General features: G+C 33.0%; 3 protein-coding genes and 1 long non-coding RNA gene across 17 annotated transcripts in view; 2 read left to right on the top strand and 2 right to left on the bottom strand.

Moving 5' to 3' along the window:
- The window catches only part of LOC126906880 (uncharacterized), a 19,651-nt gene extending 16,043 nt beyond the window's left edge, over positions 1–3,608 (bottom strand). For 4 of the 6 annotated variants that reach the window (XR_007704374.1, XR_007704378.1, XR_007704376.1 and 1 more), the window contains exons 1-2: positions 3,090–3,608; positions 2,485–2,709 (exon numbers count right to left, since the gene is read on the bottom strand). This is a non-coding gene — a long non-coding RNA (uncharacterized LOC126906880). The remainder of the gene's footprint in view (positions 1–2,484; positions 2,710–3,089) is intronic. The other 2 variants (XR_007704377.1, XR_007704379.1) reach the window with 2 other exon arrangements.
- A 13,033-nt stretch (positions 3,609–16,641) lies between these two features.
- On the top strand, positions 16,642–57,511 carry LOC126906867 (brain tumor protein). 4 transcript variants are annotated; one of them, XM_050687773.1, is made up of 3 exons: positions 16,642–16,926; positions 39,792–39,841; positions 49,158–57,511. In XM_050687773.1, exon 3 carries the CDS (start codon positions 49,178–49,180, stop codon positions 51,773–51,775), a length of 2,598 nt encoding a protein of 865 aa, XP_050543730.1. In that variant the 5' UTR covers positions 16,642–16,926; positions 39,792–39,841; positions 49,158–49,177; the 3' UTR covers positions 51,776–57,511. The 4 variants fall into 4 exon arrangements, with proteins under 4 accessions (XP_050543730.1, XP_050543731.1, XP_050543732.1 ...); XM_050687774.1 differs by lacking the exon at positions 16,642–16,926 and adding an exon at positions 28,176–28,590; XM_050687775.1 differs by lacking the exon at positions 16,642–16,926 and adding an exon at positions 33,880–34,159.
- A 3,115-nt stretch (positions 57,512–60,626) lies between these two features.
- LOC126906872 (septin-2) lies at positions 60,627–64,297 on the top strand. Its single transcript, XM_050687788.1, has 9 exons — positions 60,627–60,857; positions 60,941–61,070; positions 61,137–61,279; positions 61,721–61,914; positions 62,085–62,196; positions 62,256–62,448; positions 62,542–62,669; positions 63,015–63,188; positions 63,904–64,297. The coding sequence occupies exons 1-9, from the start codon at positions 60,828–60,830 to the stop codon at positions 64,072–64,074; spliced, it is 1,275 nt and encodes a 424-aa protein (XP_050543745.1). The 5' UTR covers positions 60,627–60,827; the 3' UTR covers positions 64,075–64,297.
- A 7,071-nt stretch (positions 64,298–71,368) lies between these two features.
- LOC126906870 (uncharacterized) overlaps positions 71,369–72,089 on the bottom strand; it is a 20,676-nt gene continuing 19,955 nt past the window's right edge. For all 6 annotated transcript variants that reach the window (XR_007704371.1, XR_007704370.1, XR_007704372.1 and 3 more), the window contains one exon: positions 71,369–71,951. The gene's annotated coding sequence lies outside the window, so the exon portion shown is untranslated. The remainder of the gene's footprint in view (positions 71,952–72,089) is intronic.

The following is a 72,089-nucleotide window of genomic DNA, read 5'->3' as shown; positions in this document are numbered from 1 at the left end:
GCCTAAAAGCTGCAGATGATAAAATTACCAATTTCCTTTTATTCACTTTTGCCTGCCGTTATTTTTTGTATTATAAAAAGTATGCCTGCACAAGTGTACACACACAATTCAAATAGGGAGACGATTGCAGGCTTTGTTTATATGAAAAATATATCACACTCATTTGTAACACGACAGTGTTGCGATCACATGTACACACGGTTGTTTACCACACACACCAGCCGACATAGTTTAACTAATAACAAGCGGCTACTTATTTTGGTTCGCCGTGAAACCGTTCGAAACAGATGGGTTGCTGTGGTCTGGATAAAAAGTTGTTTCTACGGTATAGTCGTCTGGTAAACATGACATTAAACGACCAAAATCACGCGTGAACACGCAACCCCGAGTTTAACACCATTAATTCACGCCGATGATGTATAATAACAGAATCAACAAAACGTTGTTAAAAAACGTGTTCCATATGAAATTTCATTAATTAGAATAATCAACAATGAAACCCCGTTGGTTACGGTTGTACTTCAATAAAAGTTCCCTGGCAATAGTTTTATGACAATTGAAATAACTGCAGTTTTGTGTTGACAACAGCCGTACAGGTAGGACCATTCCGTACGGTGAAATAAAAAAGTAAGAAACCGTCGATTCCGTTTGGGTTTCATTCGAAAATTGTGCTTACTACGTTTGGCACCCCCAATATTCCCTTAAAAAAAGAAAACGGTGGCTTTTGTATACGAACAAACGTGCCGGGCACAATGGTCGGTCACAATTTATACAATAAAATAATAATATGTTGTTGTGTAAAAATGGTTTTACCTGCTTCTTTTGGGCGTTTAATAATAATGCTGTACCGTCATGATACACACTGAAAGATATCCAGACGAGATTGCGTTATTTTTAACCGCGTAGAAGATCATTTATCACGATCGATATGGTCGTTGGACGGGCTGAACATGAAGTTTACTTTATTTACAGTGCCATGAAATATTAGAGGATGCGCAACAAATAGAGCGCAATGATGCAAAATAAAACTGAGTTATATAGCATACCTATCTGTGCTTTGGATCTAATTACAGTAATTTGTAAAACTGTTTGAAATCCTTTTGTGTTCATAGCAGAACTTCCAACCCCCAAAAACATACACAAGCACCTTGTGGCACATGAACGGGTCTTAACGAGTACGTTGAACTTTTGTTGCTAACAAAATATTGCCAGGGTACGATTACTCGAGCAACTGCACGTACGAGCCGGCTTAAAAATACACATCTAGTAGTTTTTCAACAAAGTTTTTATCGGTTAATAAATATTGCTCGAACACAAAGTTTAATAACATATTCTTATAATAATAAAATATTATTATAACAGAGCGCATTTTCTTTTGTAAATCCTCTTTACTACACACTTGAGCCCTTGTGGTCGTTTATCAGACATCCAACGCACACTCCTCTGGCGCAACGTTTCAGTGCGTCCCACTGCCGCCGCCAACCCCTCGGACCCTTTTCTACATGGCTCGCACCCTCCCGACTCACAAAAACAGGTAAATGCGCACCATATCAATTACAGTGGTTACTAAACCCGAAACATTGTAAAGTGCACTTTGTCTTGTCGCAATTATGGACTGGACAAATCGTGTTTCAAATTATACTCCAACGGATTTTTGCTTTAGCTTAAATGCGTTGTTGGGAAGCTATTGGTTTTTATTATATCCTGTTTTTTTTTTTTCATTTCTTTCTTCTCACGAATACCCCGTTTCTTCTGGACCGATTTTCCTCGACGATACGTCTAAAAGATCATAAATTGTGTCTAGTTGAATCTATCAGTGGCATAATTTCGTAAAATTCCAAAATTTGTCACTTTGCATTCAAATAACTATTTAGAAAGGAAAAGGATCATTACGAGATTTTTATTGTAGTCTGTTGCTAGTTAGTTAAGATACTTTTTAGACATTTAACTTGCTGGCGAAATAGTTTTTTTGGAAATTGTACTCCAGTGGAAAAAAAACAATGAGGGACTTAAAAATCAGGCCAACAATTTTTCTTGACCAATTTTTGAAAATATTCCTAAAAACATACGTGTTTTATTTGAAATTAAAGCTAATATAATGTACTATGAGACGAAAAAAGAAAAGCTGTTTAATAACTTTATGCGTAATTAACTAATTACTCCAAAAACCATAAAATTTACTGTAAAAATGAACGATTTTTATATGATTTGTACAACAATGAAATGTTTAGATTATTCAAAAATTAATTTAAATGAAAGCTTTCCTGTCAATGTTGATCACTATCGAGTTTCAACGTACACCGGAGTCTGCTAGCCGAATCCCCACTATGCTGAGTTTAACTGTACAACTGTATCGTTTTTTTATTTTTTTTTTTTGCGAATCGATGTATCATTAATACCTTTAACGATTATAGTCGTTAATAATTGTTTACCCGACAGGTAAGTGGGTAGTTAGTTTTTATTATTATTACACACATTACATACCGATATTTGGATAATTTATCATGTGAGAAAGTTATAACTTGTGTCATGCAAAACCACATAGAAACACCGGAATCCGTTGAATTCAGAATGTATTAATTTAATGGAATAAAGGCAGTCGATGTGGATGGTATGTCTCGATTAGCGACATGCACACCTCAGACCCAATGTAACAATATTATACAACCGAATAACAAGCACCTGCGTCCACCATGGAGAACGTCTGTGCTGTAAACAAAAAATTATATAGTAATTCTAGTCAATATATTGTTGAAATTACAACAAAACTGTTATTTTATTAAAAAAATAAAAACGTTTTTGATCTACAAGGGTATATTTTGAGTTACAATGTCTGCTCAGTCCTTCTACGTCATACCAGAACATTTTATATTAAATGTTAAATTTCGTTCATTATTCTTAGCTTATACGTTATACGAATTTTTAATAATAAAATGTACTTAGTGTTCCGGAAAATCCAATAAACGTTTTAAATTTAACTAATGCAAAACGCTACGAGATTAAGTTTTCGCATCGCTGAGAAACATATAAATTATTCACCTATAACAATAATTCTCCATTTCTGAGAAAAATAATTAAAATGATGTTACCTTTGTGTTTTAGTACGGAAAATTCACGACCATCGCTAATCGAATTCACTTGTCTCCAAAAAATTCTATGCCATCGATAAAAATCGTTTTCTTTTTAAATGTTTCTACGTGTCAGTGGCGTAAATGTAGAAATGCGGAGAACACGACTGCATTAACTCTAGAAGGTCTTTCTGACTTTCTAGAATACAATTTTTCTTTTTTTTTACTATACAACTCAGAGTCGGCGCTAGGTATATGCGGAGTGTGTCCCTGCGGATTAAGGGGCTCCGTAAATTCCGTCGACGATCAAAGAAAAATAAGTTTTTTTTCATCACTAAAAAACTTATTAAGGTAAAATTATTCGCACAAGACGCCGAGATTTATTACACTGCTACAATAACCGCATTGGAAAGGTGTATTTTGTGTTTATCGCATTGGAGTCAAACTCGTAGTACACTTACGCCATTACTAAATATAAACATGATATTGCCAACAACGTTACTTAAAAACCGTACACGATACGAGCGCATGAAATACATATTATTTAAGGTACTTCATGACTTTATTTAAAGATTTATTTGTATTTGAATAAAACAATAACTGCACACGGTTGCCCATAACTTGTTAGCACAAAACGTTGCCGTTTATTAGCTTTGTATCAATAATTCAATGTGAATTCAATGAAGCTATGAATTTCCCGATGGCCAACTCTAACTATGTGTAAGTTATGTTCAACGAGATACCGCTAATTTATGAGCACACCATCGACTAAGGCCTTGTCGACTCTGTCCATTATGCGATAGTGTGATCGTGTACCTCCCCTTTTATCATTACAATGTACTCAGTGTTTGCAAGTAATAAATAGCGAATGCTATCATCGATATCGGTCTAAATTGCCACTCAAAGTTCAATAAACCCAGTTTTTTTTTTTTCAAAATAATCTTTTTAAACATAACACGACTGAGAAACTTACTTTGGGTCGTCTAAAGCCGTAATGGATCGTTAACCGGTAAAAATTAAATAGGCTAACGTTCCGTTGAACAACACACATTAATGGCGCGTTATTAACAAAGTTTGTGTACTTTATTGCTTTATACGTACGCAAAGAAAACATTTTACGCCAGAAAATTACTTTAGATTGTTTCCTTATAAAAATTAATGAATACACTTCAAATAAATAGATTGAATTGTGTCGTTGTAGAAGTTGTCAATATATAACGAACGATGTTTATTCGGTAGGTAATAAATGCTCAGCATTTTTAATCAGTGGCTATTGTTAAACTTGAAATTAATTACCAATAAGATGAATTAACTGATTATTTATTTTGACGTTTTAGCGTTTTGCTTCGAAGTTAACAACTAACACTATCTAGTATTTTTTTTATGTTTTCGATCTGATGATAAATACTGCTATAATATAATTATGTTAATTGCCGTAGAGCTACTAAATAGTTGAATTCACAAAAAAATTATCACGATAAAGTGAGAACAGCTTCATAATGAACGAAAACATTTTTTGCGGTGAATTGAGTGAGAGAGGTTACACAGGAAATTGAAAACAAAGTTAATTCTTTGTTACAAAGAAAACTAATCAAAATGAAGACTTCTGTCAACATATTTTTGTTTGAACTTGATTCAAACCATTTATGACTTGAAACGAAATTTAAAAATATGCCCTTCGGAGATGATGTCATTATTTCTTTAGTTCTCACAAAAAAAAATGTTATTCTGGTCCAGGCTTGCTTCTCGATTTTTATTTTCATAAGCATTTTTGAAATATTAAAATTAAGAAAATTAAATTTATATTAAACTGATATCTATTATTATTAAATTGTAGACAGTCTTCTCATAGACTTTCATTTATTATTAACTTATATGAAAAATGTGTAAGTGATCAATGATATAGGCATTTATTTTATGTAAGTTATTCGCTAGATATATCAATATAAATTTCATACATGCCATACTCAATGATTTTGTATGTAAATGTTAATTAATAATTATTATTACCGCACTCCTATTCCAAATGTTAGTTTATAATTTGGTAGATATCATTTACAGATATCGACGAGTTTGTATTATCCTATGCATCATTAATCATTGATGATGTGTGTAATGACAGTCAAAATGCAGTGGAGAGAAATAATCCATTTAAAGGGTTGAGATAGTTTCGACTTTTGACTCCTAACACACATACATACGTTAAATCATGAAACATTCTACTTAGGAGCAAATATGATCAAACGGATTATTAATATTGTAAATAGTTAGTAGTCTCCTCAAATCGTGCCAAGTAAATTTATTATATAATATTTAAATTTTCTAGCGTATTAAAAATGAATTCTCGTGTTGTCCAAATTACCATCAACAATAACTACAATCAAAAAAGGAAACGATGCGATGTAAATTATGTGAACCTATCACTCAATGTCTTTTGAATGACAACATGGACATTATATACACGACTTTCTTTCCATGAACAGCCCTATGAAACGAACCGCTTCATAGAGCCGAACAAAATTATAGATATGTTATTATTAAAATTAATTTAAATACATTTGATTGATTACTTTTAAAAGTAAAATAAAAGTTTAATTGATATTTTTTTATGTTTATTGTTATTTAAATACTAGTTGCCTTTACAAGAGGGTTCCGGTTTTATAAAACTATTGTTGTTACTAAGTACACAAGTGGTGACATTTCATTTGACGAATGTATAAATCCAACGGAATTAAAATTTCCTCCCTTCTGGATTACGTTTCAGAAGAAATGATTTTGAAGAAAAAAAACCAGACGAATCACATCCATCATACTCAACGGGGTGTAGTTTTGCATACGGGCACCCAACAATAACATAACCGTTGACAATATACAGTCATAGTATAATATGTATATTATTATTATGTCGTAAACCTAACTTCCTAGACGTATTTATAAGGCACGTTGCGAAATGAACAGATTGCAGAAGCAGATAATTATAATAGGAGAGAATAGCAGTCTTCTGGATGTATTTTTTTTAACACTCGGAAGTATTTTAAATAGAAAAAAGGCTTTATCTTCGCTGGACCCGCATTCTTGTCGTTCTCCATCCTTTTGTCGCCGTTAAAAAAAAAACACAGTAATATAATAATCACCACAACAGCCGTTTCTTGTGAATGGACTGTCAAAGGAGATGGAGGCCACCCGTGGATAATAGCTGACAAGAAAAATAAAGAAATTTACCGTTTTGAGACGATAGGGGTAAACACAAATAGTGTACACACACGAATACGGTAAAAAATACACAGGGTTAACATTTTTTTACCTAATAACAGTAATTATTGTTATATCACTACGCGAGTTTTGCTCGTTTGAGAAACGTTTATTTTAGCCCTTGACAGGAAAAGGCGGTTCTACGTTTACGATAAGAAAAACTTGTGGAATTTAAATTGAAGGGGGTAACCTACTGATAATATTTAGCCTGATGTCATATTGCTCTTGAGTGGGACCAGAAAAACAAATATCACTTAAAAAGAAATAATAACACAAATAGGCATGTAAAAGTGTTGTGTTTAAAAATATATATATCAGCGCCCATATTATTATGTCGATTCTTCCAAAAAAAAATGTTCACATTAAAACCCAACTGTTTTTGTTTTATGAAAAATATTTCAAATAATTATAATTAGAGTTTTAATTTTTCAAACAGTAGAAAGCTTTTAGGGATTTAAGATGTGCAATCGACTATAAGTTGATTAATTTAGTCGACGATGTCGATGTTACTATGCAAATCCTGCTGAATATTAATTGTGTAAGCAATTAAATGCCAATGGCGCAAAGTAACCAAAATTTGTATTATAAAGTGTTTAAATGAATCAAATGAATATTTAATGGAGAAATCTGTTTACTGGAAGATTCTAATCACAACTGCTTTTGATCTGATATTCCTAAAGTATTGCATTTAATTAACTATTATTTTACAACAATTAAAACCTGGTAAGCTGGTGGCTTACACGATATATCGTTTACAGAACAAATGACCACGCAAATACTTTTTGAATAATGTGCCAATTTTTTTTAGGGTGGTCTTGTGTCAGACTCATTGCCCAATAAACCATGCGTAGTTAACCTATTTTATTTAAGGCAGTCACATAACAAAGTTGCGTCATGCATAACAAAACATTTTTATTATAATCCGTTTCTCTTCGTCCTCCTACGTCATAACAACGAAATAAAAACAGCATTATTATTTCTTCGGTAGCATTTTTTATAACTTATTATTGCAATTATTCAGATATTATCTGTGGATATCATGTTTATATGTGTGATTTAATGCTGGCAATTAATTTATTCGAGAACACCAAATAATTTTTCAATGCTTAATAGAACAGCTCTGTCGCTCTGTGAACATTGTCATAGCACAATCATTCCGTTACATTTTTTTAATCGAAATTGCAAATACAAATAAAGACAATGGAATAAATTAATTCTTTACTAAGCGCAGGTTTACCAAACGTCCCTGAATAATTAATGCAATCTTTAAAGTTAGTTACTAAAACACGCTCTTGGGTACTTTTAATTCCGTGTACACTCAAATGATAGACGTGGAATACCATACAATTACTTGCGAACCATTGCACTAATTGTTTACACATTGTGTACACGGTTATTTTAACCAAATGTAAATGTACGCGTATATGCTAAAGTATGAATACATTATTACAACTTGATATGGGGTATGAAAGCAATCATTGTGAAATGAATAAGGTCGAGAGTATATTAATCACAATGTCCTTTCGGTTGTGTACTATTTAACAATTCACTTTGGATAAAATTACAAAATAACTAAGTAATTTCTTTGAAACAAATTGAATAGACCCACCGCCAAAAGTAAAAGTATTTAAATATAAAGAAAAAATTTATTCGTAATTTGTAAACGGTCAAATATACGTTGAATGTATATTTCAAGTAAAACATGATAATATTTTTTTCAATTTAATTTTCTGTGAATTTATTCTATGAATTTACTAATTATAACCGTGTTTCTAGTTAAAAGTCTTATTGATGTTTACAAATTTTCATCTAAACAATTTTTTCTAAATCTATTTCGAGTTTTCAGACCTATCAACAAGCTAGTTTATGAAATTCACAAAAAAAATACTCACTGGTCAAATTTTTCAAAACTTTTCGAACCTAAAAGTCATTAAAATGTTTTACTTCCGAAAGTTGTAAAAAGTGAGAGATTACCCCTTTTTGACCCTAGTCAAACATTTATTTTTATTTTTAATAAGAGATAAAAGGAAATAAGACATTTATTAACGAAAGTAAAAACCATAAAGTTGAATAACGTAATTTATAGTTGTAAGTATTCTAAACACCTTCTGTATTTTATTTCATAGTTTTAGCTATAAAAGTGAATTTATGTCCATAAAAGATGTTAAAAATACATTTGACGGGCTAATTAATGAATTCAACACATTTGAAAATCGAGTTTGCAAGTGTTATGCATTGCATAAATTATGATTAATGTGTTATCATCTGTAACAATTATTATCCCTTTAGATAAACGTGAAAATATGTTAACTGTTGCCTAAAGTATTTTTATGGGTCTCAACAAACGCAGTATTCAATCATAAATGTTATAATGGAATTTATGTTTGAACGTATTTAACCGCTTTATTAAAAAGTTATCAATTCGTCATTGTACTAAAACAAAGGCTTTTTTACGTATTTCCAGAACGCGTATAAACAAAGGGGACTTAACCTCTAATGTCAACGTCGGAAATAAACTCTATTTCGACCCAACCGCGACAGTAACGTAAATAGTTATTGTTACCCGAAAAATACGACAAAAATAAAGATGAGAAAAAAAGCTGAGAAAAATCTAAGATTAGATACAAGAAATAATCATAAGTTCTATTTTCTTGACTCTCAGTAATTCTTTGTTTTCCTTAGTTCTATTTTTATAGGTATTACAGCATATATACTCTTATAGAAAATACAATAAAAACCACGAACTCTTCCTGAAGATATCAAAACTGTTAGTGACTAAATCATCTGTCGAATTATTAATTGACATTTAATGTATTTAATGTACACAAATTATGCAGGCCTTAATAAATTATAAAATCGTGGCAGCCTTTTTTACATGTCAAATGCAGTATTGTAATCGCACTATTGCTAGAAGCTATTGAATCGTACAAAAAGAAATACTAATTTAAATGTATAATGTGTTTGTCATTTAATGTCTAGCGGTTGATTTACGGACCAGCTAAGTTCTGATTACTTAGTAAAGTATAATTTCATGCCTACACAAAACGTTGGGATTTAATAATTATCTTATAGAATTTTCTATGCTCTGAGCCGATCATGAAGTCTATATATTACATCTAGTAGTAATTAAACAGGCAAGCAGTCGATAAGAATGAAATTCATGAGATTTATCGGCATTTGGAATCTGCTAAAGAGAATAAAAGAAAAGTAAAAGATTATACTCTTAGCGAAACCCAATGAAGCGTATCTTTATGGCGCAGTTACTGTAAACTGCTCACAAAACCCTAGTGCACATTAATAATTAAAACGTTTGTTACATTTTTAGAAACTTTATTTAAATGAGTTGTTGTTTTAATTATTATTACTACACTTGGTAGTGGCTGAAACCGTGTTAATATTCGCCATGGAGATTGCTTTGCACGGTTTCATCAAAACCATTAAACACACCGGCGCGACTCACGGAAACGAACAACAAAGGGACCACGTTAAAGCAATGTGCATTATACGGTACATGTATTATTTTTTTTATGAAACCCAACGAATGAATTTGTTGTCTTTTTTGCGATATTGTTTTCGAAACGAGTCGAGTCTCCCGAGTGGATGTATCTCGCGAGGATACAATAAATTACACGGTACGTCCTGTGTGAATAATATTCGCGTGAATGCACCTGCGAGCAGCCTAAACAAGTAAAACTTTTTTCGCATTGTCGTCGGCCACCGGTTGCCCAAGGAATTTTTCGTCAAGTTTCAAAGAATAAATTCTTTAACTACCACTCGAAATCACTAAAATTTCTCTCTTAATGGTCTTTAAACGTATTTATCTATTATTATTGTTAATATTTTATTCGTTTACAATCGGGCAGATGGTCAACGGGAGCGTTGTAACGGTGAAAACCACAAGTCCGTACGGTAGGGGAGAGAAGCCAAAACAAAATTAGTTTTACGTTCGATCCGTTTGCGAATATGCTACAGTAGTTTTTTTACCGAGTACAACACCTACACTAAAAGAGAAATATACTCAATACTGCGTTGTATTTTTTCTCTATGTGCTATAATTACAAACATTTTATTGCTAATCGATTCTAATTCAAACGTAGAAAGTACGCACAAATTCAGAGATAAGTAACGAATAGTTTTCAGAGAGTTTTCCTACAAATATTTTCTTGAAATCAATGTGCTTGTGCCGAGTAGAATCTATTATACGTAAAACACGTGCATTTTTTTAAAAACACTTCTGGTTGGGACCTTAATAAATAACTAAACACATTCACCGCAGTATAATCGATACGCAACATGTTAAAAATCAATATATAATTTATTGTTGTGTATTTTTGTATTTTCACGCCGTGTAACGCCATCGTGAACACCACATTCGTAGAACTACACTTACTAAAATACACTCAATATGTTTCCAGAATAAATATAATCGTGTTTGAAAACAGTACACAACGCTGTAGGTTATTGACTTTATACAGTCGTAAGGTATGCCCTATTAAATTTCTTCCGTTACTAAATCACTGAAAAAAGCTGTTTCGAAATGATACGTTCAATAAATGTCTTTGATTTTATGGCATCGCGAAAAAAAAAACAAACATCCGTCTGCTTTGAAAACGCGTACATTGTTGTGTTCGTCGAAAAACAGATTTTGCTTGCAAATTGTATTATTTCGAAAGAGTTATTCTCGTACACAGTGCCCGTCGCAGGAATCGAGTTAAGTCTATAAAAATGATCTTTGAAAATTGGCTTTTGTTGGAATATATTATACGGGCGGATGCAAGACATAATAACGCGAATACACGTTTATTAAAAGTCTCATGATAAATTATAGGAGTTTGCAACACATCCCAAAGTAAAAGTGTTGGCCAACAAAAAAATAATCCGCCACTAACATTACGCATGTACATTATTAATACGCTCGTGCATACTTTATTATTGCTCCAAACGCGAGTGATTTATTTCTATAACTGCGCAAAATAATTATAGATATTTAATTAATGTCGGCTGAGATAAGTGACCGGTGGACGACGCGATGCTGTCCTAAGAATAACCACAAAAAGTCTTGCCAAAATGTAATTGATAATTAAAATTTATAAGGTTATTCTCAGTCAGTGGTTATTAGTCGATACCTCGTCCAGTATTTTTTAATTAGTCGATTACCATACCGCTCGTGTTAGCGATAAAATTGAGACGTCCTCTTGCAAGTTTAGAACAAACGACGTCATTACCTAAACGCATGTATTTTACTTTTCAGTATGCACAGCCGCGCCTACATTAATTTGTTTTATAATCCTCTGCCCCCGCGTTTTTCTTCTCCGTTTTCAACAAAACTGAGCACGTGACTTATCTTGGGACATCTCTCCGAGAAGATTTTTTTCTTTTGACAGTTTTATCTGACGCAAAGTTTAGCTGAAAAATTAATTATGAATATTCCATTGAATAAATTGGCGCATTTGAAGAGGATATTACATCGAACAGACCGTTATTCTAGTTTGGCAAAGGCGAATAATGTATTCCTTACGGAAGGTAAATTCTGTTAGTGTATCATTAACATATAATGTTAAGTGGGCTGGATAACAAGGTAAAGTGCTGATGCCAATTGCCACTGTCAAATTCAATTTATTGTCCTCCTACGAAGTTTTAGCTCATAATGATTGTCCTAGGGCGACTTTCCCGTGAGGACCTTTTGATACATACACCTGATTGTATCGATTGTTACCGTGTACAGCAAAACGGTATGCGATGCCTGCCAAAGCTCCGTCGTGTAATATCAGACCAGAAGCGAACATTTTTGCCCCGGTAAGGTATTTATTCGCATATACTTACAAGGTCTCTGTTGGCCGAACAAACGCGACGCAGACCATCTGGAAACGTTATCGTCTCACTCGTTTTTCGAGCAATGAACTTTTTTAATTCCCAAAACCTTTTAGTCGTCTCAACTGACCCATTGTGACCCCGAGTAACAACAGAGCTGGCTATAAACATATCTGAATACTTTCAAGAAATACTCAATCCATTACGGTGCAGTTTCATTCCTTCGGGCCATTCGAGTCGGAAGCTTATCGCCAATTCTCAGGTCGACTGGGGGCACGAAGCAGATTAGTCTTGGACATCAGTAGACGTGCTGACGACAACGGATCGTGTCCGTTAAACTACAACCTTAATGAACGGTCTGTCTGGGAGGTCTTTTCTCCTCTCCTGTCAGCCCGTTAGTTCGGACGCGGTTTCATATCGATCGTGACAGTCCACGCCGTGAATCGCAATTAACTGTTTTCGGCGTAAAACGTTGTATTTTGCCTGTTCAGGACTTTCAATGGTATTCGAATGTGTCCCAAACAAAGTATTAGCAGAATAATTGGATTTCGATGCGCAGTTTATATCCAATACAATAACACATCGTACATAACTAAACAGCTTTCAGCGGATATTGAATGGAATTCATTTATTTAGCCGTGTTGTTTTTAGAGTGTGTCGAAATCACTTTTTGGGTGTATGGTGGTATAAGGTCGAATTCAAGCTTTTTGCAAAACCGACCTTTTACATTACCGCGGCGTTTTAAGAGAAATTTACTGGTTCCGGAGTGGAAAAACGCCGGCACGGTAATTATCCGGAACTTGGAGGATGGCGAGGACATTTTTGTCATTGCGGGGTGTGGCAAACGTCGCGGATGGAAAGTCAAATAACGGAAAACCGTTTTTGTTGCGAAGTACACAGGCAACAGTCGTTGGCGCTTCCTACCGAATCGTTTCTTGTCGATAAAACACCAGCAACTTTAGCTAGACCGTATCTCGGCGAGATGAAAAAAAGAAAATATTTTTCTCTCCCTCTCGCTCGACGTTAACCTTATGTATACAAATCGTACGACTGCGGAACACTCGAGCGACGCGATCCCACAGAGACTAAAGTACAATTAAAAGTTTGCATCGAATAACTCAAACGTAACAACTCTTTGAGTGTAAAAAAAAAAAAACAAGGAGGAAGATATTTTATTCGAAAAAAGTAATTTCACCGCATCAAGACCGACCTAGCGCGTTGTACTTAAACTGTTTGTTAATATTTTCTCATAGAAACGCTGAATGGTCTTATCAATATTAATCTGCCCGATAATTAAACAATAATCGGTACGTCATTAAGGTGCAGTAAAGACGGGCAAAATCTATAAAGTAAACAGCGTTTCTCTCAAATATAGACCCAATCGTTGATTAAACCGCTGCCTCCGATCGTTTAAAAACCATAACGTTTGCGTTCACTGTACTACATGAGTGCTTACTTTTAAACGTAAAATTAACGATATTTCTACTAAAAAAAAATTAATAAAAACTACATTAAATGAGGAATAGCAATTAAATTCTACGTAGGACCGCTTCTACGATTACTACTCTCTCCTGATGTGGAACAAATAAATAACAACAAATAATTTATATTACATCTGCTGTGCAATAGTTAAAATAACAATGACCATAAAACTAAAAAATACATAGAAATAATGATAATAACAGTACTGTGCGAGCAATATACTGAATAACAGCACGCACATGAGACTGTAAAAATAAGATAAAAAAATGAATATTCCCGAAAAACATTCTGACCGCTATAAACTTGTGAATCGCGATTTCATTTTTACGATTCTTCTGCATGTCCTTTTTCACGTACTATTATGTGACATTTTCCACTCATTACACTGTTATTGTCAAACGTTTAGAGAGTTGATTCAAAATCAGAACATTGGTAGTTAATCTAAACTAACCACATGATTACAAATGGGCCAAATGAATTACGTGAAAGTTCCGACGTATGGGAATAACTGCCGATTGTTTTACAAACATCATATCAAGTAAACAATAGCTACTTCGAACAAGTGGCACATAAGCTGTTGGCTAAAAAATCACTAAGAATATTTCGAACACAACATGTTGTTTGAGGAGTCGCAAGAATGCTGATAATGAAAAGCAAATGTGTTATAAATAAACATGGCGTAGTAGAAATCAACTGTAAATTCAAAATTGCTGAAAAGAGATTTATGTTCGGTAACTGTTAAAAGTTTGCCCGTCTATTTTGCTTTTGCGAATTTATTATCACACTTGACCGAATAAAAACTTAAATGTTCTTTTGAAAATAACATCAAGTCGAATTTAAAGTTTTTTTATTCGTTTCCAAGTGTGTGTACAACAAACTGTATCTGTTTTAAGCAAACAGTACCGCGCCTTTATTTTCTTTGTAAATTATTAAACATTTTTATACAACTCATTGTAAGCGAATAGTAATTTCAATGGCCCCAAACTGAAATCGGATCAAAGCGATTAAAAACCTTTTGGCCGATCAACTAAAACTTTAACGGTAACTGAATTTAATGTTTCTGTCCGTTAGCCACAAGTGTACGTGCGAACCGTCTCCAAAGGGTAAAAACTGAACGCCAATTTCTTTCGGCTTAATAAATTATTTGCTCGTCCCGTGTAAAAGACAGCACCAGGTGCCGTAGGGGTTTGTCTATCGAATAATCTCAAGACACTTTGTCAGAGCACCGCGCCGACACCACTGACTACAGACTCACTCAATAATACATTCAAACATAAAGTCTACACCAGTCCAGTCTTCTCCCTGTGATGTGTACACACAAATGGGTTCGCGTCCCACTCGCCGCTACACCTCCCTCATTACGGCCCTACCGAATAATTTATACGTGCGTTCCGTTATGTGAATTCTGCTAGAAGGGTGCCGGTCGGCCGTCCGTCGGCTATAAGGTTTAATAAGGGACCAAGTCTCTGGCAATATTACTCCCCCCACGCGCTCTTCAATTCCACCGCTCATTTCTCTTGTCGACGTCGAGACACTCGCTGCTGTAGTAGATATTGCGTATACAGAAATAGAATCCTCCGCGTTTTGCGCGAGCGTCTCTCTCCCCTTCGGTCGCCGTCATAAAATCCACCCCAAAAAGCTTAGAGCGCAAGCGTCGAGCAACCCCTTAGGCCGATGTTTTATTCTTTTCCTCCTTCGATACCCTTCCAACCGAAGGGTAATCTTAGCTATCGCCGCCGTCACGGAATGGCACCGCCATTTTATCTTGGAAATGCCCTACACCGGACGAAACTAAATCGCATTTCCCAGCAACGTCCGTCACTCCACACCAAAAGACAACACACGGCGCAAATGCAATTCTCTAGACCGATCTCTTCTTTACTGTCCGCCGGTGAACGCGTCCAATATTTTCAGACCAGCAGAGATAAAACAATAGTTACCGTCTCTAATAACATTTCTCATAGTCGGTAAACTCATGACATTTTTTTGTAAATCCCTTTGTAGTAATACGATACGTTTTTTAAAATAAATGAAAACCGCGCGAGTGTTATTATGTCGACGAGAAATAATAGATTATTTTTTTTTAGTCTGATCGATAACAGCATAATAACGTCGGGTGACGATTGAAACCGTAAACTTTTCCGGCTCGTCGTTATTGCCATTGAAAATTTTATTTTTAATTAATTTATCTCGTCGGTAGTGCACAAAAATACGTACTAGAAATGTATCTCTGTACTATTTATAAACTTGTGTTTTCATTCCACGACGTATTAGTCACTTAATGCTTTACTTATCAAAACACTTTAGGCAACCGACGAATGAAAAACAAACACCGCTTTCCTTGCTGTTAAATGTTGGCGGTTAACAATGTCGTTGAAAACCCGAAAACAATGAAAGCCTGATGAACTTTAATTTAATTTTCAGTTGAATTTCATCATTTATAAGTTTATAATGGAGTTGTTGAGTCGATTAGAGAACCTTAATTGTAATAACCGAGTAATGGAATAAAAAAAACTATTCCAAGTGTCGTTAAAGTGCTCATTATAAAGTTTCGATTCGATTTAAAAGAACTGTATAATATTTATTGGAAAACTAGAAGGTATTAAGTATTTTTTTTTTTTTTCTGAAAACAACGACAACACTTTAACAAAACTACACAAAAACTATACGCACTAGTTTGGCATCACAAACTTTCAAATATTGTTAGCATTGAGTTGTAGACGTTTTTATGAGATAACAATTTACACATCAATATTGTATTTGGAAATTGTATTTGACACGTGCTGATCAATAACATTTTGGTAATGGTATCAATACGTTGGAAATATTATTTTCTTTTAGAAAATGAAAAAGAGGAAAGATTTAACAGCGTTAGCAGCTTAGTGGCAGAATCATTCGGTACGACGCACGTCCCCTCGCGTCTACACCCCCACCCCCACCCACCGGTCGTCGTGTGCCTCCCCTCTTCGGACCGGGGGATGATGCGCGTCGAGTTGCTTTGACATTGAACTTGGGAGCCGCACTCCCAAGTCATGCTTTGCCCAGTCGACACGCCTTGAGAGAAGATAATTTTGTTCCACTTGCACCCTCGCGGCAAGTGCTAAGACAATTGTTTTTCTTCTATTTATTACTGTTTTGTTTTTTCGTTAATTCTTTTTGTTTTCGGCGCTAGTTTATTTTTTATTACACTTTCGTGTTTTGTTACCGCAGTGGACCTTATAACGTCGTTACAGTCGCTTTTGCCGCCATCGTTTTCCTCTGTGCGCGACCGCAATCACAGCATTTCCAGGTTTTCACATTTATCTTTGATTAGGTAAGTGTTTGTTCATAAAAAGCGTTATAACAACGGCCTAGTCAATAATTACATTAACTTCGTTATTATCTGAGTTGCGCATACTGAGAACCGAACACGTATGTGTCCTGTGTGCGAGTGCACTTGCAGATAACGGTTATCAAGTGGATACCGTGGCGCGTTATAATGAAATATAATTAAAAAAAAATTCTAACAATTAAATTACATCATCGGTGTTGTTGGTATCATTACATTAATAGACTTTTAACTTGTGTGGTTTTTTACACCTTTATGCGCCGCAGAGAGAGTACTATACCGTTAAGTGGTTTGAATAACGTAAATAAACGTATAATGTTATGAGATGGTGCGAACGTGTCCCAAACAGTAACGTTTACCGAAATTTTCATTGTTTCTTAGCCGATTAGTATTGAGCCGATGTAAAAAATTTCACACCGCAACAACATTAATCGTCTGAATCCGTCGGTCGGTAATTGATATTAATGAATCGGCCAATTAACGCAAATTAATCCAAGATGGAATTCTCTAATTAAAGGCGTTTACTTACTGGCACGATGAATGACTACTTTTTCATCGAGTCGGTTCGGTCTGATCAAAAAGTTACACCCACAAAGTTACTACGTCGCATTGTTCGCTCAAAGAAAAATAATAAAGAGAAGCTTGTGAGCCTGCGGCTTCTTTATCGGAACTCTATAAAAATTATTCGTTTCCTCTCTTAATACTTTTTGCGCTTGCCAATTTGTTGCTGACAATGGAAGCCGTAAAAATAGAGTTAAAAACACAGAGAACATTTTGTTATTCTTCTCTTTTGTCAACAACATTGTAAGCAACTTGTAAGTCTTAGCAGTTTCAAATCAAAACTTGAGCAAAAATTAGTCGCGACAATAAATCCAGTTGCGTTTCTCATAATTCTGTACATTTGTCAGTTGTGCGTGTCTGGAAAGTTTAACTTTCCAAGAAAACTATCTTAGATGGTTTTAAATTAGCCAAAAACTTGAACTGAACATCGCCAACGTATCTTGTCTAGTTCACGACAATACCTATTTCAGTCAACAATTCAGTTTCTAGTGTTTTCTTTTTAAATGATGAAAAGTTTTATTATGAAATTGATAAGTTCCAATGAACTTCTTAAGCTTTGTTCGCATACTTCAAACGCAAAGCTATGAAAATATTTTATTACTGTCTTCATAATCTGTAAAGATATTAGATGTTGTATTTTTAAGGATTAAAGCTTGACTCTATAAAAAAAAAAAAACTTCAAGTAATTTACTATATCAAAAGATTAACGAGCAATTATTTTGGTGGTATGGGCGCAACGAGTAAACTCATCTGTAAGAGATAATTAAGACATTTTTTTTATACACGGCATTGACTGTTATTTAAATATTTTGATTACATTATAATCTCTGGAAAAAACAAGATATGAGTTTATTAACATAATTTTTTTAGTGTTTAGTAATAACACAATAACGACAATTACTGTTTGTGCAATGTTACAATTCGAATGAATTATTTTTTAATTATTCTACATAAAAATTGTCTCGGGGGTCAAAATATCAACGACTGTCTGCCGACGATCGCTCTAAGTGTGTTTTTTAAGTCGTTCTTTCGGATAAAATAGGTCATTAAATGCGTTCTTTTGAATGTGTTGTATAACCACGTTGCCGGCCGATGAACCGCGTTAATAATAAACACTGCGCGCATGTTCATAATGTGTATTTTCCATCTCCGACAACAGTGTTCATTAATATTTCACGTTCAGTGCCGGTTGGGTTGTGCTTTTTTTAAATAAAAACAAAAAACATTACAACAGGCTTGTAAAAAAAACTTGGTGAGCCGAGTACAGTAACGCACTTGAGCAAAGAACCCGTTTAATAACGAAATCGTATTGACTGATTTTACAAATGCAACTGCGCGTTTTAATCAGACGAAAGAATGTGTTGTGCGGGTGCTCAACAAAATTAGCACTTTGACGACCGGAAAATATGTGACTGTTCCTGAACGACAATAGCCAGTCGGTGTCGTAATTACTCTTGTCGACAATCAATCATTGTCACCGATATGACAATTTGGGCTCCACCGAATGATTGATATATTTTAATTGCTCGGTTTTCACGGCGTGAAAACTCGGCGAGCGACACGGCAACATCGAAGTTGACCCCGCGCGATGAGTAGTCAAATAAGGATCGACGACAACACGTGTTTATGCATGTCGTATCGGCTCATTAAGCTTTATTGTTGCGTTCCGAGAACACTGTGCAGTAGTCGCTCAACGGATGCACAACAACGTTGAACGGCAGAGTCTTTGTACAGCGTAATTATTCCGAAAGTGTTTCGGAATTTTTCACCGCACAATCGGCGAGCGGACACACGACAATGTCACAACGCGACTGACATTTGTTTTCGTCTGACGCGTCCACCTCGTGGCGGCCTTTGTCTATCGCTCGTCCGCCGGACGGCGGGGTGAACGACTTGCTGCTATCGCACCGGTACGGTTGACCTTGCCCGTAGGTGGTTATTGTTTTTCGCCGATGCGTTTTCAAAGTTCCGTCCGCCGATATCGCGTTACATTGGCGGAATGCGACGTCCCTTGTCGTGCGAACACTTGCGTCGGCGGGGTCAACTCTGCCGGAGAAGAAACGGTGATGACCGCGTCTTGTCGTGCACTAGCCCGAGGTGGGTGACCTTGTGGCCACCGGGCCGGCGCACATTATGCCGGTCCGTATATATAAACTGTACGATACACAAACGCATATTATACATGTACATAAGTAATAATTGGATTGGTACGCTCACGATAAATCAACCGCGGTGCGCTCGTGACGCGTTGAGATCTCATTATAATAACAGACAATGAGGTTGTTTTTTACCGGACAGCGGCACAGCGGGCTGAAAAAATTACCGCTCCTTCCGTTTTACTCGTGGTGCCCCAGAGGAACGCAACGATAATTGCTATTCCTCGAAACGAGGTATCCGACAAAATGTACACGGTCAACGTTGTGCTTCAACCTAATTCACGGCATTGGAGGTTTTATTTTAAAAAGTAATCGGTTCGTGTCCAGTGACGATTTATTATCAAAACGCAAACGACTCGCCATTATGCGCCAGACGACGATGCAATTAGTAACTACTTAACGTGAAGGTTAATGTCCCAGGCAGTTCCATAAGTCCCACGAAAACCTGATGACATATTTCCACGTCGAGTTTTAGTTTGTAATATTTTATATATTTATACTATTTTCGAACGTTAATATTTGCAAAGGTAGACTCAACAGATAACAGTGCAATCTAAATGCTTTTGAACTTGGCCTTTTGGACATAATTTTCGACAGTACTTAGGATTTATTCGATAAATTTAAGAGATTGTCCGGCAACGGCGTCGACCGAATTTGTATAAAAGCCTGTGCGTTTTCCGGGGTGGCGCTTTTCACAACAGATACACGTACGAGTTCACAGCTGCAGATTACTGGTGACGATCCTCTGCGTGTTGGTCTATACCAACGAACAATAAATAGGGAAGAAAACTTTAAAGTAACCCTCGGGCAACTACCGGCGGCTGCGTTGTCGTGGGAGGGCGTAGACGATGTCAGGTAAACGCAACGGGTTGGAAATCCCATGCGAATCGAATCCTCGGGAAACCAAAGGGGGAGACAAAGAATTAAATAAACTTTCGGATAATCTACACGGTGCGTGTGTGAGGTAAAACTTCCTCGGGCAACCTTTTATGAAATTACACAAATTATACAAAAACTATCCCGTCTGTAGAAAACAGATAACTAACTTGTTCATTTATACAAAGGCGTTTAAGATTTTTCGAAACTTCTCCCTCAATGGGTTGTAGTTTTCAAAGATCGAATTTACACCACCATAACTTGAATGCTCTTCGTCAACATTTGAAAATACTTCTAATGCACATTTTAACGACGTCATTATTGTTTTCTCTATTCTTCAATGTCATACGCTTCTTACGGTCCAAGGCAAGGCCACGTACCAGTTAATTTATTATCAAACATAAATTTGTCTGATCAGTGTAATGGCAAAATGAGTAATTTACATTTTACACGAATAAAATGTTTCGTTAAATCTATTACACATTGTGTACATTTTATTTTACTCTATAAAACTAATTCCTTCGTACATTGTGTTTAAGACTTACCCCAAGTAGCATCAAAGGGGACTCAATCAAGGTGCAAAAGATTTGAACAGCTGATTCTCTTTTACAATATGAAATTATATGTTTATTGCAGTCCCTTAGAGTATTTTAGCTGTCGGTCATAATTATTGAGGATTCACAAGCTACAATGTCGTTTGATAGGCATAACCGGACCGTCTAAAAGGGTTAGTTCACATTTCCCATGTCAGTTGGCGGTCTCGGTACGGTTTCTTTAAAATACCGCACTATTAGCATATATATTTCCTTATTAAAAATTTACAAACCACATGAATATATTTACATGAGAGCAAGCAAAGAATTTTTTTTTTATTGCAGCCCTAATAAAAAAAACTCATCCGCTCATACACCTGGGACGGCTCAATATATATTGAATTCCCAACATGTAAGTATTCATGACATAATGTACCCGAAATCGGTGGAAACAATAGGGTTGGCGTTTATGCGTCAGTAATTTGATAACACCAGTGCAGTGGTGGTTTTCGTACAAGTCGAATTGGTCTAAACGAACAAGGTACGGTAAAAATTTATTTGCCTTCATGCAAATTGATTTCGCCGTGTTATTCTTGATCTAGTACCAGGAGGGTCGGTCTTACTAATTAGATTAATTTCACCGAAATTACATAATGAATTTTTTGTCAAACCATTATTGACCTCAACAACAAAACACTATGTAATTATAATCGTTATAATCATTTTATATAAAATTACAGCGAGTATGTGATAGTTTTCATTGAAAAAAATTGTAGAGGAAATCCTTCACATAATTATATGTGTGTCTAATTCGAGTTGATAGGTAAATCGGGAAAACAAGGCCATCAGGAAAAATCTTACCAATTTTTTCGTACGATTTTCAATTAAATTATAATAGAGATGATGGTATTTTGTAAATAAATCGATTTGTTATTATGACGTTCAAGGTAAAATAGCTACACAAACAAACACACGATTGCCGAAATAAATTGTTGAAATTGATTTTTTTTTGAAATGTTAAAATCAATTTTGTTCACTCCAATAAACTTGAGTGCTGTTTATTAATAGTACAATTTTTTGAAAATGTCAATCTCTTAAATTCACTCGAGTATTTAACTTGTGCCAAATTCTTTATTGTGTTTATCCCATCTCGGAAGCCTGTCCGATGTTTACAAAGACTTAAGGTAGTGTACACATAAGCGTCCCAAAAGAGTAAAAAAAAAAAAAAAAACTTTCACCCGAGACTTCACGCATCTGTTCCTGCGACCTTGAATATGTTTTCACCAATCCGTTTGTACCTTGACTGTTTAAATTAATTATCTCTTGTCTGTGTCCAAAGGTAGTGATTAAATGGCATACAATAAACCGCCGTTTCAGTAAAGAAAGACGTATATGCCACTTTAAACAATTTGAGAGAAATTAATTTTTCTGAATTCGTTTGTATTTTTCACAAAATTGATCAAACCATTTAAAAGTCTGTATGACGTCTCCTTCTATCTAAAACCCATGTACGTCTTTTTTCCTTAGTGTTTTCACTAACATAAATCATTTATTACCTCAAAAGAACACAGTAAGTGCAGATACGTCAAAAAAGTTTAGTAGTTGACTATTTTAAGTAAAACATTGACACCATTACGCGGTTTGTTTTTAAATCTACCTAGAGGCCCATCAATATTTTTTTATCAAATAATTAAAAATGACAATTTTGCCATAATCGCTAAAACAACCCAACGTAACTAAACAAAAAACACATATATTGAGCTGTACTAAGCCAAACATGATCATATTTATGGGTAGTTACTACCATTTTTCTTAGTACAAATAAATTTTCCACGCTCTAAACATACACTCAAATGACACTCATTATTTTATTATTGCGATAAAATCATTTTTTAATTAATGAGTATATAAATCGTTCTTGACTACGACAGCAAAATACGTACAAACTTATTCTTGTTAGTTAATTTGGCTAACAAAATAACAGAATATATATGCCCTTGTCAAATATGAAATATCTGCTCTTTTACAACGTGTGAAACAGCCGCCTTATTATTGTTATTAATAATTAAAACATGCGATCGATCATATTTACAAGAATGTAGTGTATATTTTAATCGTAATGGAAATCCTAAATGAAAAAACATGTTAATACATTTTGTATAGCGTTTGCTAAAAAAAAAATAATTTTATCAATAAACTGCTTTATTTGCAGTGCGCACATTGTGTGAAAATATACACTCCGAGTATTATTTACAAAGATCTAAACGACCATTATGTTCAATAGAGTCCTAAAATTGTTTTCATAGAAATAATGTTTGTTTTTAATGGCGCGGATATTGTAACGAGGTTTCGGGTATTAATTGATTTCACATGAATTTTTAATGAAGTCGCCGATAAAAGGCGGCACGCAGGCCAACGGAAATCATGAAAATAGTTGAAGGGTTATGGACAAATAAATCGAAACAGTCGCAGACGACCTGTGTACCTTAAAAAACACCTTTTGAATGTTCGCAATCAATACTCGGCGTTATTTTCGAATAGAATGTATTTAGATGGGAGAGGGAGATACATCACTATTGTTCTTTTAGGCCATCTACACCCTGGCAGTGCGTACGGGTGGGCGGGCACAGATGAATATTTAATGCAACCTTGTGTTTTGCCGGCAACCACGAATTACGGGCAAACACAATGAAATTGTGAGTAAAACGCGAGAAATAATAACTCGTATGAAAAACGAGAGTCGCCGTACCGATCAAAAGGGTCCTTGTCCTCATTCAAGGTTCGCCTGGACATGTACACCACGTGTATATCTCAGCTATTCTCTTGACCCGACATTAATTGTGTTTGATGTTCAATGTCATAGTTGATTACACTGGCAACGTTTTCGCGATCCTACAAACCTGACAGTTGAATCGCAAAGCCCGGTGGATATTTTTTACGGGGAGTTTACGCGGATAATCCGATTGGCAGAAATCGTCCAAAATACGTGTTATGATATTTGAATCAGCTGCCCACCAGGTACTTGTCGGCAACTTGAATTCGTTGGCTCGGCTATCGAATTAGTTTAGTTTTGTTTTATAACGACTAATGCCACTGTAGAATCCAAGCAAACATCAAACGTGGCAAGGTCGACTGTTTATCATATGCCAGTGAAAACTGTACGCTTATGCCCCACGTGTGTTTATTTAATACAACGAGGAGCGTACTGATAAAGAGAAAATCTTTTGAACTTTTACTACTGTCAGTGTTTTTAAAATAGGCTCAGCACTTTTATCTATCCTTTAAAAACTTTATCGAATGAAGCATATAAAGTAATAAGTTTAGAAATCTATTAAGACTCACCCTCGCCGAGACAAATCCCGATTAAAGTTTGCAGTGACGGAAGAGTTGTAACGAAATCAAAGGTAGAATATAATTCAGTATTTTTTTCAGTCCGACAAAAAAAAAACTGTCTACGTGTGCGACTTACAGTCCATTTGTGATGCAGCCGAAGTGAATTTATTTTTCAGCTTTAAAAACATTCGTCGGTAGCGACGTGACAGTTTTTTTAAGGACTTTTTGATATCAATAGTTGCGATTGGATCGGCAGTAATATTAATGTATAATCAACAGAAATTTATTTTTTACGGCACTTTAAACGAAACAACATATCAAAAAGAAACAATTACCATAATTTTAAAGCTTTCATGTGATTTCTACATCTTTTAAACTAAAGTAAAATTTTTCAAACCATAATTTTTTAATAACGACTAGAAAATAGAGTGAGTATATTAATTAAGTGTTTACTGTTTGCAAAACAATTACAATTTGAAAAAGACGTTTTCGATCAATGCAAACTATGAATTTTACAATTAGAAATTTTTTTCTCTACACATATTCGAGTACGCTTAACTTAAGTACGTGAGTTTAATATTTGTAAATTACTAATATTTAATGTTAATTATTAGCTTTAACTTGAGCTTATCAGCATCGCATTATGTAGATTTCTGTGATTGCTATCGTTAATGGTACGGATATCAAGTATACAAACAAAATAAAACGTTGAGTTTCTCTGCTTACTTTACTAATTATTTCAGAGCAACTATAATTTTAAGTTATAAAATTACCATACTGTTATCAACTGGTGAAAAATGTCATAAACTCGAGTAAAAAGTAGTTAATTAAATTCTTTTGTTAAATACATTTTTAATTATCATTATTTTTTAAGTATTTTACATTAGTAAATTCTTTGCCGGGTTTGAACATTATGAAAATTAATAAAATACACGGAAATATTTTACGCAAAACACAGTTTATTTAACGAAAAATCGTCTCAATTTAAAAAGTTTTGTTCTTTGGTAAATTTTTTTCTTTTAACACGCAGTGGCGTACTTAATAAATGGCATACACGACGTTAACTAGTAATATGACGACACCACACTAATAACGTCATAATTATGTAGAACTTCTCGATGTTTCAGTGATCAGTTGAACACATTTGGCCGAGACGTCATTGAAGAACTCGCAAAAACTACGGTTGGGTTGAATTTAACTTGATCCCGTTAGGACTAGGCACCCTCAATGCTAACCGTTGTTAATTTACTAACCATTTCTATGAATATTTTACTGGGAATCATATGCTGTCGTCGCATTGATGCTTCGAAGCAATGACCCGTGACCTAGTTCTAAAAGCGTTTCCTGCAGACATAAATTATATAAGTACAGAATTTACTAGCTCGTGGAAGCCTGCGATTGTGGTAGAATCATATCACATGTATAAAACGCCCGCACGATCATATTAAATCTTTTTTATGTGTCGCAATTTGGCCTTATCATAATAGTAATAATAACCCACGCTAGACGATAATAATAAAGAGTCGAAAAAAATACAATAATAAAAAAATCAGTTGACACGTACGAAATGTAAGCCCGTTATAATTGTTGTACTACGGCCTATGACTTTGGTCGATTATAAACGTCGCAACTGTTTCTCATATAATAGAAACCATATGTACAAGTATCAGATTACCTTTCTGACGACACCGAGTCACTTTTTCACGGTATTTGGACACTGACCACTCGACTGACAATTTATTCCAAATGCTAATAGGATCAAATCAATTGCTGAGAAAAAAATACTTTTGAATATTCATGTGCTTACCGGTTTTCATTTAGTATTCAGGGTGGTTTCTAGCGCGAGCATCGTCGGTCTCCTCCTCGGAGGATCCGTTACGTTAAAGGGTCACTAAGCATGGCCATCTACGTACAAATAATTATCGTTGGTCTGGAAGCAACACACGGTTTCTTATCTGCGCAGGGATTTGCCTCATGAACAAATTCATTAATATAAAAAAAAAAAAAAGACCGTGGGAATGATTCCCGTCTTGCCCTAGGTCAACACGCTGAAAAATCATTACGATAGCAAAGTACTTGATTTACCTAAGGAAAAGATACACTTTGTCACCGTGGGACGTACTGCAGAGTTTTTTGTTTTTTCTGTGCATTTCATTTGTTATTTTTTCCCGGAAAAGCGCCTTCTTGTATGTCCGTTTTTGTGTTAACAACAAACAAATGTTTACATATTCTTTCCGCGCGTTTGACTTTTCGCGATGCCGTAGCGCAGTAATAATGAAGAACTCAAGTGGGTTCGCGAGAAAATGTATCTTCCATGTCCCGTATTCGAGTATTTGGTAAGCAATTATAGTAACATTACTCTGCTTTAGTGTGCACGAGTCTGTAAAAAGACAAGGACTGCGGTACGTTCTTGGAATCCATTGCCTCCGTTACAGGTGGTTCGGTACGACGACCCTGGGAAGGGCACCGTGTGTATTATTCACCGTACACGCCGAATAAATGAAGAATAAATGGAGCCGTTTCTCAATAACGTGTTTAACTGTCTTTTCCCGCGCGGGTAAATGGTTAAATAACAATTGTTAGCCAGAAGTTATTAACGACTCGAATATCGCAAAAAACACAACCGCTGCAGTGACTTCTGCGAAGACGCGTGTGTAACAACACGAGAGATAAACGATGGCCAATTCGGAAAGGCATCGTATAGGTATTGTGATAGACCATTAGTTTCCTATTCACGACTTCAACACATTTCAAAACGAGGCACCGAGGGATTAACGTGATTAATCGAACTTGGACTTCACGGAATATTGTTATTACTGTAAAAATATATAAACACCATTGTGGCTCTTCAGCTGTCACGACTCACCGTGCCAAACGATGCGGTTATTGATAACACCCGATACCATTACTGCGATCCTGAAACATAATACACAACGTAATAACGGCATTTAAGCGCAATAGTGAGTATTCAATATGACACGTTATCATACCGGTAGCCGGCGGTCGTTTCCATTAAATGGTACCCATAGGCCAAACACAGTTACGCGTGCTGGGCCGTCAATGCGAAACATTTAAATTAAAAAATCGAGTCTGAAGCGGTTACGATGATCTTCGGGCAAAAGGGGCATTGTCAGTGTCCGCAAACAACTGTTGGGACATAAGGCAGTGGTTGAAATGTAAAAACTTTCTTTGTTGCAACCAACTAATAAAAAAACATATTTTCAAATAGATACAAAGATGACGGTTAGTTAGCGGTCGGTCGATCGACTCGCAGAGCACCGTACCGATGACAACCGCACCGGAACGACCACTCGGAAATAAAGGCCTCTCGCCCTATCCCTTAAAAAAAACGCATATTATATTTTTATAGAACAACAATAATAATTGTAGTTCAACCGACGGCGGGTGTACTGATGTACGTTGCACAGTCCCGGTGTGCATATAAGGGTGGGAGGAGGACAAGGGATGCTTTAAGCGTATCGACCGCCGTCCCCTTGTCGCCCTACGTGTACCCGACCCTGTCAATCGCACGAGGCGGTGGCAGCGGGTTATATTATACAAAGTGTAGGGATTAGAGGGGGGATCCTAAATCGGGTGTATAATATTTTTCTGTATCCATACGACACACACACACGCCGGCGGTAATGCCGTGGTAGGGACAGTGACGCTGGACTGTTCCCCTCCTGATCGCCAAAAGGGGAGCGCTGAAGGGCGGCAGGGACCCCTCAGTACGCTGCCTAATAAAACAACAACGCCGACAACGCAGTTGTCGTGTGCGCTCACACCGATTTAGTCGTTTCCTATCGCATTCGTTCTAATCATATTGTGAACATTTGTTGATTATATTTCCGCCGTTGAGAAAAATATTTTAATAACAATTTTATTTTCCGACGTTAGCTTAGAAACATTTTCGTTGCATTAGTTGGCGAGGTCAATTTTTAACCTATTCTAGTCCTTTGTGATTCCGATACGAATTTAAATTATTGCCAAATTATACATATATATTTTATTGAAATATTTATTTTATTTAGAAAATTGTTTTGGTTATTCGCGACGATTTTAGTGAAAATATTTAATTGTTCCGACTAGTTCGTTTGGCAGCCGGTAGTCAATTAAACCGCTCAAGACTATAAGACTAGTTACAGCTGTTGAACTGTTGATAATTCAAGTTTTTCCTTTGATGAGTCAAGGTGAGTGCGCTCTGTAAAAACGCATTTTATAATAATAACACCTGTTCCACGCGCTATAAGTCGGTGGGGGTGGAGTTCGAAGATCGTAGTCGCGGTCTCCCTTTCTTTGCCATGCAACGCCCGCGCACCTCCCGGTACAACCGGAATAGTCGCTTTATGTAATGCATGTGTAGTTCTTCGAAAAATGTAGTCTTAGTACTCCTAGGCTCCGATCGAAACAAAAGAACGGATGTACCGAAGGATACCGCCGAGCGCACTTTTCAAGGATTTAATGTCAACGACCCTGCAGATCGGTATATCTCAATTTCGATTAAAGTTACTATTAATAAAAAAAATATTAATCAGTTTTCGCTTTCAATAAAATAATATCGCCGGAACTGTTATCGTCTATTTAAAAAATAATCGTATCTTCTAAAGCAAACGTACAATATGTTTAACGAATACAAAAGACATAAAAAAAAAAAAAACCATACCGATATACAGTGTCAACGAACTTGATAAAATCGACTTTGAAATCACGAGTATTTCAACTGAAAATTAAAAGCATTTTAGTATAGATGAGTTAATTTTAAGAATTGTTTTGAAACTCGAAAAACAATAGAATTCCCCTCGTTAGTGAAATTAAGTTTTTTCGCCAAGCTCTCGGAATTAAATTTTGCGTGGGTCGTTTACCATTCTTCCGGAAAAAACAGAAATAATATTTTTCATGTTTAACAAGTAAAAATTCATACAGGATATGATCGTATAGCGTTTTATACTGGTCGGGGCTACTAATGGATTGGCCGTTATACGTCACGGTTAGAACAAAAAAAACTGTTAGTGACTAATTCGAACGGTCTTGCTCATGATTCATTACATTGGAGTGGTTAAGCTCAAAGCTACCGCCGGCATATCGCGTGATTCGCACATAACACCGCGTGTTCGTGTCTCTCGAGTGCAACATTGCACATATATGAGTATAAATGGTCTCATTATAGTCTACACCAGTTTACTGAATAATTGAACGCAACAAATACTCGCACGAATGTCAACCTCAGTTTTCCCACACGTATAAATACACAGTATTATCGCCGAGCATCGGTCAGTCGTCCCGCGCTCCAATATTTCGGTGTTTTTACACCAACAAACAACGGTTGTATATATATATTTGTTTAAAAAAAACACACGAATGTCAGTTAGTTGACTTTATTTTTTGTGCGACGGACAGAGAGAAAAAATAGGCCGGCCGCAAATGACTTATGATCATGTCGACCTCGTTGATAGTCTCTTTCTCTATAGTACTTAATGCGCTTTCATAGGCGATGATCGATGGGAGCAATCCATAAGATACGGAAACATCGGGGAACGGAGGACTAGAGCGGACATTGTGACCGAAGAGGGTCTTGCGGTCGACCGAGTTATGAGTTTTCCTTTCTTCTGCGCCCGACGACTGTCAAATCACAAAACCCTACTAAAGTTTCCTAAATAATATTCTCTGTCGGACCCTTTGCCAAAGTTCAGCGCTTTAGTGACTCGCCGTGTACGGGAGATACACGAGTAAACGCGGCAGATTTGCGCGATATTATTAACAAATGGTAATCTTTTGGCCCGTACCTTACCTGTGCGTATCCCAGTCGTTAACGTGCGCCTTATTTTACTAACCGCACCTACGGCCTATGGATTTACGAGGACATCCGGAGTGACAAGATAACCGCTGTGGACGTGTAATAACGTCGAAATGTAAACGCGCGTATGGCCCAGCGATTGTGGTGGTGCGTGCTAATGACACGTTACAGTAGGAAACCTCTCCCAAAACGTTGTCATTAAGCTAAGTTCGTGGCGAAAACCATTTTAAACTTTTGGCATTTTCGGTCTCATAACTCGTTCAGCTGTTGTGGTGCCGCCGTCTAGGCTCATTAAGTATACAATAATTAACATTAAATTATGCATCGGTCGGTGCGAAGTGGTCCCCAGAATTCAATGTGTAATTATTGTATAAATCATCAAAACCTTACTGATACGCCCTGCAACAGTAATCGAATTTGACATTTCATTTGCTTCCATGTCACTGGCGACTAGGATTTTTCGCCTATAACATTTTCATTATGACGGCTGAGATATGTCGGTCGAATTCATTAACAATTGCTATTCACACTGATGCAATACATTTTTTAGCAGCAAGCGGTCGCGCTGCTGTCCGACTATTGTGTGTTACATTTTAAAAACGAGTAAAATACACATATATTATTGCCTTGGTGCAGTCTCCGCACGTTATTAAGGTTAAATGTTATGTATGTGTATCGGACGTATTATTATTGTATTATTTTCAATTAAACCGCAGCCGCCGTCGCGACCTTCTGAAAAATATAATATTGCCCGTATGTATTATACAAAGCGGCTGTGGAATTTTTCATTGCCTTTCCTTCTGTTCAATTATTATTATTACATTTTTATCGAACGGGTTGCGCGGAGTACATGCCGCGGCATACAGAAAACGACCATCATTTATTTTTGTTTGATTTTCTTTCATACCTCCATCTCATTATTACCCACTCAAAAAATACGAACAATTAACGTGTTTGGGGCGAAGACGCGCGGCGGACACTTAAATGGGGTTGATGACACAAAGGCCATCAGAAAATAAATGTTAGTCCACGTGAGATTTGTACGCAAACATTAAATAATATTTGTATTATGCTCGACCGTCTGTATGAAATAAAAAAAAAACAAGACAAACCACCAACCAACCAACCCCAACCGATGCTCGTTTAAAAATAAAATTTAATTTAAAGGGTTATACGAAATTGTCACGATGCGAAAGTCGCATTCCACTTTGCGGTACTGACTTCTGTTTGACGTTTTATCATTTTTTTTTTTTTTTATAATAAAACCACGTCATTTCATTGAAATTTGACTTGGCCGTCAGCCCGAGGAGTCTTTTCACCGCTAACCAGACGTTTAAAAATGTATTCTCCAATCGTCAACGTTCGTATAATTAATTGTATACTTATTTTACTTATTTCCCCGTTAAAGCGTTTTTAATATAACGTTAAAGAGAAATGCACGTTATCCGTAGACTTTTTGGCACGAGATCCATTCGTTCTTCATGCACAGACTACCCACTTGCCAGTGTATCAGCATTAGAGATCAACAAATTATTATTTAGTTATAATCCATCCGAAAGCCTATCGCAGTGCCATGTGTCCATCCGGCGCACTAGGGCCACATACAAAGACTACAGATGGAGTATTTTTGGACCAACACTTAAAAATAAACACCAATAAATTCACCTTTGACATGACGGCAACCGTATCGTTGGTAGCTCATCGACATCGTCATAAAACAGTGTCAACATGTACGAGGAATGAGCGACCGTATAACAAGTCCGTCCTCTAAGTAAGATAGTTATTAGCTCTATTCGAAAATCTATAACATCTGCTAAGCCATAAAATGAACTTGGCGTTAGGTGAAATGTCGAAAATATGAGAAGTTGTCGCAGCGTTAGGACAAGAGATAAAAAAAATATTCTTTGTATTAAACAAGATCAATTTAGCGTCTATAGAAGTATAAAACCACGAGTTTATTAAAAAATATAACAACATACGTAGATTATCGTACCGATTCCATAGTAAACGCCGTCATGGACAACACTGATTATACTTTACATAAAAATTTATGTACTCGACTTTATGTTTGGAAAAAAATACCAACAGTGCCGTAGGCTTGAGAAAATCGCGATAAAAATACCATCTGGGGAACGCTTCCTATGTGTTATACGCTAAAATGTGTCGCCTTCCCCATGTTCATGACGCGGACGTCCGGCTGTTCGTCGTCTCCTGTGTCGGTCTCATATGCGCAAACACGATAAGCCAAGCGCCTTGTGCATAGGAACCTATCGAGATCGTCGAGGGTAGGTTTTTTTTATTTATTGGAGAGTTAATGATGCGTTCCATATCGAATGATTGGAATATATTGGAAATCCACTAGTCCCCCCTGCAAAGAGCATGTATTATTTTAACGAACAGCTGACTAACAACTGGTTTGGAATAATAAGAGAACGAAAATTGCTAAGGTATTTCGTTCGAATTCAATAATTATCATTCTGCCGAGTAGAACAAGAACGTTGATCGATTGCGGACGGGGAGGGGGTTGCGTTTTCTCGCATTGTACTACAGTTGGCGGTATAGTATTTCGGTTTTTCGACGACATTAGTCACGGGCGACACAATACTCCCCTGAACAGTTTTTTTGTCGCCGGTTTAACTGGTTTGCCCCCACACGACAACAACAATAACACATAGGTACGTCTTCGTCCACAATGTTTTTTTACCCCACCGCTGCCGTTGTCATTTCCGAATAATGACATTTTCGATTCAACAAGCTAAACGTTTCTATTATCGACCGAGAGCGTCCCGCTGCGCCCCGCAAAGGCCTCTGCCTCTGCGGAGCAATGCTAATGTCGGAATTATTAATGACAGCGGTGGTGGCGATGGTGCTGGTGGATATATGTTTGCCAACTTCACCTGGCTCCTCCGTATTTATAATATTATACCGGGTGCTACAATAACAGACAAAGCCACGTTATTAATAATCGTCGTGAGTATCCGTTGTTGCAGCACCGGGTCCCTTGACGCTGTAGGCCACGATGGTTCCGCTATTCTGGTTTTGCTACGAGAATGAACATTGATAAAAAATACATATTGAAAACAATGAGATACTTCTACACCCGATAAAATCCCTTAAGACAATTTGTATCCTACACGTTGTAAACACATAAAGGCGGCCTTTGTCTCACAACCCGTGAAATTTTCCGGCTGAGCTGTGCTTTTTAACCTTCTGAAATAATAATAACGTGTAGACAATAGGACTTAACCGCATTTTCAAATGTCGCGAATTGACAAATGCCCGCCGATGCCGAGTTAGTGGGATTCAGGTCACAAAAAATAGAATACAGTTCGCGCACAACAGAGTTGATATCTCCGCAATAAATACCAATAATGTTAAGCTCGTATATAAATTGCTCTAGACTAATGTCAGCGACAAATCCACATTTCGTTGGTTTTTCGTAGGTTATGGATTTTTCGTCATCAAAAAAGTTTTTTATTCGTTGCTTGTCCTCGCATTAATATTTGTATAAATTTACGTTTGTGGACTGTGTAAGACGTCAAAGCCGAGAAGTGTCATAATCATAGCCGGCGGTTAAGGTAGAGAGACGCGTGTTAAATAGTCAGTTTGGGAGGAGAAAAATAAACGTTTGTATAGAGAACTATGCACAATGATGACTAGTGACTTCTTAGTAGAGGCCTCGTGCCCGCCATAGAAACAAGTTTGTTTGGCCGATGTAAAATGATCCGCTGATAAATATATGATCATATTATTTGTATAGTGCATGCTATCAAAACAGTTTTTGTTTTTTTTTTTTTTATATATATCTCAGAAACTTGGCATTAAAGTGTTTGGGGCATAAAAACATTTAATATCATTACGTTTTCAATATACAACGAAAATGTCTGCCAACCGTGTGAGTGACAATTGTGTTGGAAACTTCATTCGTTTGCAAAATTATCATGTTAAAAAGTTAATTGTCGATGGTAAGCTATTTATTCGTTACTCTTAATTATTTATTTCATAAAGTTTTATCGTATTTTCTATGCATAAAATCTATCAACTCTATTCCTGAATTAATCCACAAAGTATGGTTTTCAAAAAAATTGATTTATTTAACACTCTTCCGTTCAATAATAACTGTCCATTTCCCCCGTGAAATTGAGGCTTATTGTCAAATAAAGGAAAAAGCTGCAACAATGGGAATTCGTTAGGTTTTTGTAAAAATTAAAAACTCAAATATATTTTTCTTTCTACTCTTATACGTGACTTATTTTAAACAATTTCAACCGAATCGCCTCATTCCGCCTCCCGCAATACCTTTATTTTTTAGTGTAATACATTAATACAATTATTTACATACGAGTACGTTAAAAAACCCCATGCGCGTTAGAAAATCGCCTGCGGGCTTTGGACCTAACGTGTAAATATCTATATGCATACGCATGACTTTGTCTTTGTGTATGTAAACCATATATCCTTTGTTCCACGCACACACCATTGCCCATATTACCATTTTGAGTTTTGACGTGCGCCGGTGGGAGGACATTGCGGCGCAGGAAAAACTGGTTCTCAGACTTCTTATACTTGAAGGGTATTGTAGAAGAGGGTCAAGTGGTCTATCCTGCTACAACGGGGTAACCGGCAAGGCACAGCGTCGTCCCTATGACCGTTTTTCTCCTCGGTCTTCAGTCTTTACTATGTTAGAAATATTTGCACAATAGTAATCCGATATATTATAATCGTCATCATGTGATTTTGTATGCAACGCGTTAAGGTCAAAGGGACGTGAGAAATAATATTTTGTATTCTTGTTTGTTCTGTGCAACAGTGTTGTGTGGGGATAATGTGTGTAAATGACAGTAACCGTCTTGCATCATTGTGCAATAATAACAATTACATTGGGTAATGCTCTCATCAAAATCGCGCGTGACAACTGTAAGACAAGCGGGGGCGAAGAAGTGTAAGAATTCATTACAAAAAAAAAAATTATAAAAAATTGAAGAATTTGTTTTTGTGAGCGCGCGTTTATTGCGTTGCTGTTGCCGCCGTCGAGAGAATCGTGCAATGACCTTGCGGCGGCCACGTTTTTTTCTCCACTTGATAAATTTATTGTTCTTTTTTCTATTCTCGATGACTCGTTTATTATTGAGGAAATTTTTTTCATTTTAATACAGACAAAATGATACTAATGTGTTTTTCTTTTTTATATTTTCATGACCGAGACATTATTAGTAATTATTCAAATTAACAATAATAATCGAACGCAACAAATGCTATTATCTCGTCATATTCGACTAACACGGCAACTCGATAAATATTTGTACTATATAAAGAAATTATTTTTTTCCTTCAGGCTTTTGAACTTAAACGCAGGCTTTTTCCAATTAAACGCTTATCTGTTTTTAGTAGTAATTATCATTATCTCCTTTATAACGTTTTTTTATTGATTTTATTACGAATTCATATGCACTCGATTATAACACAAAACATGAATATTATTCAAATTACAATTGCCATTTTACTATTGTGTTACAATAACACCTCGACCTCGCCTGTCTGCAGATTTTAAGAGATTTCATGAGTTTCCATTGAACTTGAGCTACATCGATATTGTTTTATTGTTATTACAACAGAAAAACTTGACAGAGGTTGTCGAGGTTTCATCCATTCAATTACAATGATTTATCTCTGCAATATTGTAATGCAAAATGGTATTTTACGTTTATAATTCGTTAATGTAGTCTGTTTCGACGATGCAAACAATTGCAAACATTATGTCGTCTACCAAAATAAATGTTGCCCTCATCGTCTTGCAAGGGCGGGAAAAATTTCTCGTCAAATAGTCAGCACTATTTTAATTTGGATGTATGACAAAATTAATAATATCAACCGACCGACCTTGAGTTATTTACAAATTTCTGTCTATTATCACATTGTGTTAATTTTAAATCGATTTTTTTTCTTAAAACATAGCGTGGACTTCATTTTATTTATTTTAAAACATCTAGCCACACACGTTTATTAGATTTCTCGCATTAAAACGAAAGATTTCCGGAATAATAGCGAAATTATGTACTAATTTAAGTATCTCGTAATACGTATGCATGCCAATGCGAATAACAACTGACCATATTTAGAATATTATGTTTTCATTGAACTTGATTGTGTAATAACCCGTTATTAGCAATAAGTGATTATAGAGTCGGTTGTTGTTGTTATCTGTTGCGGCCTAAAATTTATTCAACGAAATTATATGATTTAACATTTTACAAGTGCACAAAAATTCGATTTACTAGCCTACGACAAATATTTGGTACTACTGACGATGATAAGGATGTTGTTTTACCGACCAGGCGCAAACGTACGTGATCGAAACGTACATTTTTTTTTATTTCCGGTTGATAGCAGTTCAGTATAACGTAGCTAATATTTCTAGTTTCATATTGATATCAGTAGACTACCATGAATTTAAGATGATATTTTTCTCTAATATTCAATTTATTAAAAATAAATATAAATCTGGTAGTCTTCAAAAATTATTTGCTCGAAAACCACTGCACATGAATAGAAAAGCTAAATACTCTTTTTAAATGAACACCATTATATTCATTCGAATACATATTGCCTATTAAGATTATACCTGTCAACTGTGGACGTGACGTACTTGGACTACATTTTTCTAATACACACTGACCCGTACTCTTTACCTTCACACATAAGAGTAATAGGATCCCATCCTGCGGGTGAGTATTCACGACGCACGTGTTTTTGCCTCCCATATTTTCCCTTGTCGCCTAGAAATGCGATACTATTTTTCTACTATGTCCTGAAGTGCACGTGGTAAAATCCAAAAGACCCTTTTATTAAACCACCATGTATCTACTTAAGATACAGGATACTCAACATTTGTATCCGTTTTTTTGTTTCTTACAATTTTAGGCCCATTATTATTACTATAGGACACAATACTGACTATATATTAATAAATGTTGATTTTAAAATTTTAAGAGTAAACTTCACATTTTCAAATTATTTCACGTTTCTTATTTCACGTGAAAGTGTATTATTTATAGAGTTATTTAAAATCTAATTACATATGCTATTATGAAACATGTTATGTGAATACATTTATTTGTCAAGACGAATACAAATTCATAAATTTTTGTATATTTTTATAAATGTATATTTTTGGCTGGTTAAAAGAGCACATTACTCATTGTATGTAAACCGAGATATTAATTTAAAAATAAAAAAATAGGCTAATGGTGTCACAAGCTTTAAGTGTAATCGTTTATTAGAAGCGATAAGTGTAGTATGAACACACGGTATTTATCATTTTTATAATTAATTAAATTTAAATCACATTATTTATAATAAATACTGTAAAATATAACAATAATTTTAAGTATAGAAATTTTCTATTAAAAATAAAATTAGAATAGTCGTTCTATTGCCAAATTAAATTTAATAAAAAGTGATTTTATTTTAATTACACTATAGTTAAATTGTGGAGAGTAGTGGAATTTTTGATCTCACTATCTTTTTTTATCAACACACTCGTATGTGTATTTTACATCGCCATTGTGGTATTTTTACCATGTTTGTAGTTGTGAAACGACGAAACACCTCATATTATGTAATAAAACAAAAATTAATTCAAATTTCATTTATTATTCTTTGAAATAAAATTGTTTTCCAAGGTTATTGTCTTACTTACGGTTCTTGAACGTTAACCACGGTTCAAAATGAGAATATCTTGGATACAGCAAATACATGTACATTTGTAGAAAACAACTTTAAACATACAGAAAATAAATTGTCTAGCTAGAGTGATCAATAAGGTTGTATGTGGCAGTAAACACTTTTTATTATTGCAGTTGCTTATTTTGTTCACACAATTCATATATACAACTAAAAACCTAATAACAGAATGACCTTAAAGAAGACATGGCTCATTTTATGAGAAACGAATGAGCAAAATCTAACATATCCAATACAATTAGCAATATGGCTACTGTGTGCTGTATATTTGTAACAACGTGTAGTTGATTTCATAATAATTAATGTAATTAATACTGTACTGCGATTGCGAGCACTCGTTTTACGTTACTGCCGATCGTGCAAAGCATTGCTCTGTTGAAAAACGTTTTTATATATATCACGTAACATTTGAACAAAACGATAGATTCCAGGAAACCAAACATTCACATATCATTAAAATACCAGACAAATATTTACAGAGCGATTATTTTGTGCGTCGCGACTTGTCGTTGACAAAATATTGGACTTTTTATTTTCCTTTTGATAATAAAGTTAGCACAAGTTGTTACTTGCCATAATAAAAATGTGTACTTTTCGGCAAACCATTCTAAACAATTTAAATAATATTTTTCATTTTTTGATTGTTCAAATAACAGTTATTCCTAACCGTTTTCTACTTGTTGACATTGTGCACAATAATATTAAAAATAGTATTCATTGAAATTCAAATTAGTTCCTTATGAACTCCTCTCCCACGCAGTCTTCTAGTCGCTATGTCAAGCTCGACGGTTGGCTTTCAAAGCATGTAGGGCTCGTGAGCCAATAAACCCGTCCCTGTAATTATATAAAATATTTTTTAGGGTCGATCATATCTACCGCCAGCACACAGTCACTGACAATAATAATCCAGTTACCTCGTGTGTAGATTTTATAATAGAGGTTTGAAATCAATGTATTAGTTCCGAGGGGGCGGCGGCGGCGGTTGATTGAGCGGGGAACCACGGAGAATGAAAAAACAAAATAATAGTCTGTCTGAGTCATGGGCCGGTAGGTGGCGCTGTTGTCTGGCGCACGGTCGGTCCCATCACCTGGGCTACCGGGTCGCCACCGCCGGCACACGATCACGCAGTTCAGTAGATCGGCCGGTTCCCACCGTCACGTATATTCATGCAGACGTTCTCCTATTTAAACGTGAGCCGGTTAAAAAAAAAAAATTTAATACCGAAAAAAATATTTATAAATTAATTTTTTTTTTTTTATATAAACGTGTTGTCCGCTCTGTTAAGTTTTTCATTTTATTTTTATATAAATAACCGTTTGTGAGGAAAAAGTAGTCGTACTACTCGCATACTTACATCGAGCGCACGCGTGTGCAAAAGTCTTTGTTAAAAAATTTTCCTCGCTCGTTTGTTTGTTTGTTTTATTTTATTTTATAAGTGTTGTTATTATTTTATTTAATTACATTTACTTTACGCGTATCGCCCGACAAACGGCGGGATTTCAACTATATTATTATAGTGTGTTGTTTTTGTTTTTGTTAACACAGCAAACACTCTGTACGAGAGAGTACAGGACTATAGTGGTAAGTCCCTAGAAATATGCCTTTGTGTTTATTTAATGAGTGATTATCGTTTGACGGAAACATTAAAATCGTTCATTTCGCGTCGTTACTGAAACGACAGTGATGTAATCTGTACGTTACAAAAGCGGAATTTCCTCGTGTCTTTTTACCCGCGCTCGGTAGGCCCGTACTGCGTTTTATATTGTTATTATCATAGGGCATCGCATCCGTCGCAATAAAATGTGTAAATATAGCATCAACTAATGTGGAAAAATTTGTTTTTTGTGTTACAGAATGGAATTGAGAAGACCGAGTTGTTATAATTTGTTGAACAGTGTCAAAGGTAAGCTAATCATTTTATTGCCTATCATATTTTTAGTTGAATGTTATCGCTTCGATTAGAGTTGGATTACCATGTGAACACGTCTCTTTAAGTACACAACCCTTTAACGCTGTTGGTTATGTATTTTTTTCGAAACGGAATTTTTACATCGTGTGTTGTTGACCGGTCTGCTGCTGCAGCTTCGTGTTTGCATTCCTTACCCGGATTGTGCATTGTGTCCGTGTGTTTCCTTCAAAGGGATGTTTAATGTGGGACCCGTCTGTAGGTAAAACGACAACGGGATCAGCTGGTTCTTTGTACTCGGTTTACCTGCTCCCATGTCTTTAGCAAGACCACTATCGGGACCCTAGACGACGCTGTATTTCGCACAGTCGGTTCCTTCTGCGACTGTTTTATTCTCGTCATTATAGTAATTTATGTTGTATTTTTTTTGTTTTATGCTTACTGACCAATGCACACGTATGTAATCATTAGCTATTATCATTATCAGCGACACAATGAATTCATGTTGAGCCGATAACCGGCCGTTTGTCGTGTAATCATAATTTTTATAGTCGACTGTGTCGTCGATGTGAATAAAAAAATGTAAAACTACCGTGAATCTGCTGAATTTTTATAAAAGCGTTTCCACAAATTTACATGTTGTTTTTTTTTTTACAACGATCTAATCGTTTCTGTTGAACCGGTCATATATATTAAGTCATTTTGCGAATTGCTTTTATTATTTTTTCTGATATTCGCAAATCGATGATGCAACACTTGGATATTACGCCGAGTTTGGATTTCTAGAAATCGCAATAAGCAATATAAATCTGTGTCAACCTCGGAAGACAATCACGACGTGGCGTGGGGTTATCGTTCTCGTGTAGAGTACTCTGGAGTAACAATTTTTACTAATTATTACTGTAATAACGGGTAAGCACTATTTTTCAACATTTTCCAAAAATAAACAACGAACTTTCATCTCGTTGTCTAAGAGACTCGCAACGATTTGAAAAAAAAAGTATAGGCGCACTGTGTTACCACGTGATCGACTGTTTCGTTTCAATTGTGCGGGTCGTATGCGATTTGTCTTAAGACGGCCGCGTTCGACTCGTCTAGACCTGACTGTTAGGTACTTGCCTGCTAGGACCAGTCACATTTTATTTCCACTGCCCGTCGTCGTTGTCTTTGTCTGCCACCGTCCGGGTAGAGGGGCAAGTCTTTGTTTCGAACGGATGCCCCGTCGTCCCCTTCGCCCGTCCACTCGTTCTTCGTCCTACACCAATTATTGTTGTTGTTACGGTCGACCGGAGAGGCTCCGCCGTCGACGTCACGGTCCATCTCTGCCGAAGATATTACCTTTTGTCCTTCCAACAGGTCGACCACCCCATTTATTATATTACATATTATTGTATCCAATGCTTCGTCGTAATCGTTTAGTTACCGACTCCCACACACACGCGCGCATACGCACACAAGAACAAGTATTAGTAGTCGTGAGAAACTACCATTAATCTGCGTTATTTTTCGAAATGAATAAAAAAATGTCAAAATTAGTAGAAAAAAAATAGTGGGGGCGTACTCTTAATGAGCCTCCGTCGTCTGTGTTGCCTGCTAGAGGTTAGGGTCATAAGCAGCGTTTTTTTTTTCAAGGACGACTAGACTTTCTCTAGTTTTACATCCAAGTATTGAGTAATACGGCTGGGTGTTTTTTTTTTTTATGTAATCTTTTGATATTCTTTCAATCTTAACAATTGTAATTATTGTTCAAAAGCTTACACGTCTCACAGAGTATTTTTATTTTGTGATTTTTTCTATTACTTTGACGGGATAATGGCAATAAAACGAGTTTTGGTGCAAAATAACAGTTGAGTGTACTCGTACGTTTATTACCACGGTTCAAGGTGTCTCTGGTTTTATGCCTCTATGGTGTATGCATTTATATGATACGTATATAGAGCGACAATTACGAGCCGGGGCCACATGTGCGTGTGTCCGTTTCGTCGTGCTCTCGTGTGTGTATGTTTAAGAGTATTTTAAAAAGAACATTGATGGTTGGGGGGACTCATTGCCACGATTATAACATACAGAAGCGAGTTAATCCAAACACTACTGGTGTTCTCTTCGACTAAAAAACCAGCTGGTGCCAAACGTCGACAGTTACCGGGTGGGCATGGTAGTTCAAATATTTTTTTTTATTTTCCTCGTAGACTTATTTATAGATATGAACACTCTCGCTGGAGCACACGTAATGTCGTCGATCCCGATTCTCGAAAATTAGTTTAAAACGATAAAGGTGTCCTGTCTTAGATTAGGACGACTTAATTTTAACACAACCAATTCGAATGTTACCATACTGCGTGATTGATACGTATAAATAAGAACGGTTACGTCCGCGTGACATGTATATCGCCCAGTGGGCTAAAAACAAAAAAAAAAAGGATCATTTAAAACGAATGTTTTAATATTAAATAGTATTAATAATTTTTTATATCGCCAAGTGCGCGCGTCATCGCCGAGCACATGTTTTCAACGTTGTCGTTTTTGTTCGTCTCGTCTCGGTTTTATTGATCCCCCGGTGTATTATAATGCGATGCCGTGTGCGTGCATGTTGTGGTGTATTTTATATTATGATAATTCAACTTAAATGTATATTTATATAGGTATTTACTTCTAATTTAATTTACGCAGCGGTTTGTCTGCAACGGACCAAGCGGTTCCTAAAACTGTCGTCCTCGATCAGGGGTCCCCAAAAATATTTGTGTTCAGTACGCGCGAAAGGATTCTGTCTTAGCGTTTGGCCAATGACATATTTCAATATGGTAATTAACTACTGGTTAACAGTATACAATAGTTTGCCAATAATGACATCACCGCGCATTTAACATTATATGTTTTCGTGCTCGTGAAAAGATCCATTTTCGCGTATGACTCACCGTCTTAATTTTAATTTATACATTTATTGTTTTACTTGATACTTTCGTCAACTATTATACAAACAATACATGTTCACCTCATACGGTATAGTTGTTTTAAATCCCAGAGAACGGTAGCTGGGAGAACAGTTGTGAATAATAGAACGGTTGATTACGGTGGTCGTATAACACAATTAAAACGCTATTGTGCACCTCTTAAAAGGTCATAGTTTCAGATTAAAACGTTTTAAGTGACTACAGTGTGCAAGTTCAGACTAGAACTCTACACGGTTTCGTTTTTCCTATTCCGCGCAAACTGTCCTCAAATCGATTTTCTTCAACTAGTTCTCGCTGCGAGATTCGTAGCAATACTAAACCGTGTAATATTATGTGCAGTGCGTATCACAACGAGCCGTCGCCACAAGTAAACACACCACATGTCCGTCGAGGGACCACTTTTATTTTTATCCGGCTGTTAACCGCCGTCAAAACCAGTATTACTTGTAAAAGAATATTATTTAAGAAAATTCAGAACACATTTCGATAGTTCGACTGTTTTTGATTTTTTTTTCTCGTTCTATTTCAATGCTCGTCGTCAGTTACTTATTTAATTTACTATTATTGTTAAATGAGTTGCAGCACCCACGCCCTAACTATGTTATAATCTAACGCATAATAACAATATTGTAATTTATTGTACTCGACACTACTTCTACAACAGTGTTCGCGTGTGCAACAGTTGCGTCACGATTTCTGTGCATTAAGTTCGTTTGTGCATCGTGTTTGTGTGTATAGTAATAATATTGTTATTACCGGTGTGGTTATGCCTTGTGCGCTATACCTAGCCAGGTGCTTTTATTTCATGGGTTGCCCAAACATTCTTCTCTCGACATCTTGTACGTTACAGAATTATGTTTCATGATGTGTTTTAATTGAAAATTTATTAATTGACGACAAAGACTAGACACAATTATTTTCTATTATTAACAAAATTGTTTTACCAGTCGATTACAATATGGTGTCATTTTTAACCTAAAAACATGACGTTTATATCGAACAAAGGACAACGAACATTGCGTCATAACTTCAACCGAGTGGTGACCCCATTTTGACGGGTATACGTGTACTAATAATAATTTTTTCCTATGAGATCACAACAGCCATTGGTTGAATCGAAACAGAATTACTTTATATTAATATTATCGGAGTGGGCACGTGTCCACACGGAAACACGTCTCTCAGCTAATTAATACGTCAACGTCGCTTGTGACCGATGTGAATTTATCGTCGTCGCCATCGATCACCTTCATGTATGCATTGAATACATTATGAGCTATTTTTTTCTCTTTCGGTTGTGTTTGGTATACGCGTTTGCAATGTTTATTGTTAATATCAGCACAATCGGTTTGTATAAACTCTTGAATAATTGAATTGCTTTTCCCAAATTAAAAAACATCTAAGCCTATGTTGTAACTTCCTAAGAACATTTTTTTTTTTTTTTAGCTTATTAAATATTGTGAGTTTCGCTTTATATTATTTACACTCCAATAATAATTTGTTTATAGACTTTAACTTTTTTTTTTGCATACAATCGATTTCTTAAAACTTTTAATAGCTCATAAAATTTTACATTCCTGTCGCAACACAACGTTTTTGAAATACCAAATTTTCAACGAACGTTCAAATAAATTGATCAATGTAAAAAATTAGTTCTGTCGAAATAATATGATTGTGTACTTTTTAGAATTTATCGTTTCATGTAAGGTATGTCGATTTGATAGTACTAAACTAATATTATGTTTTTTAATTCAGAAAAATTTCATCATATTGGCATATAAATTTCATGCCTAGAAAAAGTCTTATCGGATATTATAAACGATGCCCGTGATGCCGTGAAGGTTTATCGTTACTTTTATGTTTTTAATCATTTTGGTAGAAAGAAAAAGTTGTATAAGCCAATCGAGCAGTTTTCCGGCCGTAGACCTTGCGCTTCGCGTGACTAATAAGCGATTTCCCACCAGTTGCCGCCCGGTCGATCGCCGTGCCGCCACCGGCTCCTATGACCTTCACGGTTTATTGCCATAACCTACCCGTTTACCTCTTCTGCTTTATTTTGTTCACCCTGAAATATTCGACAATTTTTATACTTGGGCTGTGAAACGCACATTTTGAGAACCCTGCCCGTATAATGGGCTATCAAATAATGAACAACACAATAACGGTTTGGCACGCCCTTGTCGTCACACGTAATACCCGTTGGGTTTGACAACACATCGGCTATGAGTGTGTAGTGTGTGTACCTATATTATGTGCTTTAACTAAGTAGAAAGTAGTCGACGATTTGGGCGGCGGCGAAGTGGCGCCCTATACGACCACCGTGTTCAATTTACACACTTCATGTCATTGGGTAATGTGCTCGTGTTGTATATATTTATGCTGTACGTCGCGAAGGAAGCTAGTGGTCAACTAAATGTCGAGCAAACCCTTATTTTGTGTAAACATGTCNTGTCGCCTTAGGGTGAGACTTAAAACAATTGCGAAGCAGATTTAATATTTTAAAAATAACATTATCCACTATACACTTCTTCTCAGCTCTTTTTTTTTTTTTTTTTTTTCATGAATTATAGTTTCTGTATAAGATAAACATACTCGGATTGATAGTTTTTTTTCTTAACGAAAATCTTTGAATAATTTCTCAGTCTGGATTCTGCATTTACAATAGAGCCTTAATGTATTTTTGTTTGTTCATTTTTTCCACCATTTTCAAAAGACCTTGACACAAACATAGTGTGCAAACTCAATAGTACCATTTTCTCTGTTCGACTTCTTGTAATGTGTATGTAATATACGCAAAAAAATATACGTCTGCTATTTCGCTTTTGCTATCGACCTAGTAACCCACTTCGGAGATGATAATTAAAAATAATAATAATTATTATTATCGTGTTAGAAGTAGCGTTTTAGGCGTTATTGTTTATGATTTTTCGGTGTACTGTTTTTTCTTTCATAAGACTAAATAAGGATGTAGATAGTGTGTGTTTGATACGCGCGTTTGGTTTACCACTAGGTCGTCGTTGTCGTCAACGATGACTGCATTGTGTAATAAGAGTTATACGTAGAAAATATTATATTATCGACATTATCACTGAATACCCTCGAAATCAGTGTTCGGACCCCTTTGTGGCCATGACATAACATGTCTGTTGATTAAAAGGGTGCTATTAACTGTTTCATTACAAAAAGTTGTTTTGTTCAAGCGACCTAAATTTATTTAAAAAATTTCCGTTCAACTCGGTGACGCCCTGTGTAATTTTTTCCCTTTAATTCAACTTTACCTTTCACCAAACACCTTGTGTGCAATAGGAGAATGAAAGACATAGAATAGCAGGTGACTGAAGCCGCCAGGTGTTGTTAGGACAATAGCTAAGCAGTGAACGATTAGGTTTGTTTGGTGATTTTGGCGCCGAATTTCTCCATAGCTACAATTGCAGTACAATAGCCAAATGTGTATAGATAAGAATTAAAAATGCTCTGGGTAATCTTAAATAATTTCATTTCAGTGTTTTATAGACCTTTAAATAGGGAAATTTTATTAAAGGGCGTGGATTGAGCTGTTCAACAGTTATTATGCAAGTGACCCGTATACCAACTGCTTATGGCTGTACTTGCATATAGTTTAACGTGTTACTCGTGGTACTAAAATTATTTTCTTTCTTAAATATGTAATAATAAATTAATAATTAATATAGTCAAACAAACAACAACAGTTATACACTTCATTTTGATTACTATACACTGTGTCAATGGTGATGTCAGTTTTTTTTATCAACCACTTTCGTTTCATGACTATCCTAAAAATATCATCTGGAATTATTCATTATTTTGCATTATAATTACCAGTTTATTTTTATTTTATATAATAAAAAGGCAGTAATCTTTTATAGGGAGTATTTTCTAAATAAGGGGGACGCTGAAATATGACCTACCGCAACAAACCAAGGTTAAAGTCCCCCGGTGGTAATATCCTAACGATTGGCTAAACTGAGTCAGATTATATCATCAAACAGTGGTATCTGTAATTTTTTAATTAATTAAATTTCTTGAAGCAATTCTTGAATCGTTTTTTTTTTTTCGTGCATTGAATGTCATGTATGCACAAAATCTTGTACAAGTATGTACTTTTAACCTAGAATAAATTATAGTATTTGAGTCATTAAATAATTTAATAATAATAACTTATAAATGACAATTATAGTAATCGAGAGAATACGGGTAATTTCCGAAGATGTATTGAATGATAATTAAAATTATTATTGTTTTTTATTATGATAAAAAGTATACAGCAATTGTTGAAAATTCTTTAGTTTGATTAATTTACACCGTTGTACTCTTAATATTATTAATGTTACTTAATCCCTTGGAGTATTCGAAAATTTATTGATCCAATTGTCTCCACCCCTTATAGTTTACATTTATATTTTGGGGTAAAAGTGATTTTTTTTTTACTGGAAAGTTCTGATGGCGGTCGTCGACCCTTGCAGTTGTGTCCGCGCGACGGGCGTCCCGGCTCAAGGTCCTCCCCTTCCTTTCCCTCAAACTATGTGAATCAATATACTACTGCCGCTCCGTCATATTCATTTCTCCCTGTTGCTGCTTATGCCACCACATACACCACTCTTGACATACCCTTTTTGTCGCCTTAGGGTGAGACTTAAAACAATTGCGAAGCAGATTTAATATTTTAAAAATAACATTATCCACTATACACTTCTTCTCAGCTTTATAACATACTAACGTTTTGTTCTTAGTGAATTTTTTAGAAACCATCTGGTCAGACTACAATAAAAAAAAAATAGTAGTAAAAAATATATAAAAAAAATTTAACGATACAGTGGTGTAAAGTTATGGTAAAATAATGAGCAACTGGGATTTATGCGACCTTTCAATGACCGAACAAAGATGAATGTCTAGACGAGTTAACCAAGGTCGTCTGTAATCGTTTTGTATGTTATGTAGTTAAGTAACCTGCTAGAGACCACCCGAGACAAATTTTTAGTTTTACTTAGAAGCTAACATGATTAAGAGCTTCTATATAGTCAGTTGCCGGGAGTCCTTTTGTTACTCATCGGCCAGCTCGTCGCGTATAAATGCAATAACAACAATAACACAGGAGCAACTAGTTGCCGTGGAAACGCCGATCGACCCTGCCGCATTTACTGTAATCACGTATACACACGATATGTTTTCCTCGTCGCACTCCTCCATGCCTTTACAACGGGTAGTGTTATACACTGTTAACGTAAAACAATTCACCCTCTCCTAAAGCGCCACAGGCTTTTAAAAGTCGTTGCACATTATTATCACTGCATTCGAATCACCGTTTGCATGAGTACTAGCTAAAAGATCAACGGAAATCAAGTGACGGATTCTACACGTTTAGTTCATAAAACCCGATAGGATGTCATACACACATTGTTCGAAGGGTAGTAAAAAGGAATGGTCGCTGAGAATAGGGAACGTTTTAATAGATGGCCCCCCGTCGACTCGTTTTTTCTCACAAGGAAGAATATAATAATACTTGGCGGTCTTATTACCCTACAAATTGTTCAGTTCTCATAACCGAGATGCTATTGCCTATGTATTTTAGAGTTGTGAAATAAAACCCCATGTCAGTCATGTGTGTGTCCGAAAAATTATGTTAATCCTTGTTCAACGTTAATCGACGTATTAACAAAGCATTTTTTATCATCATCATAATATTTCTACTCGGGTAGTAACAGTGGCGACCTGGTTGTTTTGCCACATCCCCTCGGATAAACGTGTTCGCACCAATTTCATTGTTATTGAAAAATAACGGCAAAACTAACATTATAGGCCACCGTCGTCGAGTGTAGTGTTAAGGCTTACTTATTGTGTAGGGGGTGTTAAAGGGGAAACCATGTATCATTTCAAGTGCTTTGTTTTCATCAAGTTCAGACAACTTAAAACAATGACTTGCCATGATGACTGATGGACGACTAGCATTGTTGCTCTTGCTTTAACGATGTAACGTAAGTTTAACGAGCAAAAACTGTTTATAGTTCGTTGACCCTTAGCGCGCTTTAGTTCCGAACGACAGACAAAGCGCTTGCGCTTTATGCTTGAATATAGGGGAAGCCGGCGAGTAGGTGTGCGCAGGTGAGTGGTGATGTTTTCTACAAGCGAAGCTGCGTCGCTGGTTACCATGGTAATATTGCAATAGTAGTGGTGACTACACGCGGCAAAGGTATTTTTTCACATTATGTTTGCGATTACAATAATGTATGCCATCAATCAACCTGAATTCTTCAATTCAAATATTATATCACATTATCAATTATTAATCGATTTAATTATTTAATGATGTACTAACTATATTTTTTGTTATTATTTTTTTTTAGATTTAACCCTGTTGGTTTAAATGATGGCTTCTCCAACGCCGTCTCTTGATTCTCTATCCGGATTCAACACTTTCGGGCCGGACTATAATAGGTCATTGTCGTCTAGCCACTCGCCCACTGATTCAGACAGTAGCGGTTCAGGCGTTTCGACAGGCGGAAGCGGAACCAGCACGAGCAATACCGGCACAAGGAAGTGCCAACTGTGCCATGAGATATTCTCTAACCCGCGAGTACTGCCTTGTTTACACACTTTCTGTCACTCTTGTCTAGAAAACAACCAAGATCAACCTGAAAAGATCACGTGCCCTAACTGTCATCAGGAGTGTATCCTAACGAACCGCGGCATTAGCGGACTATTGCCCGACTTCACCGTCAACGGCGGCTCAATTGAAGTCAACCCTGACAAGTTTGCGGGCGTGTGCAAAGGCTGCAAGAATCTCAACACCAACGTAGTAGCTTATTGTTACGATTGTCAGCAAACGCTGTGTGCCAACTGCATGATGGCTCACCAGTTTATGAACTGCTTTGAAGACCACCGGCTACACGGACTCACATTTGACAACGGCAGCGAAAACGATAATAACAAAAATAACGCCTACATTCCGACCACGGTTGGTGACCGCGTCGTTTTTTGTTCAAGACACAAGAACGAGTCTCTTAAGTATTTCTGCCGTACTTGTAACGTGCCCGTTTGCAAAGAATGTACACTCAGTGATCATCAGTTCAGTATGCACGATGTCGAGCACTTGAGTGACATTGGTGTCAAGCTCTTGGACATACTTAATGGTACAGTCCAAGAAAGCAAGTCGAAGGCAACTGACATACGCAACATGGTGAAAAATATTGAGCACACTTCTAACAAACTGCAAGTACAGTACCATAAAGCGCAAAACGAGATCAATGAGACTTTCGCATTTTACCGGTCTATGTTAGAAGAACGCAAACAAGAATTGCTTAAAGAAGTTGAGAGCGTATACAGTGCAAAACAGCTAACGTTGACCGAGGCCTCGCAGAAAGGCCTGGAGGTTGTTGACAAAATTTATCAGACCGGTGAGTTCGTAGACCGGCTTACTAAAAATGCTAACGTAGTTGAATGTCTTTTATTCAAGAAGTTACTCGATTCTAAACTTCAATCATTGATGAGTTACGAACCAGATACTAGTGTACAGAACATTTGTGATTTGGAATTTGTATCAAATTATCAGGCTATTCAAGTAGGCGTTCGCAATACATTTGGTTATGTTCGTTCAAGCACCGAACTGGGTGTCATTGGTCCCGGCAAGCAGCCTCCAATCGCCAGACCCACCAACGGGTCTTTAATGAACGGCAATTCTACTATGACCAACGGTGGAAGTTGCTTGAACGGGTCCTCGGACATAATGCACAACGGTGTCATTGAGCGCCCCTACTCGAATGGTCTGACTTCTACCAGTCCACTGTCAAGTCAGTATGAAACTAATATTTTGTCAAAGCGTTTCAACAGCGTCAATAGTCTAGGTCCATTCTCGACTAGTTCAATCGGCGATCTCAATTTGAATGCCATCGGTAATGGACTGAACGGCATGAATGGTTCCAATAATGGTAGTGGAGTTAACGGAGGTAGTATGAACAGTATCAACCCATACGAAAAGTGGTCCAATGGTGGCAGTGGTGACATTTTCCAAAATGGCGGCAGCAATGGAAACGCTGACTTTCCCTTGACAATCGATAACAACGACAGTATCTTAGACTTGTCTAGTAAACTTTTCACGGCTTCTATATTTCCGCCAAAATCTCAAATAAAAAGACACAAGATGATCTACCACTGCAAGTTTGGTGAATTTGGCGCAATGGAGGGTCAATTCACTGAACCAAGCGGCGTTGCTGTAAATGCGCAAAATGATATAATTGTCGCCGATACCAACAATCACCGAATTCAAATATTCGACAAAGAAGGTCGATTCAAGTTTCAATTCGGTGAGTGTGGCAAACGAGATGGACAGCTTCTTTATCCAAACCGCGTGGCTGTGGTGAAACCATCGGGTGATATCATTGTTACCGAACGTTCTCCCACACACCAAATACAGATCTACAACCAGTATGGACAATTTGTGCGCAAGTTTGGCGCTAACATACTACAGCACCCTCGCGGAATTACTGTTGACAATAAGGGCCGCATCGTGGTAGTTGAATGTAAGGTGATGCGTGTCATCATATTCGACCAAGCTGGCAACGTCCTAGTCAAGTTTGGCTGTTCGAAACACTTGGAGTTCCCTAACGGCGTAGTGGTTAATGACAAACAAGAAATATTTATTTCGGACAATCGGGCGCACTGCGTCAAAGTGTTCAACTACGAAGGCCAATATTTGAGGCAGATCGGTAGCCAAGGCATAACAAACTATCCAATTGGTGTCGGTATCAACGCATCTGGCGAAATTCTCATTGCTGATAACCACAATAATTTCAATCTGACCATATTCACGCAGGAAGGCCAGTTGGTGTCTGCTCTAGAGTCCAAAGTCAAACATGCTCAATGCTTCGACGTAGCCCTGATGGACGATGGATCCGTTGTGTTGGCTAGCAAGGACTATCGCCTTTACATCTACCGTTACATTCAGATACCTCCGATGTTAATGTAGATCTCATAATTAAGCATTCCTAAAACTAAAAAATGAATCAAGTCGCCATCAAAAAAATCTGTTATTATTATTATTAAGATTAATTATTATTTTTATTACAAAACAAGTTGTTCGCTCTCTTATATTGTGTCGTCACTGCTCATCACATATTATTTTGTTATGCAAAAAAAGAAAAAGAAAACAAAAAAAAGGCAGCAGGTTCTTCCTGCTTATTATAAATTATCTATCATTATGTCCTGAGCGTTTTATGCTCATCAGGAGTACAGTTACGTAATTATGTTTTTATTAATTGAGTAAATTATTATTGTTTATTTTAGCAAATTCACAGTGTAAACCTGTTACATTTTCGAGTACTTAAAAAGTAATCCACTATAATATAATTGGAAAATTTACCAGAAAAAAAAAAAAAAAAAAATACCAATCCATCAATTTTTTTTATTTTTAATTTTTATTTACCACTAACTTATAACGTTTTTAATATTTAACTTCGCGGGGTTTTTATTCTTTGGATGTTTTATTAATACATATTTTATTGTAACCAGGTTAGATTGAAATTCTGAGACTTGTAATTTGTAACTTAAGGACTGTTATTTTGTATTATTATTATGTGAATTAATTATTATTAAACATAACTTTTAAAAATTAGTAGAAAAGAAATAGTTAGGCTAGCGAGTGTCTTTATCCTTTTAAGTGCGCGAAACTTACTTATTATTATTATTTTTTTGTTATTATTTTTGTATACATTAAAATGTACTGAAATCCCAGAATAGTTTTTCTTACCAATATTATATTCATTTTAAACTAAATTAATTTTTAATTTTGTTTAATTGTTTTTATTTTAATATTTTTTGTTATTACATCAAAGTATCTGCTCTGATTTGTTGAAGCGTTCCTTTCTATAGGACTTTGCTAGTCAAATTTCGGATTCCGAGTCTCCTATTTTTTTTCGCCACTCATCAATGTACGGATGCTCGCACCATATTTTTTTAAACCTGTATTATTTAAAAAGAAAAAATTAAAACTACCTACCTAAAATTTATTTTGTAAGTTGTTTTCCTTTAATTTTTTCGTTCATTTCTGTATTGAAACTAGAAACATATTTAGTACATGTACAGGTTTACAATTTTTTTTTTTGTCCTAATTATTATACATTATTACTATATAATTACTTATATTAGAAATTATATTAATTACTAAATCAATTTTTGTGTAAGTGTGTAACTCTCATGTTTTGCGTTGTTATTTTATATTAATAATCAAGCGTTGAAATCTTAATTATATAAAATGTACAAAGAATAAGTACTAAAACAACAAAAGTTTAATAATATTTTTAATTTTTATTTGGGAGTAATAATTGTTATAGTGGGATTGCTCACTAGTTTTTGTTTTTCTTTGTCTAAGTAGTTATTGGATATTATTATTGTTGAGTTTAATTTTAGTTAATTTTCTCCTTTTTATATTAAAAAAAATTGTGCGGTATTCCATTCTTAGACTTTTTATTCTTAATCAATTTTTTTGTACTTTCGTATTCTTATAGTTAAGGATAAATAGTGTCTTCACAGTATTTAATTTTTTCGTTTCCTTCTTATTATTATTATTATTATTTTTTTTTTTTTAATGCACCTTGATATTAAATTAATATGATAAATATTATGTAGCTTTAATGTAGTGTTTGTGTTTGTGTTTTACGCGTTTTATTATTATTTTTTATTATTATTATTATTATTATTATTTTTGCATTTTTAATTGATATTTTCGATTTTATTATTATTTATTATTGACGATTCTAATGATATTAATTAATATGAGGCATTTAGTTAGCAAATTGCTTTGTAAACTTGCGCTTGTCTCTCATTATTTTCTTTTTAAGTTTACTCATTTAGTTGCTAAATGAAAAATCAATCATGTTATACACTATTTGAAACAAAATTATTAAAATGTAATAATATATATATATATTATTTTTGTTGTAAAAAATATCAAACAGCAATCTTTTGATGATAATTTGAACAATATTACATTCTATCTGCGATGAATATTATTATTGACTCCTATTTTTTTTTCTTTGTAAGGCAATGCGCATTTTTGTTTTATTTATTTCTTATTATTTATTTTTTTTGTTTAAAGATAATTAAAACTTGTTATACATTTTTTTAAATATAATTTTTATAATACATGATAATTAATTTCGAAAAGAAAATATCCAATTTTTTTATTTTATGATTTTATCAATAATCACTAACAATTATGATATAAGTTCTTCCATTTATCCTACTAATTTTTGTACTATTACTTCCTTTTGTACGTTCCAATTTTCATTTTAATAATTAGAAGTTATACATTAAGTAAAATAAAGGAATAATTTATTCTAGTCATTAGCCGAGTGAATTTTGAGTGTTTTATTATTTATTTTAGTTTGATTACGTTTATTTATGAATATATTTAGTTAGCATTATTAATTTTTTGACACTTATTACGGAGGTTATATTAGGGTAACTAAGTTTTGATTTTATTACATTTATTCATATGTTTTATTTAATAGTCGTAATAAGGCGTTGTAATAATAACTGTGCTTATTTTATCGATATTGATTTATTATTAGTTATTAATAGGCACTAAAATATTATACTTAAAGTAGCTTGTAGTAAGGTTAGCGTCTACCCCGACCATATTAGTACTCGTAACACACTAGTTTCACGTTTCCTATATTTGTATATGTTTGGTCATTATCGTCATTGGTACAAAACCACGATAGCGACAAGAGAATGACTTATATTGTGTATGTTTACTCAGTAGTTATAACTGTTTTCTATTTATTTAGTAATTACTTTATTTTTTTCTTTAAATTTACTGTAAACACTTCGTATCGTATGATAACAAACGCACTATTAATAATACAAAATGTGCCAACATAAACTACACATTAAACTTTTAATATAAAAAACATGACAATTTGGGAATTGGTGGTATCTATTACCTCTCAAACACGTAGTTTTTTTTTTTCTTTCGATCAGGGTACGCAATTCCACAGTGTTAAGTTTTGTGTTTAAATGTAAACTATCGTCAAATATTTATTGATTATTATCATTATTTATATTTTTCTATTGTCATTGCTGTAATATAGTTGTCATTAGCTAGTCACGCATACACATCCGTCGAGTATCAAAATTTTTTAATACTTTGAGCTACCTCCAAAAAAATATTGTTATTCTTCGTTGTTCTAACACAATCTCTGCCTTTTTCGCAGTTGATGACATTTATACTAGTGTAGCAATAATCCTCGGCCAGACAGACACTCATAATAATATTTTTTGTATTATCAGACAGTTAACGTTTTACCTTTTTATGAAAGAAACTATTTTTTATACTAATAATTTTCCCTTGATCGTATCATCGGAAATTATTTTACCGTTTATGTCAATTATACATGTCGCTAATTTGGTAGAAGTTCCCTTACACTGTTTTTCTGGTGGAATACCACTTAGCTAAGGGTTAAGGCTATGATTGTGCAGATAATTGTGTATCACAGTGGAAAAGTCTTTTTTAGGAATTTATCATAGAGACAATACAATCGTTCTTTATCAGGGCATCTAAATTTACACTATTATTAATAATGATAAGTAATAATAAATAGAAAACTTATTTTTCGTACTTGACTTCTTCGTGGCCGAGATAAATAAATTTTATGATAATCAAACGAAATAAATCTGTGGCAACAACGAAAAGCACCAAAAGTTGTTTTTATTTTCTTTAGAAGTATGAGGTCTTCCCCGTCGGTCTTGGGGTGCTCTATTTGTTTAGGCTTTTATAGGAGTACTACCACAGGGTCCCTCGGAGTAGTTTTTCTAAACATTGGGTACTAACTTTAAAAAATAATTCTAACTATTTCACACAAAATATAAATTACTTGAACTAATTTTTGCATTGCATATTTTTTGTGTCAATTCAAATCGTACAATTTGAATAACATTTATTTTTCGTTACTTTTACATTATTACTATTATTCTATTACATTTTATATATTATATATTATTATTATTACGTTATATATTTTAATATTAATTGTAAGTACTAACTTACAATGTATTTATATATTATGTACTTGATTGTCAGGAAAGTTAAACACACAATAATAATTATAAGGTCGGTCGTGGGACATGTCAATTTTACATGTAAGTTATGATGTTGAACGGGTTGTAAAATGTAATTTTCGCTCACAACTTTTATTTTTACATAAAACATTTGGTTCAACTATTATTTCAATCCACTTGTTAAAATTACAATAAAGCAAAAGTATTTTACGGGTCGGCGAAATTAAAAAAAAAATAGTCAACAGACTGTTGTGAAAGTTACAAACATTTTATGTAGTATCCAAATTATTTAATGTAAATATTTTTATACATTTTATATAAAATTATAATTATAAATTCGATAAAAAAAACAATACTGATTAGAACTATCCTTATAACTATTTTTATTATGTGTATTATCATTGATGGAATATATTATGTTTACGTAGGTCGGTAGGGAATTTTAGTTCATAATTATTGTAGTACTAATAATAAAGTGTTTTTGCATAGAATGTGGTTATAACTACTTAACTATTTTACATGATGTTTTTTGAACTTTTAATTTAACTTTTATATATTATTATATACTTGTATAGTGGCAAAGTAATTAAAAACAATCTGTTTTTTTTATAATTTACTATCCACAATTACGTTTATGATATTACTATTATAATTATTATTATTATTATTACCAACGTAGTATAAAATGCGTTAACACTACACTGTACTATGTCTATACGCATAACATTTTCTATTCTAAGTAACTAAGTAATATGATTGTTGTATTTACTGCAGTGTGTAAAAAGTAGAAAAATTATTGTTCAATATGAAAAAAAATTTGCGGCGTAACACAATACTAAATTTAACGATAAGTTAAACGATTAAAAATATGTTTATAATTGTAATACTTTTTAGTTATCTAGACAATAGTTTTTTTTAAACGCTTTGATATAATGCTAATATGTAAAATATCATTTACTTCTACATATCTCGGTTACACCAGTGTGTTAGTAGATTTTTTTTGTCAAAAAATTATATTTATGTATTGCTTTCTGTGTAAGACATTGATTGTCCAAATATTAATAATCAAATACAGCGTAAATATTAACATTATTATTGTAACAATACAACTTGTAATTTATGTTAGAGCGTTTTATACTTAAACAATATTTATATCACTATTAAAGAGAAAAAAAATGTGTTGTTCGCGTAGACTTAACAAACAGATAATAACTAACGACGTTCACGTGTCATAATTAATTATTTAGGTGCCTCACAATACTGTTTTTTATTAATATGTAAGCGTTATTTTTGTTAGGACAATCGTCATTTTTTGTATCCTTCAAACAGCTTTTTCTTGTTCGCGTGGAAGTCTAATTGAGTGTTGTTCAGGAAAACTGATAAATTTAATAATGTATGATATATTTTAAACAAACAATAAAACTAAAAAAAGGCCAGTTAATGCACAAAAATAATTTGTTAAGTCATTACATAATTTGTTATTATTATTATTATTATTATTATTATTATGACTATTATGTTATAATGTTAATGATAAATAACACAAAGTAATGCTAAAAAGTTACATCAAAACAAACGCACTTGTAGACATTATCGTAGCGCCAAGAAGAATAAAATTAAGAATTTTTTAAATGTTAAAAAAAAAGTACTTGAACAAAGACTGATGATGTTGTTTTGGCAAAAGTCTATTTTTTCATTAAAACTATTTGAGAATTGTATAAAAGGAGTTAAATAATCGGTATTTGCTTATATTAGTGCTCAGATAATATTTGATCATTTTTGTTGTTGTTGATTAAAAGAAATAAGTTATTGCTAAAAATCGTGTTTTACTAAATGTATAATTATAATTAATAATAAAATGGGGTTGAATTGCTAATTTAAGGACCAACTGTTTTCTTGAAACTTATTTTTACTTCTCTGTATTGTAATAGGAAAACCATATCTATTGTGTTATAATCATGTAATTACCTATTGCTTTACTGTATAACTTGATAATGTTTCAATGTATTTTTTAATGTAAAAACATCTTGAAGTAATTATAAAATTGTCAATATCTTCATGTTTCGATAGGTTATGGTAATCTTGACCTTATCATTCCAACGAAAAAAAAAATTGTTTAATTAAAATATTATTAATTATTTATTATGTTGTGTGATTAGTCTTTATAGTTCGTGTAATAATACATTAATTATAAGCGACTTTTTATCAATATTTTTCGTTTGTATGCATGTATCTAATTTTTAAACAGAGAATTGTGTTGAAAATAAAATGTATTGAAAAAAAAACAAAAAACATTTTTGTGCTTTATTAATAAAATATTTCCCTTTAATCTTTTTTAGTAAACATTTTACTTGTATATTACTGTTTCACTAACATAAAAAAAAAAGAAAAAATCGCTTTAAAAATGAATAAATTAGAAGAGTTATTAAAGTAGTGTCTCTAATGAGTGGTGGTAGCTGTAAAAAAAAAATATTATAAAAACTGATACGATTTGTGACTTTCCAAAAGTTCACTTAAAATATCAATTGATTCAGATATTTAATGAAAAACTATTTAAATGTATTGAAAATAATGTTTTAGATTATTTATGTATTAGCTATTAATATACACGAGCCTTACAAATTTGAAGATTCCATTAGTGCACATGTTTTCCAAAAAATTTGATGGAACAGTAGGAAATAATAATAACATTACACGTCTACATGATTAGAGTTATATTTAAGATTTGATTACATTAGGGTACATAATTTTTTCACCGAAAAATGTTGTTTTCTGAGATTGTAATTAATTGGAAAACATTTTGTTAAAAAAAATGTAAAATTCGGTACTCTTCTAAACAATGGCCCTTTTTTACTCCCCCCCCAAGAGAAGCGGTTATATAGATTGGGAAAGAGGTGAGGAAATAGTTGGATCGACACCTTGGTAGAAGTCTTTTTTAATACTCATAATATCAGTAAGGTTATTTCAGTTTTGAAAGATAAAAAACAAATATAATTTCCAACAAATTCAAAAAAAAAATTTCGTTACACTCGTCATTTCAATACTATGGACTATTAATATAGACAACTTTATATATACAGAGCTATCCAAATTTTAATACACTCATTTTTTCAGGAACTACTAAGAATTTTAAATTTTGGTTAAGGAAAAAAATATAAAGTTCAAAAAATTACAATTATCCTCAGCTAGATAATTTTTTTTATCTCCTAAGAGTAAAAATTCCTAATTATAATCTTCTTAAATAAGAATCTCAATTAGCTTCGATGCAAAGCTTAGAAGGTACTGGTTTTGTAATGTGCGTTTTTCTTTATATCTGTCATAAAAATAATCAGCTCTCACTGAATAGATTTTTATAATCAATATGTCGAAAGAACTCAAATACAATCTAGTTAAGCATATTGTCGCCAAATTTGAAAAACCACTGAGTTTCAGAATTTTAAAAATACGCTATTGAAAAAAAAAATTCTGTATTTTGAAATTGCTATAATATTTTTAAAAAAACATTGATATTAATAAAATTTTAATAGAATATAAATGACAAAGAGTTTTCTTTTGATATACATTTGTAAAATTTAAAAGAAAAACCCAACCCAACCCAACCTAGAAGAGAGCTTGAAAGTGACCATTTACGCATGTAAAGAAAAAATTGTTCAATTTTTGAAAATACTCTGCAACAACGGCGTCTTTTAAACCTATATTAAATTGAAGCTTTTGAAATTAACTACCTCATATATCAAATACCTTCTCAACTTCGTATCGAAACTAAAAAAATATATTTATCTTTCAAATAAGCAAGAAATTTAATAAGAAATTAATATTTATGTGAAATTTAAAATTAATTTATAACAAATTCGCATTGAACCTTTCCTATGATAGTGAATATGATTTTAATCACTGTCATATATTATCTATACTTGTTCCAACTATGCCACGTCTTCACTGTGCTAAGTTTTTTTAACTTGATAATACGATAGCAAAAAAATATATATATTAATAATTTTGTTCTTATAAATGTTTTTATCTATAATAAAAAATAATTATTTTAATATGTTCATTCTGCTGCAAATTTTAAGAACGTAATTCTACGCGATTGTTAAAAATGTACATTCCCACACCAAACATTCATTAAAGTTATTAGTGATCGCTATATTTAATAGAAATTGTGGACAATTAATTATTAAGATAATATTTAGTCGGCTAATTTTTATAAATATTTGGTAAAATTCACTCCACCTCCTAAAAATTATGTCTAGTATCATTCCTATTATTCAAATATATAATCTAATTGTAAAAAAATTGGTTATTTATAGAATGCAATATCATTTTTTGAACGAGTTTTCCCTTGAGTCTCCATAGTGCGTTTTAAAAATGAAATTAATTTTTTTAAACATTTAATAGTTAACGAAATTGAAAAAAAAATAATATGCATTGTACACGTGATTTCTTTTTCAAAATTATAGTGTATTTATTTTATCAAATGGGCAATATATTCAATTTTGTAATACCTGTGAAGTGAGGAGACATAACTTAAGGATCATTTATATTTAAATGAAATTTGAAGTACAAGATTTTTTTTGAAACTAGCTCTGCAACACAAATTACTTTCTTGAAAAGAAAACACTTATTTATTAGTTATACCTAACGCGATCTAATGGGTAATATTGAAACTTTTAAATTTCGGTTGAATAGCAAAAAAATATGTAGTAGACATTTTGATATGTGTCACTCTAGTGGTAATGTTGATAATTAAAACACCGAGTGTAACTGAGTCGCAGCATTAAATGAATGATACACAATTGCATTTAGCGATAACGACTCGAACGTAACTACCAAGAATTATTTAAAACAATTATACAAACAAAAATAGTATTAACCACTTAAACGATATTACTGTTAATCTAAATCAATACGTGCCGATTGTGACTAATTATAATAATAAAGGAAATCATACATTTCAAACCATGGCTGCTGTGGTTAATAACAGACCTAAAGTAAGTGTATAGATATTTTAGGGCGTGTAATTGAATTAAGATTTTTCTTTTAAGTTTTCCTAATTGTAATAATTATTAATTAGTTAGAAGAAAATAAGTTACCAACAATGCGTACCTTACAACTCAATGGACACGTTGGTTTTGATAGTATGCCTGATCAATTAACTCATAAATCTGCACAAAATGGGTTTGTGTTTAATATACTTTGTATTGGTAAGTTCATAACTAGTTATATTAGGAATGTTCTTTCGTTATTTAGTTTTTGGTTTTATTGATTAGGTGAAACTGGACTTGGTAAATCTACACTTATGGATTCATTGTTTAATACTAATTTTGAATCCACTCCTTCTACACATAATTTACCTAATGTAAAACTAAAGGCCCATACCTATGAACTACAAGAAAGTAATGTGCAGCTAAAGGTACTAAATTATATTGACAAAAATTAAGATTTAACATAACTCTTATTTCTTTAGAAAGTGTTAACTCAGTGAATACAGTGAAACCAAATAAATGTTCACCTTTTATGGAATTTATGTCTTTTATTTTATTATCTTTTATGTATATACACTACTTCCCCTTTCTTTCTGAATTTCTTATTGTGAATTTTAAGTTTCATAATAATAAAACTATATTAAATATTTACTATATTGTTGACATAAAAGAATAATAGATTTTAAGGGGGATTTCATGAGTTATACTTATAATTTAGATAGCTATGTATTAATAAAAGTTAGTGTGTTTTGAAAACAAGTACAATTTTAATATTATAAAGTTTGCAATAAATTTCTAATAATGTACTAGAATTTCATAGTTTTATACAATTTAATTTTGTTATATTAATGTGGTTTTTTAATTTTTAGTTAACACTTGTGGAAACTGTTGGTTATGGTGATCAAATAAATAAAGAAGATAGCTTTAAATCTATTGTAGATTATATTGATGCCCAATTTGAATGTTATTTGCAAGAAGAATTAAAAGTTAAACGTTTATTATCAACTTATCACGATTCTCGTATTCATGCATGTCTATATTTTATCTGTCCAACTGGACATGGGTAATTATTTATTTTTAATATTAAATATTTAATGATAAATATAGTAATTTTAATGATGTATAAGTTAGATTTGGTATCTAATTTTTTTTTTTTTTTATATATAAATATTTGACTTAATTATTTTTAGATAATGTCTAAAATTTTGTTGATACTACTTTATTATGTTATAGTTTAAAATCAATTGATTTGGTGTGCATGAAAAAACTCGATACTAAAGTGAATGTTATTCCTATAATAGCAAAAGCTGATACTATTTCGAAATCTGAATTGCAAAAGTTTAAAGTAAATTGATGTTCATAGTCTTTAAATGATATCTTGTATAACTAATATTCTTTTCAAAGGTTAAAATAATAACCGAGTTAAAAGCTAATTGTGTTGAAATTTATCAATTTCCAACTGATGACGAATCTGTGGCAGATGTTAACTCTTCTATGAATTCTAATATTCCATTTGCAGTTGTTGGTAGCACAGATTTTGCAAAGGTTGCAAATAAAATGGTACGAGCTCGTCAATACCCATGGGGAACTGTTCAAGGTAAATATAGAAATAACCTATCAAATAATTATAGGATTATTAATTGATTACGGTATGTAAAAAAAATTTATATATAATTAAAACAATTTATAGTGGAAAATGAAGCTCATTGTGATTTTGTTAAGCTTCGAGAGATGTTAATTAGAACTAATATGGAAGATCTAAGAGAAAAAACTCATGAAAAACATTATGAACTTTATCGAAAAATGCGTTTAGAACAAGTAATTATAATAATTATAATAATAATAATTAAAATTATTTTAATCGTTAATTTTGAAATTGGTGTTATTTATTTAGCTTAAAAATATATAAATAAACAATAGTTTTAATAATGACTCTTGTATATTTTCAAAATTAGCACTCTAAGAACTATAAAAAAAACTTTTTAAATAGACTCATTGATTTAATTGTATGAATCTGTATAAAAAATATTGTATTTTAATGCAAATAATTCTGTATTCATGTATAACATAAACTTTTAGACTAGAATCCTCTTTCATCTTTTCGTTATTATTTTATCAATAAAAATAAAAATTATTAATATTCCTTTTTTATTTATCTTTTAGATGGGCTTTAGTGATGTAGATAATGAAAATAAACCATTGAGTTTCCAAGAATCTTTTGAAGCAAAACGTAGTCATCATCTACAAGAACTTCAAAATCGTGAAGATGAAATGAGACAAATGTTTGTAGTAAGAGTTAAGGAAAAGGAAGCTGAATTAAAAGAAGCAGAAAAAGAGGTTATTATTCTTAAATTAAAAAATATTCCTTTTTAAATATCCACTGTGATTAATTTGTTTGAGTTATATTTTCAAAAATATATATTTTATTAAAAGTATTTCAGGAGGGATTTTTTTAAAACTATAAGCTAAATTAACTTTGGATATTATCATTTTTATACCTAGGCGTAAAATAAGGGCGGCTGGGAAATGACTAGAGATAAAAATAGCAGCATCTACTTCGCACCTCCAGTCATTACTTTAAATTGTTAATAACTTCTGAAATACTGGTCCCAAAATTTATTATCAACCAGTCATTTTCTTCATTAGATCATCATTTTCTATTTTATAAGTTAATTTTAAGAGATGATTCTAAAAAGTAATTATTAGCTTATAAATCAAGAATTATATAAAACCAAAAGAAATCAAAAATTTGTTTTCCAATATCGTATTTATTTTATGAGTAATCATGTGGTTTATGATAATCCGATTACTCTATATATATATATATATATTTTTTTAATATCAATTTTAGTGAACTTTTGACCTTCTAACTACTTTTCAAATAATTTTTCTTTTAAATATTTTTTTTTATAAATTGGTTTTACTAAGAATAATTTATTTCTTATACAAATATATCTTGTAAAATATTAATATTATATGCTATTCTATAATATGTAACAAAAGTTTTATCATAATTGTATTGAAAATTTAGTTTTTAAAATACATTTTTTAGTTACATGCAAAGTTTGATAAATTAAAACGTGATCAAGATGAACAAAAAAAGAAATTAGAAGAACAACGTAGAAAGTATGAAGAGGACTTGATGGAATTTAATAAAAGAAAGCAACAGTACATGAATATGGGACATCACACCCTAACTCTGGGCAAAAATAAAAAGAAATGATTTTTTTAAACTATTAAACATTGCATGTTATTTATATAAAAAAATAATAATAACCTATGGATAACTGGAATACTTTTATACATTTATAATCGTTTTAATTAATTATACCATATTTTTGTTTAGAATTTAACTATATTATGATAAAAATAATTCTATTGAGAAATTAAGAATTGGTAGCAATAAATTAAAACAATAAAATTCCAACGGAGATTTAAGACTACTATGTTAATAAAATTTAACACTACATACTTTTTACTTAAATTATTTATATTTGTTGTGCATTTAATAATCCAATTAATTTCATGAAAAAAGTTCTCATATTTTAATTTATTAATTCAAAAATTAAAAAACGTTTTACACTATATCATACGTGCCAAATATTTCATTTGACTCAATGTATACATAGTGACATTTTTATCACAACCTATGTTATTGAACGGGTTATGAAAAAAAAAATTATTCTGTATATAGCATGATGTATTAAGTCTTCCTATCTATCATAAAATAATTAATCATAAAATTACTTAACTTTCTATAGCTAAGGAACTGTTTTCCTTATTAAGTACTTACAATTATTTTTATTTTATGTGTGTGTGTGTGTGTGTGTGTATGTAATTTTATTGGATTATTTTTAACATATTTAATTTTTTTATTATTGTTAATTTTGCTGTACTGATTAACAATTAAAACTGTTTTAAATGAACCAAAATTAGTTTTTACTTATCTATTAAAAAATATTATAAATTAGTCACAAAAATCTTAATATTTTTTATTTTAATTATTTATTATTTTTAACTTATGTATTGTAAGTTTATGCTTTGTACATAACATAGATATATAAAAATTGTGAACCATATTAAAATATATATTTTTACTATTTTAGTAGTTAAATAAACTAAAAATTATTCAAAAATTTGTATAATTTTTCTTAAGAGTTCCTTAATTTAATCTTGGATTTATTTTATTTTTCTCTCATAGCAATTTTGTAAATTTTATAGTTAAAAACTGAATACAAAAAATTTATACATATAACATGTGCTTTTAGGGTTCTCAAACAATATATTTTTAAATATTGTTATCCCAATATTTTATGGTATATTGCTATACATTGAAAATGAATTGTATTTTGTTTAGGTATGTGTCTAAATAAGTATAAGAGATCCCACTAGAAAATGGAATTTCGGTTCTATATTAATCCAGTACTATGGCTTATTATTATAATACTTATTTTATATTAAAATCATCAATAATTATTCTTGTATTAACATAGTTATTTTAACAACAGTATTGAAATTAACTAAAAAAAATTGCCTGTTATTGATGTCCTAACGAAGTGTCGTTTAAAGATCATAATATTCACTCTGTCATCACTGGTTCTGTAACTAAATACAACAGTCGTAAATAAAAATGTTTTATCTCATGTAGAGAAAAATAATTTCATTCATTATTTTCTCATGAGACATCCTGCAATCATAATTTAAAATGGTATTTATATCTAATCTATGGTATAAAATTATTATAAAGATAATGCTGACAAGTTTCTCATGCACTAAAGTGCGGTTCAATTTGTTATAATAAAGAAGACGTGTTCGTCATCACAATATTTTACTCTGTGGTCAGTAAAGATACACGAAGGGGAGAAAACACCTACCGAATGACGGATAAGGTTCTATTCCTTTAGAAGACATAGGAGGGTGTTTGTTTCGGAGAGAAGGTCAAATACTGAATACCTTGTTCCACCTGTTAACTGTAATACTGTACAGGTCGTCTTTAGTTGTTTCATAATTTCAACATCAGATTGCTGCGTTACATTATATTTGGTGAGCAGGTAAAATAAAAACTGGTTCTTCGTTTCATTTTCTTCCATGTTAATACTGCCCTATAATTCTTAAAATTCTTTTGAGTACTAATATGAACACTTATCTGTGTGGTGGGTATTAAATTAATAATATCGGAATGAAATTCAATCAAAATATTTTTTAATTAAATTTCATAAGAATTTTTTAATTTTAGTAGAAATAATTATATTTTTTGTTATTAATTTGTTTTAATTAAACGAACGAAATAAAATACACAACTTTATTGTGATCAAAGGAACAATTCAAAGTAGTATTACTAAATTAAACTGAATAACAAGTCTTGTTCAATCAATTTCTTGTTTAGGCCCCTAGCTCAATAATATTAAATGGACATTTTAAAGCCTGTAAAGAAACTAAATTTATTTTACTAATTGTGTAAAAAATTACATATCAGTGCCTACGGTGATCGCTGAGGAGCAAGCCAGGAAGAGTAACACTGGAGTCATTTAGATACCTAGTAGTCTTTATTAATTATTAAATACATTAAGAACAAAACCATCATAATGAATATCTATTAACATTTTCACACATTCTACATTTAACTTTAATGATGTTTTTTTTATAAATAAAATTTTCAAAATAATTTTTTCATTTTACATAACTGAATAACTTAATATTTTTAACAGTTGATTTTTATGCGTTTTCGGGGTCGTATACGCAAAGGTACCTCAGTTTTGGTTATTCGTATTGAATTTTACTACCGTCGAATATTGTGTTGCACACTAATACACATTGAGACGTTGTTGAAGGTGATCCAGTTGACAACAAGCTGCTGTGTCTATGTAAAATATATTACCTATACTGCAAACTCGCATTTAATTACAGATATTTTTAAATATTTTATGAAACCATAACTATCTAATTATTAGCGTGTTCTGGTATATTACACATTTTTTTTTTTTTTGATTACATATTATGTCAGCGATGTAAAAATCATTAATATTTTTTGGTATTCTTTTTAAAGTATAAAGCTTTGTCTGCGATGATTTTATTACTTTAATCCCATTGCAATGTAAAAAACATAAATTATGAAATATATTCTTTTTATTTTAGAATTATATTTTTAAAGTTATTCTTTATATCCAAGTAAACATATGTATATTTATTTATGATTTTGGTGTATTAATTAAATATTAGAAATAACACATGGATCTCTGAAATGACTTTTACAGATTCAGATGTATAAAAGTGATCTATCTATTTTGTTTCAAAAGAACTAATTGTAAAAGTACAGTGCTTTCATATGCCAGGACACACTATACTAACGTATATTAAGTCTTTCTACCATATGTAATAAGAACAATGACGGTGATAGTGGTGTGATAATGAGGATAACTGAAAATTGTAATGTTCAAAAAAATTATATTTACTTAAATTATTCGATTTATTATATATAATAAAAAATTCAACTATAAACACTGTTTCGTGATGTTTTAAATATCATAACTTTACATTAGTTTATATATTGTAAAAAGTCAAATGAAAACGGTGAAGTATTATATTTTCCAAGACACGATTATTTATTAGTTTTTAGCTTCGATGCGAAGCTGAGAAGGTATTGGTTTTACTATGATGTGTTTTTTTTTTTTTTTTTTTGTGTCTGTTACCACTTTTTCTCAGCTCTCACCGAACGGATTTCTTTCAACGATACGTCAAAAGATCACAAATCGTATCTAGTCGAAGACATTACCCTTCAAAATTGAAAAAATTTTCCTCGTTCCCCGTAAATGGGGGAAACCTCCAAAAAAATTACAAATTTAAAAATCGCTAATTTTCGATATTTTTTCATTTTTTTTTACTTAAAATTGCCATAACTTTTTAAAAAATGTATGGATCAATACAATTTTTTCATGAGAAGTAGTAATTATATACATCTTTCATTGGATATACTTTTTTTTTAAATCAGACTATTTCCCTATATATGGGGGGGCTTCAAATATAAAAAATGCATATAGAAAGTAGAACTTTTTCAACTTAACTTTTGAAAGTGTTCCGGAAGGTCTGACACTTTTATATATATCTTAAATTAAAGCTAATGTAATATACTTTAATTTGAAAAAAAAAAATTTGACCTCTGGACTTGTCTTCACGGCGAAAATGGCTACCGAATGCTATTTTCGTGTGAAAATTCTCGATTTTATTATTTATATTATATTTAACTTTATAATGCTATAACTTATTGAAAAGTTTATGGATCCACACAATTTTTTTATGACAAATAATGTTTTTTAATAAACCCTTTTTCATTCGACATACTTTATCTTAATCGAGATATTAATAAGGAACCAGCAGATCAAGTAGCTTTTGGAATAAAACACCAATTTTTTTAAAATTAAACACTATCTAAAGATTTGCATCGAAGCGTTTATTTTTGATAGTGATTTTAATCACTGTCAGATATCATTTACTTGATCCAACTATGCCACGTCACCACTGTGCCGCGACCCCCCTGTGCTGGGTTTTTAGTTATCTGTTTACAAACACATTTTAAGGATCCATCCAATTTTATAATCAAAATCAAACTTTACATTTATATTGTATGTAAGTACTTATTGTCACTTGCCGTGAAAAACTTGCTTATGTGCAAAAAATTAAATATCTATTATCAGAATATTTTTTCTAAATCTAAGGGTATCAATAATTTTTAATTTCATCTTTTACATATACGAAGTTTTTCTACGTCAAGCAATCATATTACACAGGGCATTTAAAAAGTAAGAAAACGTGTCAATTGTTACAAACAATGAGAACAATAGAAACCTATTTCCTTACTTACTAAACACCCTTTATATCTATCATGTATTGTATAATGTACAATTTACAAAAAAAAAAATATATGTTTCTTACATGAGATTTTATGTGTTGGTCTGAGTAACTGAATAAATCGACTAGTAATAAAATGATAATTTTTTCAATAACCGATTGGACCCCTCATTTTTTATCATAATTTTGCAAACAATCTATTGGTATAGTTAATTATGTTTTAAGGGAATTAAACGAAAAAAAATAATTGTATGAACTATTATTTCTCTGTCATGGAAAATATAAAATGTGTAAAGAAATATAAGGTTTATGTATCTATTTTACTTGGATATTATTTATTAATGTTAAATTTAATAGCTTATGTTAAATTTTAGCTTAAAATTTAAGTACGAATCCAATAAAACTAGAAAATTTTACAGATAGGTTTTGGCATACTAGTAAACAAAAACGCAGTGTTTTTTTTTTACAAAAATCTTGCGTAATATTTGTTTAAAGAACATGTGTTTTTTACCTTATGTTACAGGTTGAACATGCATGTGTGCTCACAGTTGAAAGCCAACGCGGTACACTATTAAAAACAATTAAGGTGCTACAGCCGAAGTACAAATATTCACGTGTACAAGAATAATGATTATTATTGACTGCAGTTTTTATAAGATTTTTGGGATCGTCCAACAATGTAACTGTGTATTATTGTGGTTTTTGAATGACCACTAATGAGTGCGATATCCACAATGGGAGCCGCGAATCATCTGAACAAGGAGCTGAATAAAAACTATGCCCGATCGCTAACACCTTCACATACCTACTTAGTTCTATTTTTTTAATTTTCTTAACGTAGAGCTGTGCCTAAATGGATTTTGATTGTCCTTCAATGTATAAACGAATAATAGGTAGATTTATTTAGTGCAGAATTTATTGTGAGACCACAAATGAGTTCTCACGAAACGCTTTACTAATGAATTTAACGATATACATGCACAGTTATTTTATGAGTACACTTTACATTGTATTCGTGTTATTTGTTTTTAATACTTTTATTTGCACAGTGTAAATTTTCGTTTTGAGTTGGATAAGTTATTAATAAGTGGTACGCTAGCCATCTGTACAACTATAATACATTACAACTAATTGTCGTTAAAAAATTATTTTAATTTATATGTTCGTTTTATTATTTTCACTTAATTGAATATTACTTTTTAATAGAGATTATTTCAACTCGTAGTAAAAAATAACTAGTTAATAGCAGTGGTCGCTCGTGGGTGTTGGTGGTGGGGACGCGACTTTAAAAATAACACCGCTAGTCGTAAATATAAAAAATTGACAAATTTAATATAATGAAATAAAGCACAAAACACATATTATTATTGTAATAAGATGACAGTAGAAAATAGAAATGAAAATAGTAATAATAGCGATTATACTATTATAAAAACCGATAACGACAAACAGTTAATTCTAAAAATAAATTACCCAATTTAGTAATAAGCTAATATTTTACCGTTGGACGACGCTGCCGGTCATCCAAACACTGCTCTTGTGTGTACGCGTACCACCACATATACTGAGGGAAACAACTCTAATGTTCGTGTGCCGACAAATATATTACAACTATTCTACTGCTTAAAAATCTGCATTTTTAATGAAAATGTAGTATTAAGAATACGCAATTAATTTTATTCTATTAATTAATTTTAGCAAGGGGTACGATCGTTCCATCGTCCAAGCCACGGGCCGCCACTGGTTAATAGTATGAATTTTCCAACGTCAATTTAAAAGAATTATTACTTGACCTTTTTTACATTTGTTTAATTAAAAATTTAATATTTAATGGAATATAACGATACAGTTGATATAGTGTTCTCCTTCAATAAAAGACTCTTGATTTATTAAAATAAATTGCTCTTTAAATTTTTGTCCTTGTAAAACTATGCAATTTTCAAGGAACCCAGTCATATTGAAAACCACTACTGTTTCAATAAATATATGAAAATTAATTCTTTACTCGAGCAATTGAAAAATTTCCTGCGAATAATATCTTATGAATAATATAAAAAATATTTCACATAATTAAATATTTTATTTAACATATTCTTTAATAACAGCAATTTATTAATTATGTAATTATGTATTATAAATAGTAATAGTAATAATAATATAATATATAATCATGTTATAAAAATCTTCGGAATATACTTTTATAATTTATTAAATTTTTTATAATACCATTATTCATAAGTATTTAAATGGCACACTATTTCTACTCATTATATCAGTCGTCGATTTCATAATAACAGTAATAGTATTTACTATTATTAGTATAGGCTATTTATTTACAGCTTTCTTTGATGAAATGTTGTTATACCTCGCGAAGTATACATCAAGGCTTTTCGGAGGAATGAAGTCCGAAAAAATATTTAAATCAAATAAAAAAGTTTTTAAGATTGTCTTGCACAATAAACTAATTGAAAACTTGTATTTTTTTGTATATTTCGCGAGGTACAAGTTACAATCATAAAATAAATTTATTGTAACTACGACATTATTGTTTTTTATGTAATATTAGTTTTTAACTATTGATCGCAAATTTAACATATTACGACCACTATAACTGTTACATAAAATTAAATAAAAACATATATTATTATTGAGCAAAATCATACACGATTAAATAAAGTTGTAATACATAAATATATTTACAAAAAACAAAACTGGTATCAAATTGCTAAGCGAGTAGTTTCAAGAATATAGAGTTTAGCGTTTTAAGTAAAAGTAAAAGTAAAAAAAAATTTAGTAATAATAATAATATAGCATCTGTACAGACTAAATAAACGTTTGAATATTTAAAATATAACATTAAGTCTAATCAATAACAATAAACAACTTAAGTATTTGTTAGATACAACTAAAAATTATTAAGCATGAACAGATAGGCGTAGTTTTCTCACAGTAGTCATTTGTTTTGTTACCGTTTATTTGTCCTTGAGACCATTCATTTTGTAGGTCTCGCGCATAAAGTTTGGATAGTATTTAAAATAGTCTGTCTGTCCTTTAAAATAGACTTTAAAACAAGTGATCATATAAAAAATGGTCTATTTAAAAATAAAATAACATAAACTATTATTAATACACATAAAATAGTGATAATTAATGATACTCGACAAAAATGATTTGTTGTGTTGGCCATGTTTGGTATATTTTGTAAGTGTGATGGTGAAAAAGGTATTCCATTTTTGGCTAATACTCTTCGTATACCTGAAACAAAAAATTAATGATTAATTTCTCTGTTCATGCGCCCGATAGACATTTTATTTTCAAGATATACTTGTAAATACCAATTTCAGATAATTATGTTAACGTGTGAATATTCCCAAATAATTAAGACCAAATTAA

This window comes from Daktulosphaira vitifoliae, unplaced genomic scaffold (assembly GCF_025091365.1).
Source record: "Daktulosphaira vitifoliae isolate Bord-2020 unplaced genomic scaffold, ASM2509136v1 Scaffold_5, whole genome shotgun sequence".
Taxonomy (NCBI): Eukaryota; Metazoa; Arthropoda; class Insecta; order Hemiptera; family Phylloxeridae; genus Daktulosphaira; species Daktulosphaira vitifoliae.
Note: the sequence above shows the minus strand (reverse complement) of the source record. Positions and strands in the feature narration are given on the sequence as shown.

Bases quoted from the DNA above. Each gene is read 5' to 3' on its own strand.
- LOC126906867 (XM_050687773.1), top strand. From the start codon at position 49,178: ATGATGGCTTCTCCAACGCCGTCTCTTGATTCTCTATCCGGATTCAAC.
- LOC126906872 (XM_050687788.1), top strand. From the start codon at position 60,828: ATGGCTGCTGTGGTTAATAACAGACCTAAA. The intron at 61,071-61,136 runs GTAAGTTCATAA...TTTATTGATTAG, and splicing joins GTTTAATATACTTTGTATTG to GTGAAACTGGACTTGGTAAA. The intron at 62,449-62,541 runs GTAAATATAGAA...AACAATTTATAG, and splicing joins CCCATGGGGAACTGTTCAAG to TGGAAAATGAAGCTCATTGT.